This window comes from Etheostoma spectabile, chromosome 11 (genome assembly GCF_008692095.1).
Source record: "Etheostoma spectabile isolate EspeVRDwgs_2016 chromosome 11, UIUC_Espe_1.0, whole genome shotgun sequence".
In the NCBI taxonomy this organism is placed as follows: domain Eukaryota; kingdom Metazoa; phylum Chordata; class Actinopteri; order Perciformes; family Percidae; genus Etheostoma; species Etheostoma spectabile.
This window is the reverse complement of record NC_045743.1, coordinates 4,828,899-4,889,846: the sequence shown is the minus strand read 5'-3', so window position 1 is coordinate 4,889,846 and position 60,948 is coordinate 4,828,899. Positions and strand designations below refer to the sequence as shown.

General features: G+C 41.5%; 1 protein-coding gene across 3 annotated transcripts; it reads left to right on the top strand.

Moving 5' to 3' along the window:
• The first annotated feature begins 1,275 nt into the window (after positions 1-1,275).
• arhgef7a (Rho guanine nucleotide exchange factor (GEF) 7a) lies at positions 1,276-33,508 on the top strand. 3 transcript variants are annotated; one of them, XM_032529163.1, is made up of 23 exons: positions 1,276-1,836; positions 4,747-4,830; positions 10,574-10,658; positions 10,807-10,940; positions 12,950-13,151; positions 13,769-13,857; positions 14,853-14,947; positions 15,136-15,231; positions 15,503-15,625; positions 17,118-17,256; positions 17,337-17,396; positions 17,507-17,653; positions 19,096-19,182; positions 19,321-19,399; positions 19,487-19,626; positions 20,407-20,628; positions 20,725-20,818; positions 25,740-25,829; positions 26,226-26,398; positions 30,202-30,208; positions 30,610-30,709; positions 31,953-32,007; positions 32,241-33,508. In XM_032529163.1, exons 1-23 carry the CDS (start codon positions 1,672-1,674, stop codon positions 32,361-32,363), a joined length of 2,589 nt encoding a protein of 862 aa, XP_032385054.1. In that variant the 5' UTR covers positions 1,276-1,671; the 3' UTR covers positions 32,364-33,508. The 3 variants fall into 3 exon arrangements, with proteins under 3 accessions (XP_032385054.1, XP_032385052.1, XP_032385053.1); XM_032529162.1 differs by lacking the exons at positions 26,226-26,398; positions 30,202-30,208 and having other exon boundaries at positions 1,281-1,490; positions 1,591-1,836; XM_032529161.1 differs by lacking the exons at positions 26,226-26,398; positions 30,202-30,208 and having other exon boundaries at positions 1,279-1,836.
• Positions 33,509-60,948: the final 27,440 nt, after the last annotated feature.

Here is a 60,948-nt window from a genome sequence, read left to right as displayed (position 1 = left end):
GTGACGTTTTATTCGACTACACTGCCAATTCCCTGGACAAACACAGTGAGAGGGCTGGATTATGTATTCTTGTTTAATAACACCTCGGCAACATGCACTCAGACGCATACAGGCTAGTGACTATGATGATGTGATATAATACGTCTTAGAGCTCCAACAAATGATTATTTTCATTGTCTGATCAATCTGTTGATCATTTTCTCGATTAATTATGTCAAATAAAAAACAGAAAATAGTAATAGAATACTGATCGCAATTTCTTCTAGACAAAAGTTGACATAGTTATATTGCTTGTTTTTGTCCAGCCATTTGTCCAAAACCCAAATATGTTCTGTTTACTATCATATGACAAATAAATGCAGCATATCATCACATTGAGTGGCTGGAGGCAGAAAATATTTGGTATTATTGCTTGAAAAGTCACTCAAACAATTTTGAATTCATTGTCAAAAATATATATTTTGTTTAATGTTGGTTCCTTCCAGGTGTTCCGGTTTCCTCCCACAGTCTACATACATACAGATCAGGCTGGATAGAAACTCCAAACTGCATAGATGAGAATGTGTTTGTGCTTTTCACCCTATTTGCAGACTCCAAAGCATGCAGGCTGAGATAGAAGATATAAGAATGCATGCTCTGAGGGACAGCACTCTTTAGCAGTGGTTCCCAACCGTGTTTTCCTCATAAAAAAGTGGTGTAATAGGTAATCCTCAGTGTGGACAAATTTTTCCTTCTCACATTTTCCAGTTGAAGGATTTAGAAGCCTGGACATGTGAAAGTATCACAAGAAGAAAGAAACTGAGAAAAGATAAAAGTCAAACATGAGCCTAATTTTGTTTTACAGATTTTATTTTCTTATTTCCCTTTTTTTTAACCCTTCAGATATATTGGTTTGGGAACTACTTCTCTTAGGGTAGTCTGAAAGCCATAATAAAGAATTACTCAAAACAGTGATGTTCAAACATCACTGAGGAATGTTCTGGTATAGATCATCATGGCTCAGTATTTAAATCCAGCTGGCTTGACTACATTCCCTGCCTGTTCTGTGTTGCCTTTTGATAAACATGTCTTTAAAATGTAGCCAAATGTAAATGTAGAGCCATTGAAGTCGCAACACTACTTCCCCTATTTGAATTGATGCCTTTCCAAAACACAGCAGATAACAGCAGATAGCCTGCGGCATGGTCACATAAAAAAGAGCAAAAAGAGCAGGATATGCAAAGCCGCGCAGAGAGAAGCCTATTCATGACATGCTGAAGTGCACTAACAACAGCTTGGACTGGCTTGTCCCTCTTGTGTGATGTCATCCAATGGATGAGTGGCTGGCGGCTGCGATGCGCATGTATGCAGTCCATTGCCTCAACGCATCACAGCGAACCGCACTTGACAGCTTGCCAGGTTAGAGGGGGGGGGGGGAAACACACCATCCAAGGGAGGAAACCAGACCTGCTGAATTTCCACAAGCCAGCCGTCAACCGCATCTACCCGCGGTAGAGCAGGGTTTCCCGCAGCCCCTCTCTGTCTCTCTCTCTCATCGACACCTCATGCATCATTTTTGTGGATTAATCATGTTTCTGTTCTAACGCACAGATGACAGCGTAACCGGGGCGGTAAGCTGTTCAGATACCCAAATACAGCCGCTTTGTTGAATAGGATCTGTTGTGACTGGACATGAATTCGGCGGAACAGACGGTTACATGGCTGATTACGCTCGGGGTGCTGGAGTCGCCAAAGAAGACCATCTCGGATCCTGAAGCATTTCTGCAGACCTCCCTGAAAGATGGGGTGGTGTTGTGTCGGCTGCTGGAGCGGCTTAGCCCGGGGTCCACGGAGAAAGTAAGGGCAACCTACTCCCCCTCCTCTGCGTAACCAACCGCCCGCCCCGTCGGCATACTGTGTGCTGGCCAGATTCGTGAAACCGACGCGGTTTGTTGTCTGGCTTCTCTTTCTGCCCAGTGGTCCATGAGGCGATTTCTTTTGTAGGTCACGGCAGCCCGGGTTATTGTCTGAGAAGACAGCACTATATTATCATATGACTGCATACAAGTCAGCGTGTGTAGGCTGCAGAGAAGAAGAAAAGGCCGCTGTTTCCACCGCGTATAGGCCTATTGATCTGCTCTAACATCACAGCAAACACAAAATGAATTGATATATCAGGAGCTATTAGATCCACTATATGGTTTTAATAATGAAGGCCTCGAATGTGCTTTTAATGCAGGTTTATGCACTCAACAACGTTATCGTGTGAAGCCCCCGTTTTAAATGTCTCTGTAATCCACGGCGCCGGTTGCATGTATGTCAGTGTGCACTTTGATACACACCGTGTGATCAGTCAGGGATGACTAGCTGTCTGTACACAGACCACAGCAATAAGAGTGGGCCGCCATTGACTGCAAAGGCACACAGACAGAGATGGACCCTCTCCATTTAAAGAAACAGCGCAGTGTTTGTGTCTGTCAATGTATAGCGTCAGCCAGTTTAGGAGGGAGGCAATGTTTTTTTTCTCAAAAGAGGCTCGATCAGGGCGGCCTGCACCTTCAAATAAGCGTGAGAAAAGTGCCTGTTAAATGTTCCTCCAATTTTCACCTTCTCACAGTGACGATGGGGTGTTAACCAAATTACTAAATTATGTTTTACTATTTTGCCCTCCCAGGAGGATTCGATAGCAGACAGCCTCTTTAAAATACTGTGTTTGAAAGAATATGTAGCTACTTGAGAAAGGGGAAAACAACCAGGGAACTAGGTGCCTTGTCCTGATGGGTGAAAGCCAAATCAGTGTGGTAGGATGATCTAAATTGTGTAAATATGCTGCCCTCTCATTTGGGGAAGATTTAACATGTTTTCTTGACACATCACTGCAAATAACTTCCAATACATGACATGACAAAAAACTGTCATGGATAAAAAGCCTCTGTCCTGCCCCACAATATGTTTATATTATCTAACTAACTTGATGTGATAACTTTATCCAAATGGTAGCCTAAAGAATAGAAAGATGTGAGTAAAAGTAGTAGTACAAATCTAAATTTCTGGACAGAAAAGATGAAAAGATCTTAAATTAACTCTGACTAGTGGTCACTTCAATGGAACAACAGAGGCAACAAATGTCTCTAATAGGTCTGAAGAGACAAACTAAAATATAAAATATACATGCATATACACAAAGTGAGCTGATTATAGTAATAATACTATAGCCAGAAAGGCTGGCCTTTTGAGGTTGATGCAGATATTGATATTTGAGGAATCCCAAAGAGATATTTCTGCCAATATACCTAAATACGTACCTAAACATGTATAATATAAACACATTTTTGCAAGGAACCCAATTACTTGCTTATAAAACAACTGTGACAAATATATGTGAGAGGGACATATATAGTTGAAAAATAAACGTATCAGTGTCCTCTGGTGGAGAAACTATGTAAAGGTGACACTTTAAATTATATTTTTGGCATATCTGCACTGACATTTCTTTTACTTATCAGTAAACATATACACCGATACGATGTATCTGAGATAAGCTATAATTGGCTGATTTGCGCTCCAAACCAGTACTTCTACTATTACTACTACTAATATTTATTTTGAATTTTTCCCATACCCTGCTTCCCACTTTTCCGCTTACGTTGAGCTTCAATAATAATGATCTACAATCCCTGGGCTGGTTGTTGATTGGCTAGTCATAGTGTGCCACTGTTTGGTCCAGATGTGGGGCCTTACCTGGTTCTGTTTTAGCTGAGCAGCATTGCATGCGGACCAGAAGAAAGTGGGAGTTGCGGGCCACAGTTGTTTCAGATGTCAGTTGCTATCAGCGTAGATACCAGTGCATGTAGACAAGATAATATATACTGAGATGATGTATACTGTCATGGTATCGTATTATGGTTCTTTCCAATTAGTTGAAATCGGGCCCCTTTGCCTTTCTCACTTCACCTTTCTTCTTCAACTTTTAGATTTCTCCTAGTTACATTTTGATAGATAGATGAGGCCTGAAGTGAGGCTGGTGGACTTGAGGGCAACATGTATTACCTCAATTCTCCCTGTATACTTTATCTGCTGGGTAGCTTCTAAATTTCCCAATAGTATGCAGAGTATTCCAGTACTGCATTATTTATCTGGATCCGTAAAGTATCTAAAGTTACTAGATACATTTAGTGGACTAAAATTACAATATATATAGGCTATACATATACTCAGTGGTACTTAATATTAGGTACACCTAGCTAAAACGAATCTGCTATAAATCCCACTTTCATAAAGGTTCAAATGTTTTAGAGAGGTTATATTATATATATATATATATATTATTATATTTTTTGGTCATTTTGTTGCTATTGTATTGCCTCTTAATGAGAGGTGTTTCTAATATTTTGTCCACCCCGTTTATTAACAAGGCTTAATATTGGTCTCAATACGTTCGTTCTTGTTGAAGTAGGTTGTTATAAAAAAATAAATAAAAAAAATTACACATTGCACATAGGCTCCACCAACCTCAGTAGGGATCCCTATTTGTCAACGTCATTTCCCTCGACCCGATACCACAGCCTCCTCCACTTCCCTGCTGCGGCATCAGCGTTCAGCCTCCCCGGAGTGATAGGCCCGCTGCTAACACACACTGGAGAATGCGTTTCGAGAGAGACTAGATTTGAAGGGGCTGATGAAGTCACAGAAAAACCGCAGTGTGAAAACCAAGAAACCCGCAGCGTGAACTGGAAGTTTATCTAACCAGCGTTTCCGTCTTTCCAGATTTACCAAGAACCGAAGAACGACGGCGAGTGCCTGTGCAACATAAAGGAGTTTCTCAAGGGCTGCACATCGTTCCGCGTCGAGGTAAGTTACCTTCTCAGATCTTTGCTTATCTTGTGTTTGTACCACACCCGTCCGCATAGTGTAACCCCGAGAGTTGTTGTTTGAAATTGCCCCATAATGAGGAGACACTGATACAATAAACAATGGCTTCACTGAGTGGACACGGACAGAGGGAGGAGGAATGAACTACAAGCCGAGAACAATCGCCCGTCGCCCGGCTGAGTGAGATTTGCTTGTCCGTTCAGTGGCGAAACATTTGCAACATTTTGGCAGCCTAAAGTAACTCAAATTGATAAAACTATTGCGTTGTAGCGTGCTCACAAGTCCTGCTGAGGTTTTGAAGCGCCTGATGTTTACGCTTTCTAATTAATGCAGAGCTTTGTCCTCGGGCTCATGCGTGGCTTTATTGTCACCACCACCGTTTCAAAGTCGTCCTTTTGTGGCTATGAACAACATAGGGCATGGTTATGCAACTATATCATGCTGAAACTTGGTAATTACAGTCTTAGTATTGTCTTATAATTATAAGGTGTAAAGTCTAAACATGTCCTCAGATCAAGTGCCTCACCCTTGCAGGGATATATAGAAATATTTGGGTTGGTTCTAGTCATGGTTAGTGAGAATGCCTCCATAATCTTTAGCGAATGGAGGACAGCGTGTTGTTTAAGGCTGCATAGAAGGGTCATTGAACCACCCTAGTTTGACAATACAACTCAGTGTTCCTCAGGATTGCCTCCGCCTAATGAGTCGTTAGCCACTGGACAGGAGGTGGAGATGGGTTGAGACAGAGCACTGTCATATTAAGTGCATAAAACATGCCTTTTAGTATTTACAGACAGCTGAATTGTCAGGGAAGCAAATCTGTCATGATTGTATTGGAAAAGGTCTCTGTTTGTTTTGGCTCACAACAGAGACAGGCTCTGGCAGTGTTGAGCAATAATCTTCAGTTTTGGTAACAAATAGTCAAATTCCCCATCATAAACACTCTTTTATGTCATTCTGATTTGTGCCATCTCTGGGGGAGATGCTGTGCTTAATACCATCACCAATTTCCTGTCTTTTATCCCAACCATCTTTGGTCCTTGCTTGCGTGCAAGAGTGTGTTCAAATATATGTGACTTTTTTTTGAATGAAGTGGACAGAGCAGGATTACAGTAGTTTGGGACATGGCAGTCCTCCCGCTCCTCATTTGTGGAGCAAAGATGGATCTTCTCCAGAGCACGGCTGGCTCTGACCCCAGATAGCTGCAGCTGCAGATTAGTACAGTGGTTGCTTGAACGAGAAGACGCTGTGCTTTTGCAGTCTTGACCTACCTCTTGTAGTTGCAGTTATGCTGGGTGTTTGGCTTGAACATTAGCAATGCTGGCCCTGCTGTGTTTGCACGTCTAGTGGTGATGTTTTAAGAGGATTGTTCTCTTTTAGATAGTTTGGATTCCCAGTGCAGATTAGACACTCAAGCCCATGTCTCACATTTAGGCAGCTGCTGTTACTGACCTTTAACCCCAAATGTATTTGACCACAGGAAGTGATCATTAGAGTTCCCATGACCCCACTGGTCCCTCTGGAATAGTAACCTTACCCCATGTCTAACCTGAGAATAATCACAGATCCATCTGTCTCAACTAATGGCAGACTTTGAATCCATTGCATTAAAAAATGAAAACAGGAAAAGGCTGTTGTAAAGCCATCGCAGTATAATGCTGTTTGAGGTATTTGGCCACTGTCATATTTTTTTATTGAGGAAACTAGAGAAAAACACCCATAAAAAATATCAGAGCCGTTATGAAATCTTTAATGTGTTGTTCAGTCAGTCCGACCAATAGTAGCAACACAACCCACAGATTTTTCATTCATTTTCAACACAGAAAAACAGCAAATTTTAACATCTTGGGGGCTGGAAGCAGAGAATATTTGCCTCTTTTGCTTGATTAAATGGCTGAATGACAATTTGACAATCATTGAAATTGCCACTGATCAATTGACTGAGCTCCAGTTGGCTCTTGACTCAAGCAGTTTGAATTTGGATTTAGCCATGGCATGGCCAAGAGGTCAAACTTCTTTAATTTGAGGGTGTTTACATCCACGTTAGTCAAACCGATATCATTAGCCATCTGTATTTATTATCTCCTAATTTTAAGCCAACGAAAGTAAACTTAATTAAAGGCATATTTATATTTAGATGCACATCCTTTGCAGTCAAAAACCTGATAATATATGTGGCCCACAGACATCATCTTCACCACTGATAAATGTGCTGGGTTATCAAATATTATTATCGGCCTCAATAGTCCAGTATCGGTGGGGGTATAATCTTCACTTCTTGCCTGTCAGTGGGGGTGTTGTCTTCAGTAACTAAAACACATGATCCGTTGGATTGTGGTCGGCTGACTAACCTGGCCGGTAAAGAATATCCCACTGGGTTTGGCCATGAAGAAAGCTGCTTGGTTGCCTTGTCTGTATGTTAAGGATCATCATTGTCCTGTTACATTGTCCTAAAAGTGGGACAGTCAGTCCAATGCTGTCAACCTTACATGGATGTAAACACCCTTAAAAGTCATCATTTTAGACCAGGGGTCTTCAACTTTTTTTAAGCCAAGGACCTCTTAACTGAAAGAGGGACGCAGCAGGGACCCCCTACTACATTGTTCAAAAGTTCCATATTAAACTGGACCTTCAATGAAGTGTAGGGCGGCCTTAAGCTTTTATAGATACCTTTTACGTTTTGTGCAATAACACTGGCTTGTAATGTGTGCAATACTCAACTGCTACTATTATTATTATTATTATTATTATTTCTTTTCACCATTGCAACACCTTAATTATGTTATTTATGTAAATACTGTATCATAATATACCTTTAACTATGTAAATATCCACACTCCTTATATTTCTTTATTTATATTTCCTATATTTCTAATATCTGAGCAATTGTAACACAGAGTTTCCCTTCGGGGATCAATAAAGTATTTCTGATTCTGATTTAGTGAATAGAATACTTTTTAATAATAACATACATGTGGGACACTGAATCCTTGTGATGACCTGGATCTGTGGATAGCTACCTTAGTGACTGACTGCCTTGTCTATAGGCCAGTAAGCCTATCAATTAATTAAAAAAAATATATGAATAAATCAATTAACAATATTTTGGTGCCCCCCCTTGCAGTAACTCTGAGGACCCCCTAGGGGTCCCGGACCCCCTGTTGAACATCTCTGCTTTAGACCCATTGTTTTAATTCAATCCTGAGTCATTGTCTAAATACATACTGTATGTATTCTAACCCCCAAATGTCACCTGATGCGTAACGGCTGCGGATCGGCTCCACCGCGTGGCGGCTCCATGCTCCGCCGTCCGTCAACACCCACCAGGTCCGGATTTGTTGCCAAATCTCTCAAATTCATGTAGAATAGAAGCACAAAAACAACAACAGCTTGTTTCCATCCAGAGGAATAGAGAGGAAACAACTCTGTGCTGTGTTTTCAAGGTGTAGTGCATAGAAATATGAGCACGGTGGTCTATTGTATTTTAAAAAAGTAACAGGATGTTTTATTTTGTTTTTGTGCTCGACTTTCTGTCCCGCACTATCTGCTGTGTGTCGAATTGCTCCGGAGCTTTCCGGCGTCCGGCGAAAAATAGAAGCTCTGCTCATCTGTTTCGGAGGGCTGCGGATCGCCGGAGCTGGGACGGAGTCAGAACGCAGCCGTTCCACAGCCAGTGGAAGTACACACATTGACTTTAATGGAAACCTAACGACTCTGCCGCCGTTCCGGAGCGGATCCGCAGCCGTTCCGCATCCGGTGGAATTTGGGGGTTAACTTCCTCAATGTAGCCAGTTGTACATACTTCTGTGTGCAGAATCATTCATATATTAATATCATTTTAAGTAATCTCTTACAAAGTAGTCTGATATTTAACCATATCCCATTAACTGTAACACTCATTTGGTCTATCATGACAAGTGTACACCACATTGTTGTAGTAGCTGAGTCACAGAGGTGTGTTGCACTATTGGCTAAGCCTGCTTTGAGGGGTCATTACCTGACTGAAATGTGGTGGCCTAACGGACATGTCAAAGCCTATTATGTTCAATATTTCCATTAGGGCTGGGCAATATATCAATATTATATCAATATCTTAATATGATACTAGATATCGTCTTAGATTTTGCAATATCGTAATATGGTGAGTATCGCCGTTTCCTTGTTTTAAAGGCTGCATAAGAATTAAGTGATGTAATTCTCTGAACTTACCAGACTGTTCAAACTATTATTTGCCTTTACCCACTTAGTCATGAAATCAACATTTCTGATGATTATTAATCAAAAATATAATTGTGCAAATAACCTTTTCTTAAATCACCAATTTTCACAATATCTTCGCAATATCAGCATTGAGGTATTTGTTCAAGAATATCGTGATATTTGATTTACTCCATATCGCCCAGCTCTAATTTCCAAGCATGAATGTTTGATTTAGATCCTACATCATGTTTCACTGTGACGACTGGTAACTTTTTTCAAAAAAAGTCAACTACAAATACTGAAGGTTAGTTTAATTTCAGTCCCAGTGGAAGTATTGACGGGTGAGGAAGAGGGTCCTTCCACATGAATGTTCCTTAAGGAGAGCAAGTCTTCCACTAGCTTGTGTAACAAACACACACACACATACCCTCTTTTACATAAACACACTCTCGCAAACGCATCATTCACATATTCCCTGAGGACATATCTGCAATCAGAGCGGAAAATATGAGACTCATATCTCCCAGTACCTCGCCCTCAGTATAACTGAAGCGAGAGTAACCAATCAAATAAAGCCGTTACACAGGAAGAACGACAACAGCTACAGTCATCAACAGAGATGCAATCACTGCCGTTCATAATAACCAAGAGGCTAGTAAGCGTCACACTGAGAGTGATACAGACCATGCTGTACGTGTACACGTTTACTAAAGTTAAAGTAGAAGGCTGGCATTATTCCACATTATTGTTATTAGTTATTATCATTAATGTTACTAACAACAATTCCCTTGGAAAAAAACAAAGCCATCGATGCATTAGTCTGTTTCTCAATACTTTCTGAGTTTCCTGCCCTATCTGTGACACTCTACGAGTTTCTGGCTTATAAATAGCGTTCACTTCAACATTTGAGTCGTAGGAAACTCTTCTCTGAAACGTCCGACTACACTTGATGTTAAAATGCAGTTTCTGTGTTCAATGTCTGGACTCTGATATCTGATCACTGGTCTTTGCATTTAAACTTGGTATTAATAAGAGTTGTCATTATCTTGAGTCTGGCCACATTGTTTTGGAATTGCAATATGTAAATTAGCTCTAAAAATAGCCAAACTCCAGTAGCATAAATTCATTGTTGACTTTGGTATTTTCATGGGATTTGTTGGCACTGAGAAAAATATAGAATTCAGCAACCCTGATCCTTTGATGCTCTTGTATGAAGGGAACTCGGCTTCTGTCAGTGTTTTGTGTAATCATAATGCAGTAGGGCAGAACGCTGTAAGCAGTGTTTAATTGCTGCAGATATATCTGTGCCTGCTGAGCTTGTGTCTTTTGCACACAACATCTGTCAAAGATAACAAGCTATCGATTGACTGCTTGGTGCTGGCACTGTGGCCAAGTGATGGCACAGTCGTACTGTGCTGAAATTAGAGTTTAACTTTAAAAGGGAAATACGCTTGCTGATGGCTCTCACGCTCATGTCCTCTATGTCCTCTCTCTCTCTCTCTCTTTCCTCTCTTACCCACAGCCGTTTGAGGCCAGTGACCTGCTGCTAGGACTGAACTTCTCAAAGGTGCTTAGCAGTCTGGTCTCTCTCAATAAAGTGACTGCAGGTGAGTCAAAATATGTGCAAAGTGTGTGAGGTGAGTATTATGATGTGTGTGGGTGTTTTATAAAAGACATGCAAGTAGTCATGAGTGTGTGGGCACTGACTGCAGATAACAGGTCTGGTGTATTTATATTTTGCCCTTTTTTGTCCAGATATCGGCGTGGGCAGTGACTCAGTGTGCGCCCGACACTCTTCTGCCCATCGCATAAAGTCGTTTGAGTCGCTATCCTCTCAGGCTTCACTGGGCCGCTCATCCAAGCTGCTGCACAACCAGTTTCGCAGTTTGGTAAGGTCAACACTCATTAACAGCACGGTTTAGGAACACTGTACGCGATGTTCCACTTCCGGGATTGCACTCGTTCTGCTGTAAATTCTGCCGTTACCTTCCTCTGTCTTTGCGTTGCAATTTTAAACTCTGGTTTATTATTGAGGACTATGGTTAACTGCTCCTCAGACCTCTGCAGGGTAAATCCAGGCAGTTCTGTCGAACCTGAGTTTTCTGTTACACGTACACATGTTCCACCAGGCTATTTAGCAGCGGCACTGTGGCGAAGACAATTGGGATTGCTTTAAAGAAATGCCAATAAACAAGAGCAAGTTTTTCTCCCATCCTGGATTTCTTGTGGACTAGCCAGACCCTCCTCCGTGGTGCTGTGGAGGAAGGTCTGGCAATGTGAGACTATTGATTGGCTGATGTTGTTTTTTTGTGAAAAGGGGCAAATTGAGCGTGAAAATTGGGGTATGAAGATAAGAGAAAGGTTATAATAGAGATAATGTTAAGTGTTTGACTGGAAATTAGAATTTCAAAAAGCATTGTTTATCCACTGGTTTGTGACATAAAGACTGGGTGCCCAATATAGGAAAAGAACTGTATGCTTTGTTGTGTACATGTTCTATTAGATCACGATCCAACAGCCAGTTTATGTACACTAAGGTAGGCCTGCAGGATAAATCGTTATCTTTATTGAAAGCATTTGACATTGACATTTAGATGTTTTAATTATGTAAAGACATGTTCAAGGAGTTCAGATGGAGCCTGTATCAGGGCCATATTTAGTTCAATGTGTTATATGTTCCTATTTTTGGTAGCCTACTGTACTTAAATGGCCAGTATGTACTTTATTTTCTTGATTCATTGAAGGCTCTGTGTTTACAGGCTTGTGGTGATGCGCAATGTGCTATAGGTGCCAAAAAATCTGTTTGGTACTGCCACTTTGTTTTGTTTTGTCATGGTTCATGTGTGCAATAAACATTACACTTCGTGAAGAAAAAAAATCGAAGCAGAGATTTGTGATATCTAGAATTCTGAGCTAAAAAATCATGGTTAATATTTTTCCCCAAAACATGCAGTCCTACACTCAGGTCTAATAACATAGGTAAACACATGTTTTTAACCCACATCTGCAGCACTGTGGATGTGGGTCTGACAATGTAAGACTAAGAACGCAGTAGATCTGGTCCACTGAAAAGATTCACACAATAACATCCTGTCCAATATAATGCGTTACAAAGCAACAGGTATGCAGTGGATACTACCTTTGTAAAGTGTGTAATGAACCGTGTCACTGTGTCAGAGAGCAATGAGTAAATATTTGAGTTCACAGTTTGTATTTTGTTGTCCGTGGTTATGAGACATAATTATATAATGATACATAGATTGTTAAAGGTCTTGCACACCCACACAGGTGTTTTCTGTTGCAGCACTATGCCAAATGATTAATAATGAATGAAAAAAATGAGATTGAACATCAGCTAAGAGTCAAGAGACAATTGCATTCAACAGAATTCACAGAATAAGAGCTGTCTTAAACCAACATGTTCCCCCAAAATAAAAATAAAAACGAGCAAACTACATCGGATCTGCAGTTATGTTGAAGTCACAGTGAGTCACAGCAATGCCGAGAGTAGTTTCAAGTGTGGTTACAGTTTTTCAGAACTTCACGCAGAGGCAAAAGTGGTTGCGGTGCTGTTGACTTTACACTTCCTCTGAGAAAAGCAGGCACAACAGTGGTTTCTATACCTTGATGAATGTCTGACAGGCTGAGGATGTTAGGGAAGGCAACTTTTATTTCTACAGCACCTTTCAGCAAAAAGGCAATTCAGTTACATTCCTTTGCACTTAAGTTAGTTCTCCATTAGTTCAATGTTGACAGTAGTCACCCCCGTGGAGCCTCCGCAAAAACCATAAATCACACTTAACTTGACAATCTCTTCCATAGAAACTTTTTGTTTTGCCTCTCTCTCTCTCTCTCTCTCTCTCTCTTTCCTTTGTGACATCCTTCTGTCGTTCATCAGGACATGTCAGAAAACAGCGGACAGCAGCTGCTGGTGAGGGCGCGTTTCAACTTCCAGCAGAACAACGAGGATGAGCTCACCTTTGATAAGGGTGATATCATCGGTGTGACTCGTCAAGAGGATGGCGGCTGGTGGGAGGGGATGCTTAATGGCAGAACTGGGTGGTTTCCTAGCAACTATGTTCGCGAGATCAAAGGCTCTGGTAGGTAACTCATCTACCTCTACAAGACATTTCTACATTAACACAGCAGTATAGTACTTTACAGCATTATCTTTATATTTGTTCCAACACCATTTAAATAGGTCCTCATCTATTGCATGTGTCTGAATAATCACACAGCAGCTTGAAAGATTGAGTAGTTTTCTAAAGAGATGTTTCACATCACTCACAAAACTTTTGCCATTGTCATTACCAATCATGTAACCGGCGATCAGTCTTGTCAGTGTGTTTAGAGGCGATGTTAGAGTCTTGTACAGTTAACAATAAACATCAGGGCCCCTATCGCTGCCACAAAAAAAAGCACCGAACTGCCCCAGGAGTTTGTTGGCTGAATGTTTGCCAAACAGCAAAGCACAACCAATTTGACTTGCTTATCTCCTTTCTTTCCCTGTGAAATGAAGCTGCCTTCAAGTGTGGTCGGAAACATCAAGATCTATAAACGATCTAACAGAAAAAAAGTAACTGTGAAATATAAAGTCTACTTGTGCCACATTGAGGGGTTAAAGAACACAACAGGACATCACACAAATGGGCCGTTTCAGTGACACTTTTTTTGGTCTGAATGGGACCTCATTCATTTCTTTTGTCTTTGGCTGCAGACAAACAAGTGTCCCCCAAGTCCGGCACTCTTAAGAGCCCACCTAAAGGCTTTGACACCTCTGCGATCAGCAAGACGTATTATAACTTGGTAAGGACTTGCTTTCCCCCTTCTCTGTCTCTCCTGTGGAAATGTAAGGATTCTGTCTCTGATCTTTCAGTGATGCTTGTTTTTTTTTAAATCTGTGCCTGTATCTATGCTTTTTTCCATTAAGCATTTGTAAATTCGCTTACCTAAAAGTAATTTCCTGGAGTACCAGGATTAAATATAGCTTATCTTCTAAACAACAGCTCTCTTTAACCATTGACATACTTTCTCACCTCTAAATGTCTGTATTGCAGCTGAGGGCAGGTGTGGTTTGCCTGTGCTTTTTCATCACATTTGCATAATTAGCCAAGTGATTGTTTTCATTTTTTTTTTTTTCTTTCTCTTGCTCTCTCTCTCTCCCATACATACAGTACGTACATACATACATACATACATACATACATACATACAAACAAATGCATGTAGACACTGCTTTCAAAACTGGGATGATTACTTCTATTTGGACAGTTATTTTGGTCTGTTTATGTGGTTCTCTCAGCTGGCAGTAGGTACCTCTTCAAGTGGGACTGACATTGTCAGCAAGCCTCCTGATAGAAAAGAGATGATGCAATATGCTTCGTTACAATTCATTATATACAGTAGTTGATCAATGTCCCTCTGTTCATAAGAAGGGGAACCATGACTTCATGCTATATTCTTATCAGATACACAGTCTGTGCTTGCATGACTGAATAAATGAAGGTAATGTGAAAACACTGATCTGTTATGTGGCTCACTTTCTGAACCTGTGTTGTGAATCCCTCCATATTTTTCACTACACACACAATACATACACAACATTTAAAAACTCTGAAGCAGATCTTGTGCATATACAGCACACTCTTTAGGTGTTTGAACTGGATAAAATAAACATTTACGTTATAACATTTACGTGTTATAACGTTTTTTTTTGCGAATTTGCGGGACTAACTACAATGAAACTGTCATAAAATGAATGTATCAAAAAACAGAGCTTTTTTTTTCTGTTTCTATTGTAGGTGTTGCAGAACATTTTAGAAACAGAGACAGAATATTCCAAGGACCTTCAAAGCCTCCTGACGAACTACCTGCGACCTCTTCAGAGCATTGACAAGTATGACTCATTTACATATAAAACTACAACCTTATTTGAGCATGATCGTTGCATAACAGGAAACTGGCTCAATCAGATTTTGTACACCTACCTAACAACAAATCTGGGTTGAGTACTTGACTTTCTTTTGCACTTCACTGAATATGTTGTTACCATTTTGCTTTACCCATCCTGTCTTTTTCTTGCAGACTGAGCAGCTCAGACGTGGCTCTGATTCTGGGAAACCTTGAGGAGATCAGCACCTTCCAGCAGATGCTTGTCCAATCTCTCGAAGAGTGCACTAAGTTAGTCCCTCCCCCCACACACTGCCCCGCTGCAGCAGCATCCTCCTCCTCTTCACTCTTTCATAACAAGCAGAGGGACATCTAGTGTCTGGCCGACTGTAATACAGGAATGTTGGATTAAACAATAGACTAGGGAATTTGTCGTATTTTGTGGTACTTTTGGACTGTGGCACACATGTACACTCCATATACTTCTGTTCTATTTTATTGTCCGTGTGTGAAAGTTTGCATAGAAGCATCTTATCAGTGTGTGATCTTTTTTTGTCTTCAGGCTTCCGGAGAGCCAGCAAAGGGTGGGAGGCTTCTTCCTCAACCTCATGCCACAGATGAAGGCTCTTTATGTTGGTTACTGCTCCAACCACCCCTCTGCAGTTAATTTGCTCACCCAGCACAGGTACGTTTATACATCAACTACATTTAGTTTTATTTTAAAGCTGTTTATGCAGCAGGAAGAAGAATAGGTCTTTCATGTTTCATACACAGGGAAACATCTGTTTATGACAGCTTGTATTAGAAAAAAGGCTGGTTGTATTGTTGGAGTTTGTGGAGTTTTCCTGTGTTATACAGTTGTAGCTATTTACTGTTTGATGGATGTGGCAGTTATCAAACCCTGCAGTCAGTTTTTTTTGGTATTATAAACACAAGTGAATACAACTGAAGGAGACAGAATGAAAGAAAGATTTGTTTCCAAGTTACACATATAATATTTATCAGTTTAATAAATAATTTCGTAAGTCAAGAAATTCTCAGTTTATTGTTAAACTGTTGATAATTTGAACTGCCAGCCTTGGCAATGTATGTTTTTTCTTTTTGCATCTATCATTCTGATTGTGTTTTGGAATTTTTAAACTATTGTGAATCACAATACACTGCAAAAAATACTGCTTTGCCAAGCTGTGTGAGAAAGGCTGTTTCAACTTAACTGCAGTTGTTTTTGTATTTTGTTATAAACTTAGTTGCCATTTGCAGTATTAGGTTGTATTATTAGGTACACCTAGTTGAAGCTAGTATACCTAAAAAGGGTGTGACAGATCTCGTTTTACGAGATCTCGCGAATTAAAACGTGACGAGATTTCTCGTCGAGGTGAAAGTTGTCTCGTGAGGCGCTGTGATGTCAGCGTGGATGAGCGTGACATTACTATTGAAGATCCCCCTCCCCCTTTTTAAATCTTTGTTGGCAAATTTTGGTTTTCCTGCGGAAATGATAACGGCGAAAGAGTGACAGACAAGACGAACACAATAGTAACATTGTAGAAAAAAATGCCGTACCGCGGCTAACACGAGCACTATGCAAAAACACTTACAGCACCACCCAGCTCTCTAATAACTACTGCACCCGCGAACGAAAACTTAAAAAAAATTTAAAAAAATTGTTTCTGTTTGCACTTGTAGTTTTAAGAGAGCAGTACTTGGTTATTGATACACTTACTGTTTGCATTAAAGGGGTTATTTCTGTTATTTACACATTTATTTTATTTATACTGTTTATTTTTTTTTTAAATAACAGTGTACAGCACCAAATGTTTTGCATTTTGTGATTTTTCAGTTAAATAAAAAAACTATTTTCCTTCATTATTTCATCAGGATTTCTTTAATTTTTTTTTTAAATCTCGTCTCGTCTCGTTCTCTTTACCCAATCTCGTGATGTGTCTCGTCTCGTGGAGTAAGCGTCTCGTCACACCCCTAATACCTAATAAAAATAAAAAAAGTCTTGCAAATAATCCCACCTCCACGATGATGAACAGTGTGTTGGTTGCAAACCTTGGGAAGTTCCTGTTTGTGATGTTGACTGAAAAGTCAGTGTAGGTCATCAAGGTCACATGATAAGCTAAATGAATCATTTGTTTTGTCTCCCTGTCTCTCTCTCTCTTTCTATCCTCTTGCAGTGAAGTGTTGGGAGAGTTTATGGAGGGGAGGGGTGCAGTCAGTCCTGGGATTCTCACCCTGACCACAGGCCTCAGCAAACCCTTTATGAGACTTGACAAATACCCTAACTTACTCAAAGAGCTGGAGAGACACATGGAGGTGTGTATCTAATGATCTGTCGAGAGCACTTGTGTTATGTGTGTTTAACAACACACATTTCTTCTTCTTTTTTTCCCTAGGAGAGTCATCCTGATCGGCCAGACATTCAGAAGTGCATGGCTTGTTTCAAAAATCTTTCTGTAAGAAGATCTCACTTCCTGCCCTATCAAATGTAGCACGTAACCAGACTTATTATGAAATACATTAATTAATAGTCCATAAGCAATTTTTCTTTCTCCAATTGGGTCAGGCTCAGTGCCAGGAGGTGCGGAAGCGTAAGGAGCTGGAGCTGCAGATTCTCACCGAGTCCATCCGGCTATGGGAGGGGGATAACATTAAGACCCTGGGCTCGGTGCTCTACATGAGCCAGGTCTTAGTCCAGAGTCCTGGTTTAGAGGTACCAGCACCATCGACCTCCCCGCCTGCACCTCATTGCCCAAACCATTACCCTCACTGCTGATTTCAGCTGTGAATGTAATATCAAATGTATAAAATTTCGGATTTTTTTTTTGCCATTGGGCTAAATTTTGCAGTGCCCGTTTGGAGGTTTAAAAGACACACACACACCCACACACCCACCACACCCCACACACACACACCACACACACACACACACACACCCACACCAGAGTCCTTAATTTCTAGTTAGGGGTTACAGTTTTTTAGGGCTGCAGCACATTTGGGTTACTTACTACTTGGGTAACGATATAAGTATTTCATTTTGTTGAAGTTGCATTAAATTGATGTTTCATCAAACAGGACAATATATATTTGTCATACGTTAACTCCCATTCCTCTGCGGCTGAGAAGACCAAATGGATCTTTTAATTGTGGCATCTTAAGTGGACTGAAACCTTAATTGCAATAAAAAAAAACACTACCAAATTTGAATGCAAGAATTGTAAGTAGCTCTGGACAAAAGGTTTTGCCTAATAAATGATGATAGGAACACATTTTTAATTATTTCTCATTATGAATGGGAAGGCACCTCTCTTTAAAAGATTAACCAAAAGTGACATCTTTCCAGACATTTTTCTCCACTATGATTTAAGAGTACCTCACCTAAACACAAAGTTTTATACTAAATTAAATTCTCTAATGTCATTTGCTTGACATTAGAGCTTTTTCAGTTAGTGCTTGCATTGTTTAAAATGGACTGGTTCATGTCAAAGATTCACAATAAGAATGAGGTTAAAACTGAGGACAACCTTTCAGAAATACATTTTAAAACTTATCAATTTCACATCAACCATAGAGTGTGTGAACTTTTTCGTTGCTGCTTCTGCCTTTTTGATGGTTTGTTTATGATACATAGCTTAAAGCATTGCAGTCGTTTTGATCAGCTGCAGCCCTCCTCTGGCCTGTGGAGCGATACCCGGCCATTGAAAGTTTGCTACCTTCCTATGCTAGGTACATATAAATCATGGGAAATTTGATTTGTCAGAAAAGCTAAAAAATAATTTTACAACTTTGTAGATTACCTTGAACTTGCTGTGCTCTGTCTGTGCTGTTCCTACTAGCTATGATGCAAAGAAAACAAAGAGAAAAAGAAAAGTGTTATAATATCCTAATGTTTGTAGTAAAATGCATAATGCACTGACAGCCTATGGTTTGTTGTGGTAATGTTAAAAACTGACACATTAAAGGTGCACTTTGGGGAAGATAATGCAGATAATGAATGACAGATAATTCGGGCTAATGTGACTTTTCTCTGAGATAGTTTGAAATGGTTTTATCTCGTCAAATGTTTACATACTGGAGTATTGATTTACAAACTGGATTACACCTTATAATTTACTTGCATTCCCTCTCGCTTTCTCTCTCATTCTTATTTGATAGGAGAAGAGTGAGCGTTACCTCATGCTCTTCCCTCATGTCCTCCTTGTGTTGTCTGCCAGCCCCAGGATGAGTGGCTTCATATTCCAAGTCAGTAATTTACATTTTCTCAGATCAGTCTTGATTTTAGTTTCCACTCTAGTGTTTAACCTTAGAGTTCTGTACTTGATATAGTGATTGAAAGATAATTTCTCAGTTGCATCTTGATGTGATGATTTCCATCTTCAGGGAAAATTGCCCCTGGCCGGCATGACAGTGACCAAACTAGAAGACTGTGAAGCCCATAAAAACGCTTTTGAGCTCAATGGTAAGGCTACACGAGACGAACTAGTGTCTAAAATTTACACATAATTTACACATGAGGCCTTTAAATTCATTGTCTCCATCTCTGTAGGCACAATGTTTGACCGTCTCCAGGTGGTTTGCACCAACCAGCATGACCTGAAGGACTGGGTGGAACACCTGACCAGACAGATCAAACACACTTCAGCCACAGGACCCAGCCACAAACCACTCACTGTTCCCTGCCACACGGTAAGGAGCTAATCATTACATACCCACGTACAGAGGATTTTTTTCTTTTTATTTATGCCCTAATGTGGTGTGAACATTGCAAATTTATAATTTGTAATTTTTCACAGATTTGTTTTGCATTTAATCAATTAGATACAAATACGTAATTGTCCACATTCAGCCTTATCCCTTGAAAAAACCATCAACAATAATGATAATTTTATTCACAATTGGCCACATGCATGTTTGTGGCTGCATTGTGGAAAAAGGTAACTGTCTGAAAAATAATTTAAAATCTATAAATCTATCTGCGGGACTTCAGTTAAGGTGGAATGTAATGTTCTTCTATGATTTAGGCTCATTAAAAACAGGGAGTCACATGCGGGAGGAGGCTTCCCTGTAGCGGTATTTTGGGCATCTTCAAATGCACCAGAGATGCACACATCCCATCTGGCCTGGGATTGGTTTGGATTTCCCCCAGGAGGTGCTGCAGGATGTGGCTGGGGTTGATGACAGCTGTGCTACTGAGGGCTGCAGTTCCCAAAAGGACCGATGAATATTTGCAATGTTTTTAATAACTTGTTCCGTGTACAACTACATTGTTTCTGAATTAGAGATGCACTCCTGCCTGGTATCCTGCCACTGTGACCCAGAGTTTCTTTCTGATGAGTACATACTAAACAACTAATTTGTTGGTGCATCTACTGGGTGTTAAATAAGCATTTAAGAGCAGTTAAGTGGAGGAGCAAGACTGTTTAGTGATAAATCTAATTACATACAGCCATTTGTTTTGCTCCTCAGCTCCCATCTCACCCTCTCACCCCATCCCGGCATGCTGAGGGAAGGGGCATGACGCTGGCTCCCACCTACCACACCCTGCCTCACCCCTCCTCCCATGGAATGTCTCACAGCACCATGATGTGGGGCCCGCTGGAACCACCAAACACCCCCAAACCCTGGAGTCTAAGCTGTCTGCGACCTGCACCCCCTTTACGACCGTCTGCAGCCCTCTGCTACAAGGAGGTGAGGGGCTGTGTTGTTTATGTAGTTAAGACTTCTTGATATGTTTTTGTTATGTAGATTTTCTAATTGTCATACATTGTCTCACTTTCTTTTTAGGATCTTAGTAAAAGTCCTAAGAGTGTAAAGAAACTCCTTCCCAAGCGCAAGCCTGAGAGGAAACAGTCTGAAGAGGAGTTTGCCTTGAGAAAAAGTAAGTTTTAATCTTTCATATTTATGTCCAGAGTTTGTGGATTATTCAATCATTTGCTCTCTTACTGAGGGTTAGATGAGAGAATCAATAACACTCAATATACAATATTATGTCAATATACTGTACATACTGGGAACTATTCTCAGAAGGTGAAGCATTGCTTCTTGGGCGGAGTAATTTGCTCGCAGCACCTGAGAGGCCTTGGTGAGGAGCAGAGAGTTTGCCTGGAGTTTGCTCAGAGTTGGAGTAACAATCACTTCGCCCAAGTAGCAGTGTTACACCTTCTGAGAATAGTTGTACAGTGGGGCTCAAAAGTTTTGGCACCACAGGTAAAGATTTGTACTAATGTGCATAAAGAAGCCAAGAAAAGATTGGAAAATCTCCAAAAGGCATCAAATTATAGATACCTTAGATTTTATTTCCATCCTTTACACTTTCAAAATAACAGAAAACAAAAAAATGGCATCTGCAAAAGTTTGGGCACCCTGCAGAGTTAATACCTTGTACTGCCCCCTTTGGCAAGTATCACAGCTTGTTAACGCTTCTTGTAGCCAGCCACGAGTGAAGTGAAGATAATGGGTAGACGCTCAGTCTAGGTGCTAGTTCTGGGTTTATCACCAGGTTCACTCAGGTGTGTCGGCCAGAACACCACTTGAGGCCACTTATTCCAGAGTATGAAATGAAGAGCTGAGTGTTAGTTCTTATTCTGTATTTTATTCCTCTTTCTTGAATTGTGAGGGTAATTCTGAGTATGGTTTCTATAAAGAGGGAAACAAAATACAAAGGAATAAAGGAAACATATGCATACACTTGTTCCTCCTTAAGCACTAATATACATTACCATACATAAAATAAACAATAGTCCGAATGTGACTACATATCTCTAACTCTAATAATGTAAGCAGAGAAGAAGGATTCAAACACTTCTCATATGGGATTCCCTACCTTTCATTAAGTTACTGATAACGTAGACAGCACTTCCTGTCATCTATGATACAATTTAAAGCCTCCAACTAACTAAACGGCTGGATGCTTTTATTGTGAATACTCCGGACCGGATGCTATGTTCGGTTCGAGCTAGCAAAGCCTTGACAGAGGAGCCTCAACAGCGGCACAGATAATATTTAACACTACTTACTTTGTATTCTACATAACCACAAAGTATTTAACAATCCTAAGAACAGGTAGTAAAAGCAGAAATATGTTTAAACACAACGTTACGTATTTTGGCCCCACGTCAGGTAAGCCGAAGCTCAAAACTAGCATGTAAAAACGTGGCTATAATTAGCACAACGGTCGCGTAGCAACCCCTTAAACTCCTAACTATCATCCACATTAAATAGCAAAAAATAGCTGGTTTAACAAAGAATTACAATATCACGAGTGAAGTAGCAGATGCACTTACTCTTCTCATTTACGCACAGTCTGAAGTAAGGTGCCTCTCACAACTACTATCCAACTGACCAACTAACTCTATCATACTGCTTATTAACTGTGTGACATCACCTATAAAATATTAACCAGCATGCACTTTGGCTACCCTGTTACAAGCACTGAATAAACGTGAACCATAACGCACAATATGGTCAACTGTACTAAATAATAGTAACACTAACATAACTTTGGGGCCTTTTCTACAAAGAGTCTTTCAATTCTTGTTTGAGGTATCTTCGCCCATTCTTCCTTCCAAAAGTCTTCCAGTTCTTTGAGATTTCTCAGCTGTCTGTCACGCACTGCTCTTTTAAGGTCTATCCATAGATTTTCAATTATGTTGAGGTCAGGAAATTGTGAAGGCCATGGTAAAACCTTCAGTTTACGCCTCTTGATGTAATCCACCGTGGATTTTGAGGTGTGTTTAGGATCCTTATCCATTTGTAGAAGCCATCCTCTCTTCAACTTCAGCTTTTTCACAGATGGCATCAAGTTAGCGTCCAAAATTTGCGGAAATTTTATTGAATCCATTTTTCCTTCTACTCGTGAAATGTTCCCCATGCCACTGGCTACAATATAACCCCAAAGCATGATTGATCCACCCCCATGCTTAACAGTACCTTTGCTCATTCTGGCCAAAAAGTTCTATTTTAACCTCGGTCCACAGAACGTGTTTACACAATAAATCAGGCTTGTATATATGTTCATGTGCAAACTTAAAACGCTGATTTTTGTGGTAAGGACATAGAAGAGATTTTCTTCTGATGACTCTTCCATAAAGACCATATTTGTAGGGCTGCACAATTAATCAAATTTTAATAATGATCACGATTTTGGCTTCCCACGGTCAAATTTGCGTGATCGAGCGATATTTAAAATGTGTCATTTCATAGAACGCTCCGGGTTTCTTTGCAAAGCCCATATACCTGTAAACCACTGTCTGATCATGTGCCAGTCAGAGTTGTTCCCTGCACCAAGCAGCTTAGTTTCTAGATGTAGACAGTCACAGAGGACAAAGTAATATGAGGAAAATTCCACAACAGATAGCAGTCGGTCATACGTCGGTCACAAGGTTTACCAGTTTACTAGTAAACGCAACATTTTGTCCCGTCCGTGTTGTTTTTCAGACAACAGCAGTGACCAGTGCTAGTTAGTGTCTGTTAGCTTGCAGGGCTCTAGTGTGTGACTAACATTGTTCCTATATGTCGGACCGGTGCTAATGTCCCCGCATCAGCTGCCTCGCCACAAATGAAGCAATGTTGTTTATATTGGTATGGTTTCATTTTGCGTTACATGACCCATTTCTTCTGTGAAGACGTAGGCCTATCTGTGTTTTGATCTCTCTTTTAGGCCTACTCTCCACGCAGGGAAAAATCCCACGAATTTGAAAGTATATTTGAGAAGTGTGCTCAACGAGGCTAACCTACCTTACTTTAACAAGGTAATGGAGAACGCGAAGCCCCCTTCTCCGAAAACAGAAGCTGTCCCCGGTGTTCCACCGAAAGCTGTGACCCATCAGGAACTGTGACTGCAGAGGGCGGTGTTGCATGTTGCCTGCCCTTGCGTGGTAGACAACGCAGGGCGTAAACATTAGTACATTACATTCATGGGTGTAACCTGTATGATTTTGTTATTTTTTCCTAATGAGAAGGAGTAAACCGCTGGTGACTATATTAACTACCTCAGGCATAGTGACATTTGTTAAATCTGAAAGTAAATGAAAATATAAAAGGTACATTTTCTCTGAAATGATAAATAAAGTAGTCAAAATTCTAAACATTTTTGGGGTGGTTATTTCATCCCTTGTCATTAATGTAGACACATGTTTTTTTATTTTGAGGCATCACAGAGCCAGTACTTTAGAGGTCACCATATCTGACAAGTAGTCGAACGTGTGACCCCACTGTAACTGCTCACTACTTTATGAAGCAGTTACAGTGGGGTCGCACATTTAAGTAGTGGCTCGATGATGACTCAAAATAAAAAATATGTGTCCAGTGTAATGACAAGGGATGAAATAACCACCCCAAAAAGTATTTAGAAGTTTGACTCCTTTATTTATCATTTCGGAGAAAATGTACCTTATTATATTTGTATTTACTTTCAGATCACCAGCGGTTTACTCCTTCTCATTAGGAAAAAAAATAACAAAATCATACAGCTTACACCTGTGAATGAAATGTATTAATGTTTATGCCGTTTGCTTGGACACCCTTCTTCGCCCTGCATTGTCTACCACGCACAGACAGATGACGTCCAACAGCACCCTAAGTGGTCACAGTTCCTGATGGGCTTTCGGTGGAACACCTGTTCAGGGCACGGAGGTATGGATACAGGGCCAGGCAGCATGACGGAGACAACCGCAGGACAGAGAACACTACAGGCGTGCTTTCACCGGCAACCCGATAGCTGGTTAGTAAATACGCAGGAACACCAAAGGCAGGAGGAAGCGTGAGTTAATATGTGGATTGATTCTGGGATGTCTACACAACTGTGAGTCGATTGACTCACACAAAGTTCACCACTTTACTTGAACCCAAGCTCATGTATGTCTTCTTTAGTCTGTTGGGTATTTAGGTTTTTTCCTCGAACATGTCACTTACACATTTTACTTTACACGTTCAATGGCTTGGTCAGCGGCATGAACTCGTAGCGGCCGTTGGAGCTTCCGAGCACCCGGCTTCCACCCATTTTATCTGTTAATCGTGCCGACGTAGACACATAGGTATGTAGTTCGGCGTCCTTGAGTGCCATGAAAGGCGTCTTTAAATAAAATGTATTATTATTATTATTATTAGTTGACCCACAGTGGTGGATTGTCTGCAGTGCTGCATGGGTTGTTGCCGTGTTCCGATTGTTTCTCATCTCATCTCTGCCGAGACAAAAAAGACATGACATTTAAAAAATCTTTAATTTATTGTCAGAAATATCATGTTTTTAAAAGCATCACTTTCATCAAATGTTATGTGACATATTTCCAGTAGGCAACTAACTGCAAGCAGGCACATCAGGTCACAAACAAGCAGGCTTATAGCTCCGGTCCAAATTAACCACTAAATCCCATCCAATTAGATTGAATTCTCTATTGATAACGCAAAAAATAATAACGTTAACTCCACTGAAATTATTTGAAACTAAAGTAACGAGCCAATTTTGTAAAATGTAAGGAGTAGAAAGTACCGATATTTGTAAGGAGGAAGGACTAAAAGTAAAAAGTCGGCAAAAAAATAAATAGTAAACATATCTAAAAAATCTACTTGAGTACACTAAGTGAGTATTTGTACCTCATCACTTCCAGTCTGTGAGCTAAGCTAATGGTCTGACAGCTATGAGATTGGTATTGATCTTCTCATCTCACTCGCGGCAAGAAAGCAAATAAGGGTACTGTTTGCAGGTACTGTAATTTGTGTGCATGGTAGGAGGGAAACAGTGATCAGGGATCTGATGGACTTACGCTTGAAAGTTAATTATTTCCCCTTCTCTTTCGCAGGTACAGCTGCTCTGGAAGAAGATGCCCAGATCCTGAAAGTTATTGAGGCTTACTGCACCAGTGCCAAAACCAGGCAGACGCTTAACTCCAGTAAGAAAACACCAAATCGTACTTTTGTGCATACACAAAAGAAGATAGGTTCATACTGGAACTTACCGTCTTTGTTACTGCTACACCTTTATTCTGATTCTCAGTGCTTTTCTTCAACTGGTGTTCTGAACTGATCTTTCTAACAGTATGCTCTCCTTCTGTCTGTCTGTCTTTCACTCTTCACCGTTTTACCCCGGGTTTTTTGTTTTCTCCATACTGTACTATTACTTTCTCTCATCCCGCATCTCTCATTGTTTTTCTTTTATGATTTACCATTTGTTGTGTGCTGCATATACTGCCTTCTCTTTCTGCCCCGTCCCTCCTCTGTTTCGCCCACCGTTTCCCCCCCCTCTACATTTGCGACATCATCTTCAAACTTGGCCCCGCCCCAACCAGCCTGGCAGGGCACTGACCTGATGCACAACCACGTGCTGGCTGATGTGGACCGGTCTTGTATGGACTCCCCGGGCCGCCGTAGCAGCGTGTCACGGCCAGAATTGTCCTCTGACCTTTCGGAGGACTCTGACTATGACTCCATCTGGACCACCCACAGTTACAGGATGGGTTCAGTGCCGCGGAAGAGCTGCATCTCTCACCAGAACTAAAGAACGTACAGCACTGCCACGCTGTACTGTAATGTAACGTACAGCATACCTCTTTTACCTTCAATCGATTAAAAGAAACTAGATTTTTTTTATTTATTTATCTATTTATTTTTTATTTTATATTTGTTAATTTTTTTTGTTAACTTATTTGGTTTATTTATTTATTTTTTAGATTGTTTTAAGATGTTTTAAGCATCTCCCTGTTGCCTTTGCCACTTTCCCTTTTATGTGCCTCCTCTATTTATGTAGTTGTCATGCAGTAAGTGTTTGGTAATTCTTGTTAATTTATCTTGAATGTGACCACTTCCCTTCTTTGACCATCAGTGTGGCGGACTCTCAGCAGGGAGTAGAGGGGTGTGGAGTGGAATATAGGGGAGGGATAACCAGGGGAGGGAGAGGTTGGGACTGAGCTTTTCCTGTCTGATATTCAGATGTAATTCAGGAACGAGTGTAAATTCAGGAACGAGTGTATTCTATTTACCATGTACTACTTCTCTCCGGTATGTGTTTCTAGAGTATATATGCTCAAACATAGCACAGATGCCATACACACACGCACAGGTTCAGGCACACTTGCCCCTGTTGCCTGATAATATAGCAGCATGCAAAAGAAATATACAAATTCTTTAAAACATTGCTGTTTTCATCATTTTGAGTCTTTATTTATGTTGCTAAACAGGATTAGATTTAACATACCGTATGACCAATAGCTACTAACTACTAAAAACCCTTGCTAAATGTAATAGTTTGTGAAACACGGTTCATATTCTAAGTAAAAAGAGGCGATTATTACATACACGTCACTCTCTAATCAAGCTTTCTCAAGCTGGATAAGAGCTAGTGAATGGTAAGTTTAAAGTGCCAGTTCACCAAAATTACCAAAAAGAAAAATATAATTTTCACACTTATTGTATCCAGCAATGCAGTTTTATTTGCCAATTTTCTCTGAGATTTCTTCCTGTACTCCGATACAATGGTGAATGCGATTTTGTTTGTGGTGCGATTTTGTTTTTGGTGCTTGCAGCTTTGAAAAATTACATTTACACACCAATGTACTGTATCTTTCCAGGATTTAGTGTACCCATTACTCTGGATAATCCAAAGAACGCAACAGTCAACAAACTACTTCCTACTGCAGAATTGATCACCATGATACTGGTTGGACACATGTTTTTTTTCAATCCTGTGAGCGCCACAGACTAAATTCATGTGAAATTGTGGAAGCAGAAATATCAAAGTCAGTAACCTGTAAAAAAATCGGTGTCACTAGATACTATATCTAGAGTTAAATTAGAACATGTTTTTTGTTTTTTTCTATTTTTGGCGAACTGGCCCTTTAAGTCATTCATTTCAATGATTCATTGTATCGTGTACACTTTAAAGCATCATCCTTTAAAGCCTGATCTTCCGTCCAGTAATGTTGCTGTCTGTCAGTGGTTCTACAGGGTTACATTTTTGTTTAGTTTTAAACCTCAAGTTAGTGCGTTAACAAAATAAAAAGCTTAATTTTAACCAGGCAACGTATACCAGACACCAATAATCTGTCAACAGCCATACACAGCTGTAATAAAAATCAAATGCCTTTGTTTAATGTGTTCTGCTAGCTAAAGAAATAATTCAACATTTTGAGAAACGCGCCTATTCACTTTTTTATGGAGAGTTAGGTTAGAAGGTCGACACCATGCAGAGATCTGTCTGTTCAAAATGAAGCTGGAGCCAGGAGCAGATTAGTTTAGTTAGGTATCTATCTTCTTATCAAACCCTCGACAAATAAGCAAATAAGCCTATTTCCCTAAATGTTGAACTCAGGGCATGAAGTTAACTTTTTTGACCACCTGCCACAGTGGCCACTGTCATGTTTTACCAGCCACTCTTTTTGCCTCATAAAGGTGAAAACGGGAATGGCTGTGTCTCTGTGAGCCTACTCATTGACATGCGCCACTGCTGTAGTAGGGGGAGGCCGGGCTGGGACACAATGATACAGTCGATAAAGACTTTAACTTATCATTGCACCTTCAACAATGTTGCTGTCCTCAATTTAGGTCGTCCTGTACATCTCATCTGCGGTTTTTCCTGCATCCACCGTGTGTTATTGGGATTGTGTGTGTGTGTGCGCGTCAGTCGCGGGGGGAACGGAGCAACAGCCCCGCCCGCTGCAGCGAGCCGACAGGACTGAAACTGCAGCAACTTTCAGCGACTTTATAGGGAATAAACTTTACAGCGTACATTGATGCTAAAATGTTTACAGGTTGGCAGGACGCATTTCGCTGTACATTTTGCTGGTGAGATTTTCAAGTCACACACGTCTCTTCTTCGTATCAGAAACAAGGAAATTAATTTGACCCGTTCTCACTCCCGCTTACTGATAGTTAAGCGTCTGAATCACTCAATTCTCATTGGCTACCAGAAAAGTGGCAGGTAGATTGACAGCGTTACCCGCCAATTGCAAAATTCATCCGCATTTGGCGGGTGTTAATTTCATGCCCTGGTTGAACTCTTTTCTTTAAATTGTAGCTGTTACCAGACTGACCATTTTGACCAAGTTGGCGTAACGTCAAAAACAAACATCCACACGACTAGCACATATGCTACGGCCTCATAAGCCAGACATGCCTTTGTGTTGTTTGGCTTGCGAGGTTTCCCATGCTATCTCTTGCATTAATGACTATTTTTATGAAGAAGTATTTTTCCAGTGATGGTATTAAAAGTACAGGTTAGAATCCACTTACAGTAGTCTATCACCTCTTACAGCAAGCAAAGTGGGTGACATATGGAATCTATCGGTCCATGTTACAGTACTATTTACTGTTTCTGATTTCTTTATTGTATTCATTATTTTGTATACAGTTGTTTTTTTTAATTTATGTTTTATTCTGTATGTCAATGTTTACAAAATGATCCCTGGAATAATTATTTGTTTTCTTTTTTACAATCGTATTGCTCTGTATCAAAGTTTACACTAAAAATTACAACATGAAGTGTTTGAATTATTTTGCACAATCATGTAACGGGCCAGTGGGGTGGGAGATAGAATCTGTTAAATTCTGTACTTTTTGTCGTCTATCTAGAGCAGTGGTTCTTAACCTGGGTTCGATCGAACCCCAGGGGTTTGGTGAGTCAGTCTCAGGGGTTCGGCGGAGGTCAAGACACACACACACCCGAGTCATATAATTAGTGATGACACGCCCCGCTTGGCCATCATCAGAAGGGTTCGGTGAAAGCGCATATGAAACTGGTGGGGGTCAGTACCTCCAACAAGGTTAAGAACCACTGATCTAGAGTGTGTATGATATAGTCCTAAAGGTAGACTTGGGTATTCAGTGTTACTGTAAAATAAATGCTCATTTGTAGTGTAAAAGCATTGCGGGAAAAAGAAAAGAAACAAGAGGCTGTGATTATACAGGAACATTTCTATGTGAACTACCCCTTCAACCCCAGAATACTTTCAGAGTGAACTTGAAATATAACCACATAGTCTCCCTTTCTGTAAATACTAGTTGTTATGGAGCAAGAAAATATAAATCCATTCTACCTTCTATGAGTATTTGAGCTAAGACACTGTCCTTATATCATGTGCTATACTTTGTGACAGGTGTATTCTGTGGTTTAAGAAGACAAACTGGGGACAGGCAGGGTGAAAAGAGACCAATTGTCTTTGACCAACGTTGTCCTCTGTGTGCCCTAAAATGCTGTATTCAGTTCATACATGTGACCATGTCTTATCTGCAAACAGCGCCTTTCAGTGTATTTGTTGTACTCTGCTGAAGTGTTCAAGTCCCAAAACGCTGTAATATGAGTTTTGAATAAATCTGTCATTTGGTAGACACAGGCACTCTGGTGATTTGTGCGAGCAGCGAATCTGATTGTGTTTGGTGTTTGTTGTCTTTTGGGGAAGACGGTGACGTTTTCATGAATTGTTACATGAATGAATGGAATAGCGTGTGTGTGTTCATTTTTTTTTACCAGGTATTTCCACAGCTTCTCATTTCCCTTTACTTTCCTCTGATCTCTTGTCTTGTATGACTAACACACTACTACTGCCAAATTTGGTCTGTGCTTGGTTCTCTTTGATTCTGTCACTCATTTCAATAAAGAAGTTCTGCACTGTCTCATCTCATTTCAAGGTGAGACAAAGCAAAGCACAGATTTTTGAGTGCACTTCTGTTTTGAAACAGGACCGCGACGGGAAACAGGGCTGCATGTGATCATCCCCGGTGAGAAGAAAATCCAGGTGGAGGATCCCAGTCGCAACGGACAAAGTACAGCGGAAGAAAAGTAGGATAATAGATACATCTCTTACATTTCACCTTTGCCCTAAATCACTGAATTAACATATTGTAAAACCCATGTAGGCCAAAACCTGCAATACCCCAAGCCCATTTGTTCCTACTGAACACTTAAATCTTAAAAAAGGCTCAGTAATTTATTTAATTTTCATTTACCTTTCCGGAAACCAACACCTTATCGTGGTGGAGAGGTGTGTGTGTCCCTATTAACCTGAGGGCTGTGTTGTCGGGAGCTTTGTGCTCCTGCTAGGGTCTCCCATGGCAAAGTGGTCTCAGGTGAGGAGCCAGACAAAGAATGGTTCAAAACCCCTATGAGCCAACAAAGTAGAGATGGCGGGACGCTACCCGGAGGAAGCCTGGGGCCCCCGTCTAGAGCCAGGCCCAGATGGAGGGCTTGTCAGCGAGCGCCTGGCGGCCGGGTCCCATGGGCCCACCACCTGTGGGAGGAACCGCTGGGTGGGTGCGCTGCCAAATGGGTGGCGGTGAAGGTCAGGGGCCTCAACAGACCAGACCCGGGTGGCAGAGGCTGGCTCTGGGGATGTGGAATGTCACCTCTCTGTGGGGGAAAGAGCTTGTGCGGGAGGTGGAGCGCTACCAGTTAGATCTGGTGGAGCTTACCTGAACGCACAGTCTCTGTTCTGGAATCATACTCCTGGATAGGGGTTGGACTCTGTTCTACTACGGAGTTGTCCAGGGTGTGAGGAGTGCCTTCTTTAGGTAGGGAATGGGTCCTTACCCCCAAGTGAAGGAGTTTAAATACCTCGGGGCCTTGTTTGCAAGTGAGGGGAAAATGGAGCGGTAGATTGGTTGGAGAATCTCCGCAGCGGGTGCGGTATTACATTCCGTTTATCGCACCATTGTGACGAAAAGAGAGCTGAGCCTGAAGGCAAAGCTCTCAATCTACCGGTCAGTGTTCGTTCCTACCCTCACCTATGGTCAGGAAGGCTGGGTCGTGACCGAAAGAACCAGATCCAGGGTACAAACGGCCAAAATGGGTTTCCTCAGGAGGATGGCTGGCGTCTCCCTTAGAGATTGGGTGAGAAGCTCAGTCATCCGAGAGGAGCTCAGAGTAGAGCCGCTGCTCCTTTGCGTCGACAGGAGCCAGTTAAGCTAAAGGGATAGGTAAAGAAAGAGATTTTGGTTGAATTAATTGTTCCTCTCGTCCATCTTGAGGGGGGGATTATTGTGTGCATCACTGATGTGCTAACCTGTGCATTTTTATCATCTTAAAGGAGCCTGGTGGATGTGGTGTATGCCCTGAGGGATGAGGTTCAAGAGCTAAAACAGGTAATTGTTTATGAATAACATGATGGTGTGATTTATCTAATATTTGACTCAGATTTGAAAAAGAAAAACAGTTAGCTGGATAAAGAGTATGCATAATGTTAGCTAAGTGGAATTTAGTGAAATGGGTGTGAAATATGTTTCCTGTTCTCCATCTCGCACATCAGAAGTTTGAAACAGATGTTTCACATTATATGGGCTAATGACATGAATGATGAGCTCGTTTTACCTCACAGGATAATAAGAAAATGAGGAGGTCCCTGGAGGAGGAGCAGAGAGCACGGAAGGATCTGGAAAAGATTGTGAGGAGGGTGTTAAAGAGCATGAATGACCCAACGTGGGAAGAGACAAACCTCTGAGGATCTTGTGCAACATCTCCATCTGAAGCATTCAAAAGAGAAAGAAAGAGCATGCATATGTGTGGACTTGCTTGCGCTGTCTGTGAAATGCACACAATCACACACATAGTTTAAGGTTGGTTGTGTAACTAAGAGGACAAGAGTGAATCTGTAAGCAGGCAATTGTGTGCTTGTATGAGATGGGGGTGTGTGTGTGTTTGCCCTAAGAGGAGTGTCGTTACTACCCCTCTGGTGAAAAGACAGGAAACACTGCGATGTGATGCTGAACAGGCTTGACCATCTATCCCACGATAACATTCCTTTGAAACACCAAGCAAGCTGGTGAGGAGATTACACCCTTAACCCTTGGTGTGTCCATCACCTCAACATCCATCATCAGTGTCTTTGGCAGTGTTCAGCGTGGCTGGAAGACAAGCGGACACAAGGTACATAAATCGTATACGTCAATGATGTTAATGGTCACAAAGGCCTTTGACATGTCTGAACTTGAATCGCACCATTATATACATAAGCATTTCATAATGTTATTTTTATGAAGTGATTTTTTTGTTCTTGCCTGGTGTTTTTTGTCCCAAAGTGAAGTTTGTGGCAGGAAGCTCGTCTTTTATGTCTGTTTACTTTTCTTTTTTTTGCCTTTTTTGTCCTTTTTATTGTTTGACCACTGCGGTGTGAGTTTTTTTCTAGGCGTCCTAGGGAATTGTACAGATATCAAACTTGTTCTGTATAATGTAAATACTGCCTAAAGATTAGCCTTTGCCCTTTGGGAGAAATAAATGTGTTTTTAGAAGAACGACTTTGAGTTGCTGCTAAATCTGACTATTGACTTACGTTTATATCAGATATAATATTACCTCATCTTGTGGCCCTATTTCTCAGAAATACTCACATTGAATCCAAGTAGTACACCATAGGAGTACTGCCTGTGTTTCTTGGTCTCTGTGTGCGCTGCCTTCACCTGATGCCAGGAGGGATGTGTATTTGGGACCACTCACCTCCAGTTATTGCCTTACTGTGAACATGAATTTTCAGCGGTTCAAACAAAGAGTTATTTTTGCTTCTCAGATTGTTTGATGTGAAGGATTTTCAGAACTCAGAAGAGGTGAAAGTATCCTGTATTACAAATAAAAACACTTTAAAGAAAAGACCCTAAAAAGTAAACTAAAATACATTTTTTGAACTATTTTCTTCCTCTTTCTGATCTTATTATCATAATATTGTGACCTCTCAGATTTACCCCTGGGGTAATTTGGGGGTCCCAACCTACAGGTGTAGAAGCCATGTAGCCTAGTAGCCTACTAGGTGTATAATGAGTAATGTCAGTGAGAGATAAATATCATCCCTTAACCTTCCAAGTGTTGACCCAACCTTTCTGATAGTCATATCTTATTGTTACACTAACAGTAAATCACTGTGGAAATATTTTCCTGACCTTTTGGACACTGTTAAAACAAAAAAACTAATGTCAAAGTGAAAACAAATATAATATCCAACCACGGAACAAAAAAAGATTGTAGAAACCCCTTCGCTATGACATCCCAGACGGTCGGTTTAGAATTCTTACAGTCGGTGACAGCATAGGGAAACCAGCAAAGTGGTCAAGTGAGTCAGATCAGGCACTGTTTAGGCAGTGTTTCTATTTCGAAATTTGAAGGTATTTAAAACAAAAGAATTAGCCTTTCTTTTCTTTTCTTTCTCTTTTTTGACTTGAACTACTTCAAGCCGAACAACTTATACATCCTACTCCGCCCACACGTGAAGAAGTCTGTTTAAATGGTTTGCGTCTGCCATCTTGCTGCTGGAAATCCTTAAAAGTGGGGTTTCTGTAAATGGAAGGAAACATAACTTTGCAATTTTAAAACACACTGGACTATTAGAAAAGTAAAATGAAATAATAGATAACGAAGGAGTAATCACCAGTAGAAGGCAGTAATGTAAAGCATAGGATGCCAACCTGCCATAAAACCCAAAAGAAGTAGAAGCAATACATTTTGCTACTTTACGTTTAATTTTCTGACTACTTCTGCTGCTCATGTTGCATTTCACAATAAGCTTGCCTGTTAACAGTTGTGCTGATTCCGTGTCTTAAACATTGTCAAGTGAGCTGTCAGTTTGTCCTTCATTTTAGCTCAGTCTTAGCTGGAAGAAAAAGTTTTCCTCTCTATTGGCAGATTCAGACCTTCATCACCCATTCCCAAATAACTCCACTGGGGTGTCAGAGATGCTTCCTTTACTTCACACAGACTTTACCAAGCCAGGTATGCATATATGTGCTGCTTATCTTAAGATGTCTTGGTTCTGTTAAGTTGATTATTTTGTTTTTGTACGTGAGCTTTTGTTCTACAGTTTACATTGCTGTACTGATGGCAAACTGCTGCTTATCACATTGCTTACTGCAATTCATAGATTTTCTTTGGCCACTTCGGGTGTCATCTGAATAAGGTGTCAACAAACATTGACAATGTGTTCGAATTACAGGGGAACTAGGTAGGGGGGCTTGGCTTCCTCAAAAGAGACCTGAGTTTCCTCAGAAGTTTGGGCAGGTCTCTAAAACCTGATAAATAGCCATTAGCCCGTATAGTACTGCAATGAATGACATAAATTGAATGTTCTGTCATTGTTTATTTTGTGTGTTGCTCTGCACTGGTCATTGCAGCTGACTTCATCTTCTGTCAATAATGTGTGGAACATGATTGATCTGGACATGATTCATAGCTTGCTTTTTGTACTTTTGTACTATGTGTTACTATTGTGCACTGTATGTGGTTGTACTTGAAGTGAGAAATGAGATTGGCAATTCTCAACATCTGGTTCGTTAAGTTTTCGCTACTGGAGCGCCTCTGAAGTTTTGTATTTAGTAATTTTCGGTATAGAAAAAGAAGAAGCAGACATGCCTTTATTTATCCTGGGGGAATTCCCATTTTCACTCAGTTGGTACAGTTTTTACACACATTACATACAGGCCTGAAATACACACTCTTGAAATACACACCTATACTTGCACAAATGGAGAGATGTCATAGTGAGGGGACTGCCAATGGATGAGCACCCCAAGTATTTGGGGGTTTTGTGCCTTGCCCAAGGGCATGCTGGCAGTGGCGGTGAACTGGGACCTCTCTAGCTACTAGTCCACACTCTGTACTTTGGTCCATATGTGGGCTTGGACGGGTGACCCTCCCAACCCGACTGACTTGCTGCTGAGCTGCTAGGCGGTGATAACTAAATAAAGCCTCTATCTGCCTGTTCTGCTCTGAGTAAGTTAGTTTGTTAATTTTATCATTACTCCTTAAGCTCTGGTGTGCTGAAGATGGTGTATGATTGCAGGGGGCGGGGGGACTTATGTGAATACATAATTTGTTTACATATTTGTTAACATTTGTTAACATTATAAATCTGTTCCACATGAGTTGGCTGACCAAACTGAAGTTGAAACAGTCACAGAGTGCAGAAAATAGTTTTGCATGGCAATACTATTGATTGCCATTGACATTCACCTAACAAAAAACATTCATTGTTTGTGTGCATGCCTCCTCCTTTTTGAAACGACCAGCCTATTGAAATCTTTTGTGTACCCTGATAATCACGACAAGCTTTGTGGATGACGATGATCCCACTCTGCTGCTGTTGGATGAATAAGCACAGATGTCAACCTTTTCACTGTGACTCTCACCTTGTCCACTCATTAGTAATGAAAACAATTGCCTTTTATTTCACGTTGAATATTCACTGTAACAAAAGCACAATTCACAATCATCCCGTGAAGCAGATCTTGGCAGATAAAGCCAGGCCGGTGCTATCGTGCTCTGACCTTGTTGACTTGACTCTCACAATGTTTGGCTGGCCGACTGCCAGCATGAAAAGAGCCACTGCAGTGCTACTGGGAAGTTTACCTGGATCTCTTAGCTGATGTTTCCTTCCTTTCAGCTAGGCAAATTAGTATACATTGCTTTAAGACTTGCGCTCCAACTTTCCTTTATTTCTACTCCCACTTATAGGACTACTTTTAAGGGCCTTCTTCCTGTCAAGTGTCTGGTTGGTGAGAAACATGTGAGTTGTAGAGGCAGACGTGTATTATCAGGGTTCTGACCTGCCTCAGTCCCTCTTCGCTTTCTCTGCCTCTTTCTTCCTACCAGGATGGAGTGACAGCTTGTCACTGTGGGTGCTCCACAATACAGCTCAGGCTCCCAGACTATTGTGGAGCTCAGAAAAAGCATCAAGGTCTTCCTCTCTCTTTCGTTCACTCTTTTCTCTCTCTCTTCAAAGCAGAGAATCAATCAGCTGTACACACACACACACACACACACACACACACACACACCACACACACACACACATACACACACAACTCACTTCTTTTCCCTTCCATCTGTCTATTCAGCAGCCAGTGATCATTTAGACTTGACATGTATTGTGAAAAACTGAGCTGCTCTGTCTCTTTCTTCTTCTCTTTCTTTCACTCCCTTTCTCTTTCAACTGTCTGTCATTAATGTCCAGGTCTTACAATATACGAACAGAGGAGAAGAAGAAAGCAAAGACTAAGGGATGAATTGATGGATGGGAGGATAAGCACTCAGTGTCTTTTCTTTAAAGATTTGTTATTGTACAGTACTGTCTCCCAGTCATTTTTGGTTGGTGTTTCAGTCTGAAAGCCCGTCCACGTGCTCTTTTGTATGGGAAAGCAATAAGGCCCCATTGAATGAAGCTGAATGGACCTGCCATCCTTAGGGGCTGAGGCCTGAGGACTCCTATTCTTTAGCCCCCAATCTAATTGGAGCTGAAATGAAATGGAGGTTTCTTATGAAAATAGGATTTGTTTGGCTGCAAGGCTGGTAATTCATAAACAATAAGCAGGGCCCCATTGTGTAGATAATAATATATTCATGCTGCTGGAGATGGGGAGAAGGCAAAGCGAAGGCTGAGGATATATAAGGAGGATAGGCACAGACAGGGATGGAGAGTGGAGGGATAAGAGAAAGGGGAGGAGGAAGACTAGGGGCTAATAGCAAATAGTGGGTCAGAGAAAATTGATAATGGTTGTGTAAAGGCAGAGGACTTATTATATGAAGTGAGAGGACTAAAAGTGGATAGGAGTGAAACCTGAATGGGAGTTGGGTGTGAAAATGACGGGAATAGGAGAGATAGACGAGATAAGAATGAGGCAAGGAGGGCAGGAGATTGGGAAATGGCTTTGAGTACTTTTAAGCCTACAGGTGACTGGTTTGGCAGCTGTGGGGGGAGAAGGCAAGTGAGTGCAATGGAATAGGTTGCACAGTGCAAATCTGTGTGGAGTTGAGAGCGGTGGAGCTGAGAGTGGATTGGTCAAGTGCAGAGATGTAGCAGAGCAAAGCAGTAAATGTCTAACAGGCGATGGGGGGAGATGAACGAGAAGACCAGTGTGTCTGCGGTGGTATAAAACTGACAGGAGGGCTTTCACTGCCTGGAGACATAAGGGGTGGCCGAGAAGAACAGGTGAGCTTTCATGCCACTTTGATGCATCAGTGTATCTAGATTATCTCTCACTGTTATCATCTGTAATCGTACAGGTCAAAGCTGCTTCTGTGAGACGATCCTCAGCTGAGTCTACACACTCTTTCTCTGTTCGACATTCTCAGACAGCAGGACCATAAAAAGTGCTGGACCTAAGTGCTCTGTGGAGGGATGGACTGACTGAGAGGGAGCCTGCTTTCTGTATCTTTTCTGAGCAGCTATTTCAGTTCATTTTGCAAGCTTTTTTTCATCGGGGAGTGATTACAAACTATACTGGAGATACCCATTCCTTTGGATGCTTTGGGTAAGCACTTCCTCTGTGCTACAACTTTGACTACCAATTTTTGTTTATATATATATATATATATATAACAAAAAATTGGTAGTAATTAATAAATTGGTAATTAATTGTATATCCTGGACAGAGTTTTGTGGCAGTACAGAGAGAAGATGTTAAGGACATGAATGCAAAACTGAAATTGTAAACACGTCTGTTTTGAATTTACTGCCTAAGATATAGATGTCATAACTGATGGTGAGTAAACTGCAATGACACTGTATGTGGTTGTACTTGAACTGAGTTTGTGTGTCTGAGTCAGAGGAGTTTGCATGCTTTTGCACAGACAGACAATATTTGCATGTACACCCAGGATGGATAAAAACACAAAATCCAAGTGCAGTGAAGTGTTACAATAATCCATGTAGTTTAGCTGTGGTCCACTCATCCCCATTAATTATTTCTATTGAAACAAGAAGTTATTCTGTCAACTTCATAGCAGTGAAGGAGGCTGCAAAGGTATGCAGAGAACTGAAAATGGCAGGCCGTTTATCATAATAGCAACCATTTTTAACACCTCTGTTGTGTGTTTACATTTGTAAACCTGTAATTACATGTGTGTGTGTGTGGGGTGTGTGTGGTGTGTGTGTAATTAGTCATGGTGTCACAGGAGAGTTAATTATCACTTTGTATCCTTGAGAATGCACAACCCATTAGTTCTTTTCAAGGTTGTAATAGATATGGAAAGATCAAAAGTACTTAAAATACATTTATGATATGAAAAATCTGGAAATAGTTTTAAGACAAAAGTAATTGTGTATAAAAAAAAGAATTGCTTTTATCCTTCTTTTTGTTGTTGTCACATGGGTGAAGATGTCAAATGGGAAGAAGTGGTGGTATTTGCTTAGGTCCAAACATACAGTATGTGATCCTTGTTCACCTGGTGCTGGAAGTTTTTAGGTTGAGTCACTAGATGTCAGTATTTCTCAACATATCAACCAGAATTGCACCACCTCCACAATGTCCTACATAAGACAACATTTAGCATAAAGCTGAACGTGTGTGCTCATATTCTTATTCTTCACTTGCCTGTGTTTGCACACATGGTGTTTATGTGAATTATTATTGAGCTTAACAATGTGAAGTTATAAACTTAACATTTAGGTGTCATGCAGCAGTGCTAATGCTCTGTTTTTAATGCTTTAGCAGTGTTTTATGTGTACATTTAAAATGGTACTTTCACTAGCTTAATCTCAGTAGGCAGATTGGTCTAATGTCCTTGAAAGAAAAGTAGTGAAATTGCCTTTATGTTTTGGCCAAGACTGTACAACTATTTAATTGCATTTAACAGTAAAGGTTAAGCATTTATTCTAAATCACATAGTTACTTCTACCACAAGATGGCAATCACACATAATGATAATCCCCTCAGGTGTGTGCCTGTGTCTGTGTTGGAGGGCATGGGTGTGTACGCTCTCCACATGCATGCTTTTGATAAAATGTCTTTACATTGATGTTTTGGACTTGTTTGGCTCTGTCCTACATGTGTGTTTGCGTCTTTTCAGTAACCTGCAGTATTTAAGCAGAGCTGGATGTCTCCCTGCTGGAGATTCCTTGTTTGTTTTGTTTATTTGCATGCAGCAAAGTGGTTGCTGGCGGTGCTGGTCACTACAAGTGGCTGGCATTCGGAGCCTGGTAATCAGGCTGCAGGCAAACTGGGTGGCAGCACTCCGAATGGTTTGCTGGAGATTATCCCAAAATTATCCATGAATTATCCCTCAGAATTACGCCATTCCAGTCAGGCCATGTCCATTGATGGACTGGGAAAAGGGAGAGTGTTGGACGAAGAAGTGTGTGTGTTGCACTCGTTGTCGGGGAGATTTGGATGTGTGTGTGTGTGTGTGTGTGTGTGTGTGTGTGTGTGTGTGTGTGTGTGTGTGTGTGTTTTGTAATGACTCTGGCAGTGTTGATACATTGGGGTAATGGAGCATGTTAATCCACATCAAACAGCTATTAGCAGCAGATTTTACTCATAAAAGTTACAAATTAAAGTAAGAGGAAGGACAACATTAACATACATCTAGCAACCTGTGCCCTTTTTTTTCTTCTTTTTTTGTTGTGCCAAAAAACAATCAAATCAAAAGCAACAGAAGTTTGGTGTCTTTCAGATCTCTAGTCAAACTATCATCAAATCACTAAAATCTGCAACAGGCTGGTGTGTAAATGTTGTGTATGTCAACATTTTTATGAGAGGTATTTATTCCCAGAGCTACAGGCTTTCATGCCATTTGGAGCATTGTATTAAATTCATGTCTGTGTGGCTGTTGTCACTGCAGATTGGGCTGTCATTATAGTCTGGGTAGATAGGAGGGACTAGTTGCCTGCTTGTGTATGGCTGCTGGAGCCCAGGAGGATGAATAGTGCTGGTGAACCTCTCTGCGATAAGTGTTCGGTAAACGGGTCAGTGGATTGTCCTCCGAGGCTCAATCTGAGCTATTTTCCCTGACTGAGAACACAAATTATCCTCCGTATTCATCCTATAAAGAGACCACCAGTGGCGCAGACTCCATGTAGTATGTTGTGGCTGTGTTTGTGTGCTCAATCACCCTATTTTCTTGAGCTTTGGCTGAACACAGGGCTGCTTGTACATGTGAACCACAGTATGGGATAACTTATGCACGCTTTTACCCACTCAACAATAAAGTTCAAATGCAGCGTTGGCAAACAGATGAAAGCACAACTATTGACGATGAGAAAATAATTAAGGGTAGAGCAGGTGCACGTGGAGGATCACAATGAAACATGCACCGGCAAGGAGGAGGAAAACAGTGAGAGGTAAAGAGGAAGGAAAGGGAGAGGCCAAGTTGGCGAAAGGTTAAGTACTCTTTTTTTTGGATGCTGTCCTTCCTGCAGGGCCTTGTTCCTTGACCTGCTAGTTAGAGAAAGGAGGTAAAAAGGGAGAGAGGGAAGAGGGGAGAAAAGGCTAAAGTTGCGTGTGAGGTTGCAAGGTGAGTGGTGGAAGAGCTAAAATGGGAGTAGTATTTACCTCTGGCCGATGGGGAACAATTGAACACAAAAAGAGGCACGTACACACACTCAAACCAGAAACAAAAATGGACATTCTCTCTCTTTTTCTCTCTCTCTCTCTCCTCCTCTCTCTCTCTCTCTCTCTCTCTCTCTCTCTCTCTCTCTCTTACACACACACACAAACACAAACTTAGAACTACAATCCAGCAGGCTATGAACTTCAGTGCAGTTGTTGCCATGGCGATACACTGAGTTGCTGACCCCCGACTCCATTTTTCCTGCCGCTTTGCTATTGAAAGAGATGATTGACAAGTGTCCAAATGTCAGCCGACCCAGCCGGCTACACAGATGGGTGGAGGAGGGAGCCATTTTATTTTACTTTCACTCACAGGGAGGAATGGTGGTGTGTGTGTGGTGTGTGTGTGTGTGTGTGTGTGTGTGTGTTGTGTGTGTGTGTGTGTGTGTGTGTGTGTGTGTGTGTGTGTGTGTGTGTGTGTGTGTGTGTGTGTGTGTCAGTCAGTCAAGTACTTCAATAGCAATCAAAGTAAATTTATCTGCCTCCTGATGCCAACAATACATTGAACAAACCCCAGATACACACACCTACTGTATATGTTGTATTTACACACCACATACTGGCCTGCCCAAAGCAGCCCCTTTTGAATGCGAGACAGTGTAGTATATTTGGTTTGTCATTTGGGCTACACTAATAACCCATTCAGGGAAAAGCTGGGTTGGTTGTTTAGTGGTGGTTATTTAGTTTTAGTGTTTAATGCTCTGCAGTGCTATGAGCATATTTATGTGTGTAGCCCTGATGGACTAAATCTGCATAAATCCCCTTATTATAAAATATGATAAATAGTAGTTTACATATGGTCGCGAATCTTACACAAACAGCGCCATATTGTCTACAAGGCTTTTGCTTATTTCTGTATATTTTTTCCACCTTTTACTTCTGTTTTTTGTATCCTCTCTCCCTTTCTCACTGTCTCATTGTCAGCAGGCTTAAAAGGATTGGTCTTATCTTGATCACCCACAGCAACACATTAACCTCTCCTCTCTTATCTCTACACTGGTCATTAGTGCCAAAACCCTTAACGTCCTATTGACAAGGGGCACCGAACTGTGTGTGTGTGTGGTGTGTGTGTGTGTGGTGTGTGGTGTGTGTGTGTGTGTGTGTGTGTGGTGTGTGTGTGTGGGTGTGTGGTGTGTGTGTGTGTGTGTGTGTGTGTGTGTGTGTGTGTGTGCATGCGCTGAGTTATCGTAGGTGACATGCGGTTGAGATCTGCTGAGTTGGTGATCTGAGGCGATAACATTATTAGCCTGTGGTGTGTATAGTGTCTATGTACCAAATATAGCTAGCAAGACAGAGTGAGAGGGGGAAATGCTGTGATACAGTATTCCTTTAAAATGTATTTGAGATTATTAAATTGAACAGGTGATGGTGAATATTTCTGTGTTTTTGTTTTGATTCTTTAGTTGTCTGTGCATTTTCAAAACATCTGGTTAATATGTTTCTGATTTACTTAACATGAATATATTTATAATAAGGTCTGAATTACACTCCCCTCCCACCTAAATACTTTGCAGGAAGATGTAATAATTCAAGAGATAGTCATTAGTTTTGCTATGAGACCATTTAGAATGTATTGAAGGAAGATTAAATGCACTTCCTGTCTCTAATGTGGCAGTATTGGTGTTGAATAGGTTACTCCATTTGCTGCTGATGGAGAATTACACCTGAGCTTAGTCAAACAGCCGTCAACAGCAAGTGTAACGCAAAATAAATCAATTCAATGATATCATGTCTTGACACACAGCAGTCTAATTACTTCTAGTGGTAATATTAGCACCTGCTTTAAACATTCCTTGTACATCAGAGGGGTTTTGAAATACAAATACAAGTAACAACAAAATATATCCTCAGATAAATCAATTTGCTCATCGTTTATCACTCGAATCTCTTCAGGGTCACAGGTGCTACAATTACTGTCATTTTAAAGAAATAAAACGACAACAAAATATTGAATTTCATACGTTAGTGTCTCTTTTGCAGACGTATCATTAAAACCCATTCATTCTGTCTGAAAAACAAAATCACATTTCTAATACATGTCATGGAGAAATTTAGGTATTTAGTGTTGAGTTAAATGTGTGCCACTGTTTGTCTCTAAATGCGGTACTTATCTGTCTGTCTCTGTCTGTTTTCTGTTGCCTCCTGGCCCTGTGTGTTAGTGGTGCTGACAATCTAACAGGTTAAAAGAATAATTGCAACTCTATTTACCCCAAACAGCCTCTCTTCTGCACATAATTACACACACAACACACACACACACACACACACACACACACACACACACACACACACACACCACAGCACACGCACACGCACACGCACGCACAAACACTATCACATACTGAGGCACACTAAGAGAGGGAGAGAGAGAGAGAGAGAGTCTCTGCACTAATATTTAGGTAGCAACAGTCATGTGTTTGAGTGAACCCTCCTCTTGTCCTCCTCTTCAACGCAAAGCACTGTTAACCACCGGCACTCACTGAGAGAGGAATACACCCCGCATTGACCGCACTGTGTGTGTGTGTGTGTGTGTGTGTGTGTGTGTGTGTACTGAATTAGGGAGTGCGAGTTTGTATGAAAAAAATAATATGACAATACCATCCTCCAAGGTGAAGAGCTCTATAACTGGTAATTTATGAAAATACTGTAAATAATGGGACAGTATCAAAGGATTATTTTTATTATTTATGTCTCTTTTGATTCATATATAATTGATTATTTATTGTCTTATTGGTTCAAACACCAAATATTTTCAGTTTACAGTGGTACACATCATTTATTTGCTTGAAAATTACCTAAAGGATTGATTGATAGATTGACTGTCAAAATCATTTTTCTGACTAATTGATGCAATAATAAAAAGATGCATGTTGTTAGGAACTAAATGTAAGTTATAATATTTAATGGCTGGTTGGGATTATTTCAAATAGCATACTGCCTAATAATTGCTGCTAAATTATGTCAGTGCTTCATAGAATGGAATCAGCCTAATCTGTGATTAACTCAACAAATTTAAGTTGTATGAAGCTTATTTTTGCTCAATAATTAATTAGTCAGAATCAGTTTTAATGGCCATGTACATTTACATAAATAAAGATTTGAATGAAAATGACTAGTTTCTACTGGCTGTCAATGTCAAAATGAGGACAGCCAAGCTGCACAAAGAATATACATATAATTCTTATGTGAAAACTAGTTGAGAGGCTGTGTATAAATAAAAACACAAATAGACTCCATATAATGGCTATACAGGTAAAACTGTTACAAATTAAATTTGTTTTGAATGGATAATGTAACAGTTTATGTATATGTACAGTACATGCATGTGTACACATCTATGTACAATATACAGTTAACTTAGATTCACATTTGACAATGGTGCAAAATATGTACATGTTATCTGTATATTAAACTGTAATATTTACATTTATAATTTGTAGGTTCCGAAGATGATTTTAAAAGAAAAACATAAACGTAATGTTTAGAAACTTACACTTTTCATATAGCTCCAGGTACTGGTCCTGTCTCCAGTCTTCAGGTGTATGGTTTCAGCCTTCAGCTCAGTGATGCAGTGCCTGTCCTCAGACAGTGGTGGCGCTGCTGCTGCATTGTGATTAAAAACGGCAGCAGCTATACTGTGGATACACTCATGGCCTGGCATTACATTAGGAGACATTATCTAAATACTCAATAAAGTGAAATTGAATTTAGGGCTCCGTCTCCAGCCCCACGCACCCACCCCCTTCTGCTGGTTCAACTGGCCCGCTCTTGGATCCCATTCTCTCCTTATTGTTAGAGCGAGTCGAGCAGGATCCTCTGCTCCTCATCCACTCTCAAATTGAATCAGTCTCAATTTGACCTTTTATGTACCAGAATCTGCTACAGATGTACAGTATGTGCATGCAAGTAACGTTTGCCGTTGGGTGTGTGTGTGTGTGTGTTGTGTGTGTGTGTGGTGTGTGTGTGTGTGTGGTTGTGTGTGTGTGTGTGTGGTGTTGTGTGGGTGTGTTGGTGTGTGTTCCACATGTGCCCCTGTGTCAGCTCGGATTGCTCACAGTGAAGTGGGAAACAGCATCTCCCTATTTGCTGCAGAATAGACCAATTAGTGTTTAGCAACAGAGCAGGAACCCATGTGAATGTGTCATTGATTAGCAGGATTTGGCTAATCATCACATCTCATAAACTCACCCACTAATGTCAGCTGGATCTCCTACAGTACGCCTCCTTCTCCTCACTCAATCTATCCTTCTATCTCCTCTCCTTCTCCTTTCAGTTCCCTCTTCCCGTCTGTCTTTCCGCACTTCTTTTTGCCCATCTGTCTCTGTCTGTCTTCTCTCCCTTCCTTCCTCTGTTTCTATCCCCTCTTCTCAATTTCTTCCTTCCTCCCTTCTTCTTTCTTCTCCTTTTTTTCAACACTGGAGCTTTTGCAGTAGAAGGAGCTGAGCGGATGCTGACTTTCCTCCTCGTACATCGGGAAAGGAGAACAAGTCTGCATTGCCGCTGATCTATAAATGTGATGCGATGCTTTTTAATTTGATTTGTCCAGTCTGTAGTCATATTTGACCGATTTTACTGTACTTTTCATCCTTGCTGGAAAAAAGCAGCTTTTCATGTTTCTGAGTTTTTGACATCTCTTAAAAAGACATCTTCAACAAGTGCCTCAAACTATCTCTTTCACCCATCCAAAACTACGTTTAATAATTTTGTTTAATTGAAGCCTCCCTGTTTAAAATAGTGAGAAAAGACATGAAGTAGGGGTTGTTGTTTCAAAAAACAAAAGATGATGTCTGCGAAGTGCAGTATCCCAAATCTAATTACATTTTAAGACCTTGGCTTTAGATTTAACTGGGCAAAGTGACAAAGCAACAGTCGCCTTTCAAGCCGTTTCATAAGAAATGAAATGTATCGTCTTTTTGTGTAATTAACAAAATGCCACTTGCTTACAGATTTTGATTATTAGTAAACCATAGGGCTTCATCTACCTATTTTTATTTAACTTGCTAGATTATTTTCTTGATTAATCCTTTAGTGTATTAGGCTAAATGACAGACAATAGGCAAAAATGTCTTTTACACTTTCTCAAAGAACAAAGTGATATTATACATTGCACTCCAACACCTAAACATAGTCACTTTACTATCACATAGGACAAAGAAAAGCAGAGAATCCTCACAACTTAAAAGCTTAAACAGTTAATACAATATTTAAATGTTAAATCGCAGGTTATTTTTCTGTTGATCGACTAATCATTTCAGTTCTAGTACGTTGTTTTTATTTGTTAAATAGCACAAGTATAGCAGTTGAAGAAGAAACCTAAATAAATATTTGGATTTTGACTGCATTTAATCAATTATATTTAACATAGATAGATAGATGGATAGATAGATAGATAGATAGATAGATAGATAGATAGATAATAATTTAATATTTAACTAAGCTTGTTCTTGATAAATCTTCAAGTACACTTAAATATTACCACCTGTTCAGATTTTATCTGTGATAGGAACAGGAAGAAGAGTTTTTCTCTCTGCATTTTATCTCTCTGCTTTTGAATGAGAAGAAATCACCAGTGTTAGGCAAGTTACTTTTAAAAAGTAATTAGTTACAGTTACTAGTTACTTCTTCCAGAAAGTAACTAAATTAGATACTCAGTTACAAATTATAAAGGTAACTAGTTACTTCGGAAAGTAACTAATGCGTTACTTTCAATTACATTGTTAAATGCTCAAATGTGACCCAACCTCCCCCACTCTTTAATGGAACTTAAAATACATGTTCAATCATTAATGGTAAATCTGAATATTAAAATGAAATGGACACTTAATACAAACATACAAAATATATACACTCTTTACAGTGAAAATAACTTAAGGGCCCTGATGTTTTTACTGCAGGAAAAGTTACCCCCCCCTTGATTTTAGACCGTCGTGCCTGTCTCTCGTTGACTGACTCGCTTGTGTTGTTCATTGTGTGTCCAACTATTCCTGCTTTCGAACGCGCACCCAACTCTATCTCTGATTGGCTCACCATGAACTTTTACTCAACCTCCGCCAGTTGTCAGCATTTATGCGCTTGTCTTGTGCACGGCCCACTAACCAAGGAAGAAAAAAAGTCTTTGCCTCTCGGCTCAGAGATCTAGTAGGTTTGATGAAAAAAAAACCCAGCTTCAGTTAGAGTAACATGCTGCATTTTTCGGCAGTAACTGTGACGGCATTATTAAGGTGGTAAGAATAATCATTTAGATTAGTCATTACTGAAAAAAGTAACACCGTTATTTATAACGGCCTTATTCCCATCACTGGAAATCACATTAGTGGTTTTGGAGCTTTGTATGTTGTGTAATAGGTAGCCTATTAGTTATCATATTAATTAGCATCTGTTTGACACAGTATGGCGGCCAGCTGGGAGCATGAAGGAGGACGTGTGTGTGCGTGTGTGTGTGTGTGTGTGTGTGTGTGTGTGTGTGGTTGCAGGGGAGAAACTCATAGCGTTTGATTTGTTGTGTTGCTAATGTGACACTGATTATACAGGTCAGAGTAAAACAAAGCGGTGAGACGCTGCAATGCTAATACAGACGCTGTGATAACAGGGTTGTCATACACACACACACACACACACACCCCACACGAAACACACACGCACACGCACACACTCTCACACAAACACAGATTGGCAGATATACCTCCATTTTAACGTATACACATGTAATTCATACATGATTGTGTCCTTGTGAAACACATGCAAAGACACACCAACACACTCATGACACACACATTTGCAGGTCATGGAAACATGTCTCACAATGACTTCAACAAACCACACTGAGCCTTTTTTTTTCCTAAGAGGTAGACTGTTGCCATGGAGAGAAGAGGTTAGTGAATTTGACCTATGCTATCATGCTAGCTTTGGTCCCGCAGCTGTAATTTCAAATGAGAAAAAAAAATATGTGTTTCTCACTGAATTGATTTATCCCTATGTTTATGAGTAGATAAGTGCAGTGATGCTTAGATGGAGGGTTATTTTCATGGGGTGACTCTTTTGTGTGTATTGTTTTTTTTCTAGGCCACTGTTGATGTGGGGACTGTAGCTGTAGCTCTTTTTCTTTCTTTGTGTTTGTGTGTGTGTGGGTTTTCTGTATGTGCGCCTGTGATTTGTTTGTGTGTGTGCCAATCTCCACCGCAGGTACGGCTAAGGCATGGGAGACATTGTGGTTTATGAAGAGAGGTGCGTGATCAGACTGCCCTGCAGCAGTAACAAAATCAATCACAATAGGACTGAAAAACTAAAAGTGACTAAATATATACTGTTTTGTTCTGATTTAGTCAGCACAACTTGTTGTTCCATTTAAACTGAGCCAGTTTTGTGGCATTGGTTCAGCTTCCACTAATGCAGTCAGAAGGAAATAAATCTCATCTCTTATTACCTTTAACATTATTTGACACAATTAATTCATTGTGTCAAACAGTAATGGAGTGTATGTGTGTGTAACATATGGAAGACGACAAGAAAACAAATAGGGAGCCAAGCTATGGTCATGTGTCTGGCTTTTGGGGTAATTTGCAGGGACGGGTGTGAATGTTGATCGAGATGGGCGGGGACGTGTCAATCATGTGTTTGACATGGCCTTGTATTGGTTGTCATGTTGCTCGGCAGCCGAGGCAGCAGCGCCACGGACCCGGAGGCCACACAGGGGTCACACGTCTGCCCTAAATGGTCCCCTCAACAGCACAGGGTTGCAGATAGGCGAGGCGTTGTTCCGAGGAGGTCAGCCCAGGGGTGATTCAATTCTCTGTGTTTGGGCGTCGGGAGATTGTGTGCTCACCTCTGTCAAACCCTCCATATACAGGTCAGCAAAAATAAGATGAGACTCACAGCAGCGGAGACAAGGGACGACATAAGAGAGGATAACCTGTGTGTGTGTGTGTGTGTGTGTGTGTGTGTGTGTGTGTGTGGTGTGTGTGTGTGTGTGCAAATGTATGTATAATTCACCAAACAAGTTTGTGACTCTTCCATCCTTTCCCCAGTGTTCTCCACAGGCCCTATAGTGGACACCAATGTGCCTCTTAGTTCTCAGTTGACACTTCATCCCCAGTGGGGATACCAAGGGGGTGACTTTGCTCCTGCAGCCTGAGAGACTTCCAAATTCATTGTTTCCTGTTTCCGTCTCTTCATATACCTGTTATCTCTCTTTCATTGTCTGTCTGTTCTTCTCTCTTGTACTATGTGCTCTCAATTTTTTGTCTTTCAACTTTCCTCCACAGGGACAATTCTCACCTTGCTCCTATATGCTGAGGGTGTGTGCAAATGTCGCCGTTAGGTATTCCTGTGTGGTCCTGTTGTTATTGGGATTTATACAAATTAATCACATGCTATTCTTTCAGTAATGTCAGCAAAGTGTGGAGGTGAAGGTTTTTGCAGTTGTGATCAGTTTGTGTTGCAAGAGCCTGTTAAACATGAAGTAGTACGTCCTTTAACCCAGAATATTATGGGCATAATTAACTATTACTGAGGGACTGGTGTGTGGGGTGTGTGTGTGTGTGTGTGTGTGTGTGTGTGTGTGTGTGTGTGTGTGTGTGGGTGTGGGTGTGTGTGTGTGTGTGTGTGTGTGTGTGTGTGTGTGTGTGTGTGGTGTTCTAACCAGCGGGATCTACCATCTGGTAGTGAAGTGAAGGCCAGTAGACCGTTGGAGCTGTGCTGCCCTGTCCTTGTCAGTGGCAGCTGTGTGTGCCTATGGCTACATGTGTGTGCGCGTTCACATGGGCTTACTAATTGTGACTGTTGTGGGTGTCACAATATGATCAAACCAGTAACGGTCATTATGTGTTTACACATCTAGTTTCTAACCAACTGATTCGTTCCTGCCTCCTGTGGTTCTGCAGCAGAAAACCTCCAACTGACTCATACAGTAATGGCTTTGGAGCGGTCATAACATGTTTTGCTGGTGTCTGGTGCTCAGTTTTTTTATTTAATCTCTGGCAGACTAAAAAGGATTTGCTTATTGCTTTATCTACTGATATTTTCTTGATTAATCAATTCATCGTTAGGTCTATAAAATGTAAGACTGTAGTTAAGTGGGACACCAAATTGTTTTTGTCCAACCAACAGTCCAAAACCTAAAGATATTCAGTTTACTATTATATAAGTCAAAGAAAAGTTACAATTCCTCACAACTGAAAAGCTGGAAGTTGAAAATGACAAACAATTAATCAATTATCAAAATAGCTCTCAATACTTTTTCTGCTACTAATTCAACTGTTTCAGCTGTTAGTGTCGTCATATTTAGGTGGCAAAACCCCACTCACAGATTTTGTCTTGTTAAAGTGACAAACGTGAGAATTAAAAGCTAAAACGATTGGTTGATTAATCGATTAGTTGTAGGACAGAAAATTAGTAAACTGTTTTGAAAATGGATTAATTATTCAAGTCATTTTTGAGTTAAACACATTTCAAGGCTACAATACAATGACCTTTCCGGGCACCTCCCCAATCATCCCTTGCTTTTGACTGTCCTATACAGCTTGTTCCCAGTTTGAGGCATTTGTCAACTTTTAAATCTATCTGAACCCGCTAAGTATCTCTTCTCCTCTTCTTCCCCTTCGTCTCTTGTTCATTCTACCCCTCCCCCCTCACTCCAATCCCAAGGGCAAGCCAAAGGCTGACAGCTTTGTTTGTGTTCTCCACTAAGTGATTTTTAATCAACTGGTCTGCATGAGTCCTCCCAAGGGCCAGAGCAGCAAAGGCTGTGAAGGATTGAGCTGAGGGCTGGTGGATGGCTGGTGGGAGATAGTGGAGGTGAGAAGAGCAGCAGACTACCTTAACAGTAAGCCGGCTAATTTTGAAAACGCTCACTGTGTAAAAAATAAATAAGTGGGTCCATAGTAGCGTTTTCAGGTTATCTGGATCTCTGTCCGTACTAAAATGCCTCAACATCAACAAATGGCCAAATGTCATTATTTTCCTGACGGTAAGCAACAAAACTGCTGTTTGTGATCACCTACACTGGGTTTTACCTAGAAGGGCACTCGCAGAGCACAGACCTCTGCCAGGGAACTCATTTTTCTCATTGATTCAACAACACATGAATGCAACACAAACGCCCAATCTCGCAATGATAACAAAGGTGTTTATACAGAGAGTTAAAACGCAACAAGAAAACTGGATTCACCAAAGTGTAAACCGGTGTGACAGTTGCTAAGGCGTTGTATCACTCTCTTTGTTGAGGGCCAACACCTTGTTATGCCTACTCCCGGATCTGCTGTGCCCTCTTCTGCCATACAGCAACACCAGTTACCGTCAGTGGATTGGATGTTTTGATCTATTCTAAAACGAGTTGCTTGGATACTTCCCTGATTTGCTAAAAATTAATTCTAATTTTCAACCCTAATAATTATAATTAATTTTTAATTTAAATTGATTTAATTTAATCTGATCACTTTCATTCAAATTCTACCGCACAGTGATTTGCTATTTTAACTTTTTAAAAGTTTCTAGCACGACAGGCAATTCAATTTGATTTTCAAACCTCATTTTAAGTTTAAGTTTTAAAGATGAGACGCACACACCTTACTAAAGGGCCTCGTCTGGATCAGGGAACCCAGAGGCGAGGCAAGAGTTTTTTAGCTTTTACCCTAGACCTCCTTGTGACAACTCATAGACTTTTTGTTCCCCTGTGTATAAAAAGCACTGCCCGAGTGCTTTACAACCAATGATTTTACTTTAGTACTCACGGTCTGCGCCATTCCTCCCAGGGTCACCGGAGGTCCCTTTCTTCCAAAGGACGCCCGCCAGCCTTTCCTGGTTGCCGATCCAAGAGAGGGCACAAGTGCTCGATGGCTCTGACCGGCCAAGTGAGTTGGGAAATGCTCTACCTCTAGGAAGTAACAGGAGGTCTGACTGTCTGAATCTGTCCCCGGCGGGTAGCAACTTGCCCGGGCGGTTAAAGTGGAGTCTGAGCTATTCCACCGAGGGGGGGTAACCTCTGCCTTAGCCGGCGGAGGTAAGAACAGAGAGAAGCTAACGAGTGATTAACTATATAAACCAAGGTTCGTGTTGTCTTCCTCCCAGTTTCAGAGAGCAGGTACGTTTTATTCTTTTAAACGGCCAGCACTCAAATGTTCAACCTTATGGCCGGCAACAGTCGTTCTGATGGCTATTGACCGCATGGGTTTGGGACTAACATAATTCCTTGCGCCTCAAACGTCAGGTACGCAAAACTCGCCCGACGGGTCACTTGCGGGGTCAAAGTGTTTGTCTGAGCTGCTATCCCACACGGGTACCTGTTGCTAGCGCGAGGTTAGAGCAGCCATAAGTAAGTGCCGCTGTTATGCACAAAACAAGATGGATTAGGCCCAATTCAAAGAGCTGGATTTATTTTTTACAACAAGCAAACATCATAAATCCTTTGCCACGAGCGGTTTGATGGTACCGGCGTCTCAGCGGAGACCCAAAATCCTTGCCTTCAACCGGTACAAACGTTAAGCCCGTCCACTCGCGGGGATCCCAAGGCGTTCCCAGATCAGGTTGGAGATATAATCCTTCCACCTAGTCCTGGGTCTTCCCTGAGGCCTCCTTCCAGCTGGACGTACCTGGAAAACCTCCCCAGGGAGGCTCAATGGGCATTCTTACCAGATACCCGAACCACCTCAACTGGCTTCTTTCAACACGAAAGCGGCTCTACTCCGAGCTCCCCACGGATGACTACACTTCTCACCCTATCTCTAAGGGAGATGCCAGCCACCCTCCTGGGGAAACCCATTTTGGCCTTTTCGCTTGTACCCTTGATCTTGTTCTTTCAGTCATGACCCAGCCTTCATGACCATGCTGTGGGTTAGGGCAGGAACAGAAACTGACCAGTAGATCGAAAGCTTTGGCTTCTGGTTCAGTCTTTTTGTCACAACGGTGTGACAATTCTCCGACCAGTCCCGTTTCATTGTCCCTTCATTCATGAACTAGACCACAGGTATTTAAACTCCTCCACTTGGGGTAAGGACTCATCCCCTACTTGAAGAAGGCACTCCATCTGTTTCCTGCTGCGGACCTTGGCCTCAGATTTAGAGATGCTGATCCTCATCCCAGCTGCTTCACACTTGGCTGCGAACTGATCCAGTGAGTGCTTGAGGTCACAGGCTGATGATGCCATCAGGACCACATCATCTGCAAAAAGCAGCGATGAGATCCCTAGCCCACTGAACTGCAACCACTGCCCACCCCAACTACGCCTCAATATCCTGTCCATAAGTACTACAAACAGGATTGGTGACAAAGTACAGCGGAGGCCAACCCTCACCTGAAACAGTCTGACTTACTGCCGAGAACCTGGACACAGCTCTCACTTTGGTCATACATAGATTGGATGGCCCTGAGATGGGACCCCCTACTTCTGCGGCACCTCCCACAGTATCTCTGGGGGGGATCTCATCCTTACTGTACACAGCTTGAATGGTTTCCCGCTTCCCCCTGCTGAGGTGGCCAAATGTTTTCGAGAAACGACTTTGTCTTCTCCAAACTTCTTTCACACCCGCTGCTTTTCCTCTTTCATGGCAGAGACTGCAGCCCTTCGGGCCCTTTGGTACCTTGCAACTACTTCTGGATTCCTCTGGGATAGCATATCCTGGAAATACTCCTTCAGTTGGACAGCTTCCCTGACCATTGGTGTCCACCAGGGTGTTTGTGGGTTACTGCCCCTTGAGGCACCTAAGACCCTAAGACCACAGCTTTCCAAAGCAGCTTCAGAAATGGAAACTTTGAACATTGTCCACTCCGGTTCCATGCCCCCAGCCTCCCCAGGGATACACGAAAAGCTCCGCTGGAGGTGTGAGTTGAAAGTCTGTCGGACAGGGGCCTCCTCCAAACGTTCCCAATTTACCCGCACTACCAGTTTGGGCTTACCAGGTCTGTCCAGAGCCATCTCCATCATTGCCCATGTGATCTGCGTGAAATGCCCAGGCTGCGTGAAATGGGGAACCCCAAATAAGCTACTAAAAGTTTTTCGGAGAGGGCCCGAAAATTGCCTTTTATATTTTGTACTTGTCAAATGACCACAGCAAACAGCTCAATGCCCTATATATCCCTTTTATTTCTATGGTTTTATTCAAAGTTTAATATTTTTAAACTCTGGGCGACCAGAAAAAATGGCAAACATGCGCTCAGCAAGGAATAGACGATCAACGCCTCACCACGTTGCTTGCATTGTAGCATAGTGTAAACACGCAACGCTCCCATTGCAAAGAATTCATAATAATGCTGGCCTCAGGGTAAAAAAACGTTTTTGAGGATAAATACTGCAACTTTGTGTGTGAGATGTGAGAAAAGGATTTTGCACGAATCAGCTAAAAACAGACCTGAAAATGGGTACGTCATCATATCTAGTATAGGGCTATATATAATAGTGATATAAAGTGATTGACGATTTTGTCCACATTACATCACCTTGTCACAATCATGGAAATGTCAGTTAAAAGTGCATTACACAGAGATTTTCCTGCCACTGAGCTAACAGTAAACCACGTGGGGCAGTATAATGTTGAAGGGAGTGTGTCCTGATGGATTGTCGTGTGGCGGTTCTCAAAGTGCATGCGTTGAGTCTGTGATACTACTTATTAGGGGATGGGATTAGTCTACAGATTATTTATGTTGTTATTTCTGTGGTAAGATGTGGTAACACCATAAAGAGCAGATGAGGCCTGCAACATCCCTCTCCCTCACACAGCTGTGTATCCTACTTTTCTTAAGGATTTTTAACACAAGTTGAGGGATGTACAGCCGTCACTTAAGAATGGATCTGTTTCCCTGTTCTTTTTTGCTTTATGGCTACCACAGTGTCATTTAAAGCACTTAAAGTTAAGGTATAAAAATATCTCCTTACAAGCCTTGTAGCAGGACAGAAAGTTGGGAGAAATGACAACACTTAGCCAACCTTTCCTCTTGGTGGATGAATCAGTTAGCCCACACAGAGTAAAAGAGAACAAGGCCATGGGCTTCTTATTTCATTCAGTCTACCCTGAATGAGTCAAGGTCTCAGGCCTACAGAAAAATGGAGAGAGATCAGGTAGAGTGCTATAGTATTGGTGTTTTCCAATTGTTAAACAGCCTTCAGCGAGACTGTCAGCTACTACCAATATTACCAATCAGGCCTTCAAATTTAATGTAGAGACAAGAAATGATGGGAAGGCTGCATCTGTTGAAAACATTCCTCTTCTTTGAAAGAAGTCAAACTTCTGCCTCCTTTAATTGACTGGATTTGTTCAGTGATCGCATCGGGGAGCACCAGTTGCTCACATTTGGACAGGGCTCAGGTAGAAATGAGATTAGTCTTCTTCAGTGGCTCAACTTTAGCACCAACAGATTGTGGTGTAGGATGCACTGAATGCATCCAGCATCCTATACACACACACTCACTCAGCTGTTTTGCTATCCTGAGCGTCTGGTCTCGTTCCCTCTTTCTGCTCTGCAGAAGCAGCTGCGGAGGAGCAGAGATAACTCTTAACTTTGTTTTGACACTTTTGATTAAGGACCATTGAAGGAACACCTGTATGGCGGGAGGGAACAATGCATTGAGCCCGTAGAGAGATTGATTTTGTGCATTAGAGAAGCAGCCTTTGTCTAAAGCCACGAGGCCCTTTGTTATGCTAACCAGCCGTGGAAGATTTCCAATTCAATTTCACCTGAACGCTGGTCAGCAGCACGCTCCATTGTATGGCGTCCCTCGGGCCCCGACAGCCCCCCCACCACCGCTGCCACCACTGCCTCTCCCCTGTCGTCTCTCAAACTGCAATTTAGCTGCTGAGGAGGGTATGTGTGTGAGTGTGTGCGGGTGTGGGTGGGGGGGGGACTATGGCCTAGATTGACAGCCGACTGGATACTCGTGCCACAATATTCACTGTATGCCGTCCTTGTGTGTGCAGTGGGCCGCGGAGAGGATCACAGTGAAATGAGATGATATTAATTATCCTAATCCTGATAGCTCTCTCTGAAACTCTGCTTCCACTCATCGGTCTCAGGAGAGGACTTGGATGGTCAGACAGAGAGAATGTCAGAGAAATGAAATGAAAGCCGACAAATTCTGTAGAGAATACTCTCAACAAAAACACCTCTCTCTGAATAAGGTAGATTTGCTGCTCTGTCTTTCGCTTTTCTTTTCATGATATCATGGTCGCTTGATTGTCATTATATTTCCAATATTCCATTCATTCGGTAATCGAGTTATTTTTTGTATCCTTGACTATCTTAATTTGGAGTGAAAAAACAGTAGGAATAAATAGTATAGAGTAATAATTGTATGTCTTTTTAAATAAAATCTATGTTACTTCCAAACTTTCTACTCCTTTGACTAAGTAAAACATTTACGCACTTTATTTTCTAAAAAACTAAAGGAGCTGCCTTTTTTTAATTGAATATTTCTGCAAAAGAGCCCATGATAATTGAACCAGAAGGGAAAGGCAGGCTGCATGAATAGGCCTGTATTACATAGAGATTTGTATTAAGATCAAGTCTCGACAGTGATGAAATAACACAATGTTCAGCTGCAACCATTTACTCTGATACATGCATTAAGAGAAACTTCATAACTCACTCATTATGCTTGATGATTGTATTATTTTAGTGGTGTCACACTCCAGTACGCTGAATTTGATAACATGACTCTGAGCTCACAGTCATTAATTAGTTTTTTCTTCATCTATCATGAAAGAAGCTGCTTGCTTTTGCTGCGTGAAATACAACTTAAAGATTATTTCATGTCCTTTGAAGTTTCAGTTAATGCATCTGTGAGAGAGTGTATACGTACACACCTCCTGCTTTCCTGTCTGTTCTCTATTTGTGTGTATTGTACACAGTAGGGAGTATTGCTCTCCTGTGCAGAATGTCTTTGCTGAAATATAAATGGTAAATACAATCAAACACAGTGTTGTTTGTACAGTATATTTCACCACGTTTAAATAAATTGATTTGTCGTTTATCTGTGTGTTTGCATGGTTGTTTTCGATTCTGATAGTTCTTTGTTCCGTAATGCAGCACATCAACACAAAATGTGCACATAGAAAGGCCTAATCCTGGCCTGAAGTGGAGGTACAGTATATTTAGTGCGTTTTTGATTGTAAAGGTTGTTATTATTAAATTTGAGTGACGATCACGGTCGTTTGATCATGAATCAATGCCTCGCTGTTTGTGTGATGTGCTTAAGGGGACGTGAAAGTGTAGAAATTGTTTCATGGGGCATTTTGTGTTTCTTGATCTTTGAGGGGTTCTTGTCTTCTCTCTTGAGCTCGCCCTGTAGCCTGATGAGACCCCTGCAGGCGGCACCCCCCCCCCCCCCCCCCACACACCACACACACCACACACACCACCACCACACACACACACAAATTTACTCACATTCTGAAACCACTGCACCAGACAAAGTGAAATGAGGAGAATAGCTGTTTACCCCTTGTGCCTGAGGTATCAGTGCCAGCATAGAGTGCCACATCTACCCCCTCCCACCCATCCCCCCACCCTTCAAAAGGCTTGTGAAGTGTGAAGTATATTTTTGTTCTAGTGTTTTTACACCAATTTTAATTCCACAGCTGCATATCTGAGAAGCAGGATTTCCTTGGTTAGCTTCCCAGATTTTCTTTCTCTCCATCTTGCTATTTCCCTCCCTTATATCCTCCCTCTCCCTCACCCACCCCGTCTCCTTCTCCTAGCCCTACAATCCCTAACCTCTCTCTGTCTCTCTTTCCTACAAACCCTCCCTCCACAACACCCCCCCACCCCTTCCGTTGCCTGGAGGCTGATTATTTTAGTGGAAATACCGCCATCGTGTATCGTTGCCAGATTCTGCCAGCCCAAGCCTCTGCCACCCCGCCCCTCCCTCCCCGCCCCCATACCCACATCCCTCCACTTAGAATAACCAATCTGATGATGTGACAGTTTCTTTCTCCCTGTAGAAAATCTGCCTCTAACCCTTTTTCTCTCCCTCTTGCATTTTGGATTCCAGTGTTGTTTGACATGTTATGGAAGGGTTTCAGCTTCCCACCTCCGCAATCCTTATTCTATCCCAGGGAAGCGGTTGGCATGGGAATCTAATACTTGGCAAAGAGGGCAAGGAAGGAGGTGGTGATGAAGGGAAGGGGGTGATATCTTTTTAAACGCACCTCATTCTCACTCAAATATCCTCTTCGTTTCCAGCCATGCATCTGATTTAAACTTTGATTTCACTCTAGCTTTCTTTCTCTTGAGTTTGAATTTGTTGTTGCGCAACTTCACCCAAAGTTAAGGATAAGTGTAATTCTAAGTAATTATTTATATGTCCCTGAGTGCACTTGTGTGTCATGTAACTATATGCTAATAGTCTTTGGTCCTTAGGTCGATGGTCATCAGTTACCATGGCGTTGCCAAGAGGAGAAATCAGGTCCGGTTACAAAGCTTTGATGGCCTCTTTCTTCATAACATCGAGATGAACCATAAGAGTTGTAACTCGGCTGTATCCATCAGTTTGCAGACATGAAGCTGAGGCCTTACCATGTCTAAGGGCTCCCCCTGATCACTCACTTCACCAGATTCAAAATGCCCAATTTCACTTGCCAACCGATTCAGTGTTGGTCCTGAACTATTTTTTTTTCATCATCTTTCATCAGCTTCATTGTCACGCAATCATATAGTTCGAATTTGCCAATTATGATTCACTTATGTTGGTTTAAGGTATTTTAGGCTCAGGGTAAGCCTGAAGAGGTTAATCAACGCTCTCTTGTTACATTGTCTCAGTTAATGTATTGCCCAAAAGTGCTCTCTCTCTCTCTCTCTCTTCTCTCTCTCTCTCTCTCTCTCTCTCTCTCTCTCTCTCTCTCTCTCTCTCTCTCTCTCTCTCTCTCTCTCTCTCTCTCTCTTTCTGTTTTTCACAATGGCTCAGCCTTGGTGGGATCTGGCCGCCTACAGATAACTGCAGTCTTTGTACAACCCATTCTAAGCAGATACATACAGTACCATTCAGACAGGGTTAGGTTATTTATTTGTCCATTCTGATCATTTCCATGTATTTCCATCATATGTCCATGAACTGATATGTTCATTCAGTCACAAATCTGATTGGCTTTGCATTCCACATTATGCACATAAAAGTGATCATACAGAGGCAACAAATTAAAATAGTGGTAATTTAATCGTGTATCAATCAACAGCTCACTACATGTCCAGTCTGCAAATGCAAATGGTCCACATATGTGTTGCATTGTGGTCCATATTAACATGTATGGGAGATGAGATGGGTGTAGATAGCCTCGTCCACTGAGTTGTTTATCAATGTGCAGTTCCTCTCGGCATGCAGAGCAGCCTGGCGGCCCCCAGTGTGGTACTGAACAGGCAGAGCTGTCATTGTTTAACGCCTCCCCTGATTAGTTTACTCTCGCCTGATTAGAAATTAATTAAAATGATGACACAGATCCCAGCAGAGGAGAAGGGAGGAGGTGGAGGAAAATGAGGGACATGCACGGGGGGAAGGAAGGGGGGAGAGGTGAAAAGAGGGTTAGTGGTTTGTTGGTGATGTCCATTGGGAAGGGGTGATGTTAAGTCAGGGAGCTTTTAGCAGGAGAGTGTGCAGTAGGGAGGGATTTGGTGTGGAGTGTGTGGCAGGCATGAGGGGTAAGTGTTTAGGGGTAGTGGGGGGTAGCGTGCAGGGAGTGGTGCTCTGGCGGGGGACAAAAATGAGTGACTCTTGTTGCAATCAGAACATTGTTTCCTCATGCATTCTAATGAGCTGGATGTTGTAGAGGAGATCGGTTCACGCTCTAATTTATTCAATATATTTTGTGTATTCACCCTGTTTATTTAATAACAGGGACTGTGAACATTAATCAACATCTCAGCCATCGTCACTTTAGCGCAAATATACCAGAGTGCGTTTTCTCTCTGTTCTGCCTGGGTCATGTCACAGCTTCTCAGGCCAACACTGCTGGCAAACATTGTGTCGTTGCTATCTGCTTCTTGCTTATTGCATCTGTAGACATGGTGAGTGTTGCCATGCAAGTCAGAACAAAAGCATTGAGTATTACATCCAGGACTGATAACATCACAGTTGAGCAAATATCAGTGTTGTAAACATTTGAGTGTGTAGCTGAGGCTTACATGTCACCCATGGATGAGCCTGTAATTCCCTCCGCTAATATTCTCCCTGGAGTCCCGCCCCTGTTATCCCACCACAGTCTGATTGTTGCTTTTGCCTTTCTCCCTCTGTTGTTTTCTCAACCTCCATCGATGTCTCAGTGAAGGTTGGGCTGACAGAAGGCACACTTTTAATCCACACAGAGATTTTCAAAGTATTTTCCTCCTGGCGACCAATCTTTGCATCTTTTGCATCAACTTCTATTTTCCCTTTTGCTCTCACTACAATAATTCTGTCCTTGCACTGCAGTGTCTTCTCTTCTTTTCTACCTTCTTTATTTTCCCCTCGGCCTCCCTTTACCCATGTCATAATCAAAGGGTTGAAAAAGGTAGCGCACGAGGCCGTGTGTGTGGTGTGTGTGTGTGTGTGTGTGTGTGTGTGTGTGTGTGTGTGTGTGTGTGTGTGTGTGTGGTGTGGGGGGTGTGTGGTTGAGGGCGTGTGGTGCAGAGACTAGTGGGTTTCCCATAGCGATGAGGGCCCGTGGTTCTCCTGGTAACCTAATTGGCATGTGTTTCCTGGCAGGTCTTATTGTGGCCTCTCCTAATCACTGTCCCCAACCCTAACAAGAGCGACCTACAGTATTGCTG

Excerpts from the sequence above, each read along its gene's own strand:
- arhgef7a (XM_032529163.1), top strand. The coding sequence starts at position 1,672 with ATGAATTCGGCGGAACAGACGGTTACATGGCTGATTACGCTCGGGGTG. Across the intron at positions 1,837-4,746 it reads GCCCGGGGTCCACGGAGAAA|ATTTACCAAGAACCGAAGAA; the intron begins GTAAGGGCAACC and ends CCGTCTTTCCAG. Across the intron at positions 20,629-20,724 it reads CAGCCCTCTGCTACAAGGAG|GATCTTAGTAAAAGTCCTAA; the intron begins GTGAGGGGCTGT and ends CTTTCTTTTTAG.